The sequence below is a fragment of the Arachis hypogaea genome, chromosome 13, assembly GCF_003086295.3.
Source record: "Arachis hypogaea cultivar Tifrunner chromosome 13, arahy.Tifrunner.gnm2.J5K5, whole genome shotgun sequence".
NCBI classification, from domain to species: domain Eukaryota; kingdom Viridiplantae; phylum Streptophyta; class Magnoliopsida; order Fabales; family Fabaceae; genus Arachis; species Arachis hypogaea.
The window spans coordinates 121,691,998-121,764,086 of NC_092048.1; the positions used below are offsets into that span (position 1 = coordinate 121,691,998).

The 72,089-nt window shown below is 33.1% G+C and overlaps 3 protein-coding genes and 2 non-coding genes across 8 annotated transcripts in view; 2 read left to right on the top strand and 3 right to left on the bottom strand.

Moving 5' to 3' along the window:
* Positions 1-1,838, top strand: part of LOC112733030 (filament-like plant protein 3) — a 3,953-nt gene extending 2,115 nt beyond the window's left edge. For both annotated transcript variants that reach the window (XM_025781876.2, XM_072212414.1), the window contains exons 4-5: positions 1-1,299; positions 1,415-1,838. The exon at positions 1-1,299 is cut by the window's left edge and continues 41 nt beyond it. In XM_025781876.2, coding sequence (XP_025637661.1) covers positions 1-1,299; positions 1,415-1,753 — 1,638 coding nt within the window. In that variant the 3' untranslated portion in view covers positions 1,754-1,838. The remainder of the gene's footprint in view (positions 1,300-1,414) is intronic.
* A 91-nt stretch (positions 1,839-1,929) lies between these two features.
* On the bottom strand, positions 1,930-2,013 carry TRNAM-CAU (transfer RNA methionine (anticodon CAU)). The gene is given in 2 exon segments: positions 1,930-1,965; positions 1,976-2,013. It is a non-coding gene; the product is annotated as a tRNA-Met (tRNA).
* Positions 2,014-30,385: 28,372 nt separating this feature from the next.
* On the bottom strand, positions 30,386-34,855 carry LOC112733031 (fatty acid amide hydrolase-like). 2 transcript variants are annotated; one of them, XM_072212415.1, is made up of 21 exons: positions 34,672-34,855; positions 34,405-34,514; positions 34,233-34,293; positions 33,855-34,051; positions 33,629-33,758; positions 33,474-33,551; positions 33,240-33,387; positions 33,013-33,125; positions 32,826-32,901; positions 32,668-32,739; positions 32,542-32,593; positions 32,354-32,419; positions 32,177-32,257; positions 31,956-32,056; positions 31,770-31,862; positions 31,358-31,426; positions 31,194-31,258; positions 31,045-31,106; positions 30,851-30,946; positions 30,675-30,756; positions 30,386-30,571 (listed from the first exon to the last, which is right to left on the bottom strand). In XM_072212415.1, exons 1-20 carry the CDS (start codon positions 34,769-34,771, stop codon positions 30,688-30,690), a joined length of 1,839 nt encoding a protein of 612 aa, XP_072068516.1. In that variant the 5' UTR covers positions 34,772-34,855; the 3' UTR covers positions 30,386-30,571; positions 30,675-30,687. The 2 variants fall into 2 exon arrangements, with proteins under 2 accessions (XP_072068516.1, XP_025637667.1); XM_025781882.3 differs by having other exon boundaries at positions 30,386-30,756.
* On the top strand, positions 30,484-30,555 carry TRNAQ-UUG (transfer RNA glutamine (anticodon UUG)). Its single transcript has one exon. It is a non-coding gene; the product is annotated as a tRNA-Gln (tRNA).
* Positions 34,856-41,954: 7,099 nt separating the features above from the next.
* Positions 41,955-45,537, bottom strand: LOC112733033 (alternative NAD(P)H-ubiquinone oxidoreductase C1, chloroplastic/mitochondrial). Of its 2 annotated transcripts, XM_025781884.2 has the most exons (11): positions 45,062-45,537; positions 44,884-44,979; positions 44,710-44,776; positions 44,422-44,605; positions 43,973-44,066; positions 43,640-43,852; positions 42,806-43,207; positions 42,604-42,680; positions 42,405-42,508; positions 42,200-42,321; positions 41,955-42,107 (listed from the first exon to the last, which is right to left on the bottom strand). In XM_025781884.2, exons 1-11 carry the CDS (start codon positions 45,308-45,310, stop codon positions 42,051-42,053), a joined length of 1,665 nt encoding a protein of 554 aa, XP_025637669.1. In that variant the 5' UTR covers positions 45,311-45,537; the 3' UTR covers positions 41,955-42,050. The 2 variants fall into 2 exon arrangements, with proteins under 2 accessions (XP_025637669.1, XP_025637670.1); XM_025781885.2 differs by having other exon boundaries at positions 41,955-42,321.
* Positions 45,538-72,089: the final 26,552 nt, after the last annotated feature.

The following is a 72,089-nucleotide window of genomic DNA, read 5'->3' on the forward strand; positions in this document are numbered from 1 at the left end:
CAACTTGACACTGCAAAGCAAAAGAACTCAATTCTTGAAGACCGAGTTGGTCATCTTGATGGGGCACTCAAAGAGTGTATGCGGCAGCTTCGACAAGCTAGAGAGGAGCAAGAGCAAAAGATTGTTGAAGCTATGGCAATTAAATGTCATGACTGGGAGCGGAAAAGAGCTGAGCTTGAGGGAAAGGTTGTGGAACTCGAAGCTTCACTTCAAACAGCTAAAGCAGATGCTACTGCATCAATTCGTTCTGACCTTCATCAGAGACTTGAGGCTATGGAGAAAGAGAATTCAAGTCTTAAACTTGAGCTTGAATCTCGGCTTGAAGAATTAGAATACAGGATTGCTGAAAGGGACTTAAGTGCCGAGGCTGCTGAAATTGCAAGCAAGCAACATTTGGAGAGTGTCAAGAAGGTTGCTAAGCTTGAAGCTGAGTGCCGTAGACTGAAAGCAATTTCTCGAAAAGCAATTCCCATTAACGATCACAGGTCTTTGGCTGCATCTTCAGTTTATGTTGAGTCATTCACAGATAGTATGTCAGATAGTGGAGAGAGGCTACTTGCAGTTGAAAATGACATGCGTAAATTAGGGGGCTGGGAGATCAATGAACACGGGCCAAGCCGTAGCGAATCATGGTCATCAAATTTAGTAACGGAACTTGATCAATTAAAGAACCAAAAGGCTAATGGGAAAAGCCATATGGCCCCTTCAACTGAGATCAACCTCATGGATGATTTCCTTGAGATGGAAAAGCTTGCTGCATTGCCGGATGCAGAAAGTGGAAGCAATTCTGTTAAAGCAATCAGTGTTTGCCAGGGTACGATGAAAGCTCAAGTTGAAGCCACCATTCAAAAGAACAGTGAGTTGGAAAAGATGCTACAGAAAATGGAGGCTGATAAACTTGAAGTACAGACTAGCTTAACCAAGTGCCAAATGCAGCTTGAGGCATCACATAGTCGGATTAGAGAAGCAGAGTTGAAGGTAACAGAGCTTCGAACTCAGTTAGCTCTTGCCAACAAATCAAATCAAGAAACATATGAAGAACTAAAAGCAACCAAAACTAAGAAGGAAGTAGCCGAGTCAAAACTTGGAATTGCTCAAAGTGATATAGAAGAGTTGGCTGCAAAAATCTGTTCCTTGGAGGAAAAGATTCAGAAGGAGCAAGCTTTGTCTATGGAGAACTCGATCAAGTTCCGGAGACTGGAGGATGAGCTTTCAAAAACAAAGCAGGAAGTTCAACTTCAGCAAGACACCGCAGCTTTGCAAAGGGAAAATGTTAATCGCAAGTCGAAGTTAAAGCAGGTCAGTTTGTTAATCCTTCTTGCCATATACTTATTGAAACTTAAAAAATAGATACTAATTGAATAATATCTAGCATGTGAAAATGAAGTAGAGAATTTGGCATCTTGTAATGCAGGAGAAGGAACTTGCATTGGCTGCTAGTAGATATGCTGATTGCAAGAAAACCATTGCATCTCTTGGACAGCAGTTGAAGTCCCTTGCAACCTTGGAAGACTTCCTACTTGATTCAGGCAACATTAATGAGTTGACTAATGAAGTTACACAAGCTCAACAAAATGGTGTTGAACAATTGAAATTGCACCACACTGATATGTGTCTGTCCAAAAGAGGTTCCGAGTCGCCAATTTCGCTTAATCCAACATCCATCGCCAACGAGAAGAGCCGCCATAATAGTAACCTTGGTAAGTTGGTTCCCCCTAGAAGCAAGAGTGTAAGCAGGCGAGGAAGAATCTGAAAGGCTGAGTTGTAAATTTGGTTCATTCATTCTTGTCTCCAAATAGCAGTGCTTGAAGAAGCAAATAAAAGTTGGAATTTTGATATATGGTTTATGATTTTTGAGCCTGCTTCAATTACTCAATTCCATGTACCGTCCTTAACTAAGTTATGAAAAGAAAAAAAAAAAAAAAAGCTTGGGGTGAGAGAGGCTCGAACTCTCGACCTCAGGATCACTCTAAGCTATGAGACCTACGCGCTAGCCAACTGCGCCACCACCCCAATGTGTCAGTCTTTGATGTTGACTAAAATGAAAGCCAGAAGCGGAAATAAGTTATAAAGGCATGGAAACGATGATAGGAGTGTCTCCTAGCCTAACCCCGCTGGCGTGATTGATGACTAATAATGAGCTGCTTCTATGACTTAATATAATATTATTATCACCAATTCACCAAACAGTTGCATGTTACTCATCAGACACAAAATACCCTAGAGCCACAACGGCCCTTTATTTTAATATGATCATCTGCTATTAGATATTTCACGGCAATCATTGAAGGTTGAATTTATGCATTTTGTAGATATAGCACAATTCTTTGATCACATGTGTTGCACATTTTAGTTTAGAGATATGATTGAATATACATTGCATTTCAAACGAAATGTGATGCTATAATTAATAATTCATGATCATACTAATCAAAGTAGCTCTGATTTCTGAACCAAGAATATTCAAAATTTCGATTTAAAAAGTGTTTAACTGCTAAATAATAAATATCATATTTTAAGTGTAGGGAGACATTAACATATAATTATTTTATTATATAATAATAATTTTTATTTAACATAATGCCTCCAAATTTCTCGTTTAAAAATATACCATGATTAAAAGTGAAAACATTTTGTTATCTTATAGTAACAGAGACAATAGATATATATTATTACTACTTTTTTTATTGTTATTATTTTTTCTACTTAATAGATAGAAACCAAATATTGAACCGTATAATATAAATTATTTTGGAATAAGGATGACTTTTTTTTCTAATTAATGTTTTGTTTATTGACTAAACAAAGAGAATTAGGAGTGCAACATGAGTTACAACATAAAGGGTATATTGAACAAAGTTATAAACAAAAAAACCTGTAAGAAAAAGAAAATGACATTTTAGTAATGAAAAGAAGCAACACTACAAAATTTCTTCTTTTTTAACCTAGAATACTTTACTTCCAACACCTATTTATTTCGTTTCTTCAGTTAAGCTTCAATTGTTAGATCCATCTTCCTTTTTTTTTTTTTTCATTCTAGAAGAACACTGTCCATACCAAAATAATACGAAAACCGTCTCTTTTTGAGTCATCTGAGTACTAAAATATTATTTTACAACTTACAAGATATTTCAGGAGACTAATGATTTCAATTTCTACGTTCAAACCAGAATTTGATATCTGAACTACTATTCATGTTGTTTTCGAAAATTTCTTCAACTTGGTTTGAGCTTAATCAATTTATTAATCATCTCAAAGTTTGTTTAAAATCCTTGATTAAGATATTATTCTCTTTATTTATTATTAATTTTGAGGAGTTGTGACCAATTAAAATTTAACATGATTTTTTTATTTTTTTTATCATGAACCCAATTTATTATTCTCATAATATCACAACATCTGGATATTTTTTTTTTCTTTTTCATTAGTACTATTCACGTAGATTTATTAATAAGAATATTTGGCATCATATTTTAATAATTGCAAATGAAGGTATTGATACTAAATTTTTACATTGGATCTTGTTTCTCTCATTGAATACTTATTCAAATTTTTGTATCCATACCTTTTTAAATTTGAGCTATTGAAACAGCATATTAATTGGTTGGAGATAAGATGATGAGAATCTTTATATATATAATACTCATAAATTATGCCCCCTAGTAAACAAAATATATACCTATTTGTATTGGTCAAAATTATTAAAGTTTTATTTGCACATTCATACTTATTATTATGTACCCTCATAAGGTTTTTTTCGTAAGTATTGACAAGTAATATTAAATCTTGTTCCATATTGTATTCTTGTTTTATTGCTTTAAGTCAAATAATTAAATTCACATAAACCTAATTTTTATTTATTTTTTATGCACTATCTTCTGTCTTTGTAGCTTATTCGATCATTGTTGATAATTCTAAGATCTAATATTAAAATTTTTTAATATGTACCCTCATGACAACCTTGAACAACATCAATGAATCTTCCTTCTTCACCCAAAGTGACCATTTGTGATAAAACTTGTTGTCAAAAATGGCCAAATATTTGTTGCTGAACCAAAGTTGTCAAAGTAAAAAATATGAAAATTCATGTACTACTTTCTTTTATCATTAGTGGTGTAGACCTAGCTTTTATCAGTTCTATTATCTTTTCTAATGACACAAATAAGATCAAAAATTTCTTTTCTAGTCACCCTCAAAGAAATTGGAATATATGATCTAATCAAACTCAGTAAAAACTCCTACACCATTAATTTAGGACTAATAGGAGGTGCGTTATACTTTTGGGACAAGACTTCTCATACTTTTCACATCCCATACGACATGATTATTCTTACTCTTCTGGATATAGCTGCTATAACTGGCATACCTCTTTTGGGAGAGAAAATTTTAACTACTACCAGGTCAACCACAAGAATTGAGTATTCCATAGCATAGACCTCTCTTCCACTACCTACCAGAGTTTCATTTGCAACAACAAAGGTCAATATGAAGATCCTGTTTCTGATAATTAGCACATAGCCTTCCTTCTCTGTTGGTTGAGCGGCGTGATTTTCTATACCCGGAGCATTCAAGTTGAAGCCACTTATCTTTCATTTGCCACTCTGTTAGCTGAAGATAGAAACTTGTGTTTATCCAAACTATTTTTGGCTCTACTATATCTCACTTTAAACTAGATCACAGATTTTATGAGGGAGAAGAAGAAAATCACTAATATTAATGGTCCCGTTTGATTTTTTCAATTATGGCTTTCTGTCAACCACGTTCGAACAAAAAAAAATCCTATAAATTTTGTAGTTGCAGGGCACCGTCTGCTTAATTTTTTCTGACAAGTCAAAGGCTCCACATGAGAAAATAAAACACTTCTTCTAAGTTTCATGTTACTTGCCAGAGAAAGGCAACATTGTCAACCTGACTTCTTTTGCCAAATGTCAAGTTGGTCCAAAATGGTTAACACAATCTCATGCCACAACTAAGACCATACAAGAGGAAAGCATTTACCATTTGGTCATAATTCTTAACTTTTCAACTACTTTTTGCTGAATTTTCAGGTGAAATGACCTAAGAATAGCAGTCTATACTGTATCTAAACAATTTGGACTAGCTCAAGCCATTCCATCTTCAAGAAATTCAATTTTTGCTTACCAAAACTGCTTCACTAGAAGAGTTTTTGAACCTTTAGAAGGACAATGTTTTTCAGAGAAGTAAATTCCACCTATTCTGATTTAAGACTTATCTGTTGACCACATATTCATTTTTTTTCTTAGTGAAAAGCCTATTACTCTTTCATTAAAGTCACTTTTAGTAATTATTGTTGAAGGATGACTAATGCTTTTATGATGTAGCAAGTGAGGAGAGTGTCAACTATTAGAAAAGAAAATTACAACTAAATCATTTATCCAATTGAATTAAACAAATGATGCTTTTCTCTGTGCTATTATTATTATTATTATTATTATTATTATTATTATTATTATTATTATTATTATTATTTTCATGTATGATGCTTTTTTTCAGAGGAAAAATCTACATCACTTACTGCCAATCCTCCTCTAAGAAAAACTTCTGCTAGGCTTGTAGAAAAAAGGAAGCTCAATCCTAATTGCCTAAGCCGTCGGGTCAAAAACAAATTTTAAACCAATTACGGTGTCATCATCTTCAAATGATGATAACGAAGACACGTCAAGTACATCCAATAACAACAATGAGGGACCAGAAATCTCTCAGAACAATGATGAAGAAGATGAGAGCACCTCGTCTAGTAATAAAGCAGTAAGTGACTCATCTTCTAAAGATAATGATGTCGATGCCTTCCGTCTTAGTGGTCAATTTGTTCCTCAAGTATATTCATCTATTCTCACATCTTTCAGGTTAAAAATAACATTGTCTTGAAGAACTTGATTACTAATGATGTTTCTCATGCTAATTTTTTTTATCATCATCATGTTTCTTTCTATATTGATCTCATTAATTATCTTTGCCCTTATTTTATTTTTCGTTTCAGATCACTACATCTCCTCCCATTTTCACGATTTGTGCCTAACACCGAAAATTCTACAGCTACCACATCAGATCAACTCACACCCAGCATCAAATCTGATAAGGTATAATATGTTATTTAGACTAATTAATACCTTTTTTTCACAAATTTTGTTGACACTTTCTTTTGCATATTTGTTTTAGATTCAAAATTTTGAAATTTTTCTGAGTGAGCTGTTGGAAAAATAAATGCCAGTCATTTCAATCCATGCTTATACCTCCAATATTATGCTGAATGACTTGTTGTTTGACTTAGAAGATTTGAATGAAATATATGGATGCAGATAAGAAAGTCATAGTTGAATCTGGCTCTACCATCCAAAGTTATCTTTCAACAGAATAACTCCATGTCACACCTCCCACAACAAAGATTGTTGACAAATCCATTCTACCTCCTTTGAGAAAATAACTTGGTACCATCCTATCTAAACCTCTCTTGACGCTTGCCATTGATCCAAACCTTAAGGTTCAGCTTTCTAACATTTTTATACATTTTCAATTACTTCACATACTGAGTTTATCGACCCTTTGTTGACCCGCTTGCGAAAGATTTATGAAGACCTTTATGTCAAATTTTCAGCAGAAGCTCAAGCAGCTATCTTATTATACCAGCAATCAACTTAAGTTTTTTCCAAGTAGAAACAAGACACCTCGTCTTTTGAAATCGCTAAAACTATCCTGTCTACCCATATTGCAAAAGCTAAAAGCCAGGCTCATGAATTATCTGATGAGATTTAAGACTTGAAACAATAGCTGATTATCAAGAAAGAGATAAAAAAAAAACAAGTTAAACGCTGCTTTGATGAAGAATGAAAGTCAACTTGTTAAAGCAAGCAGCATACTTGACAGTAGCAATGCATCATTGCAATCCCTTGAAAAGAAAATGCTTTGCTCGCATCAAGTTACAAAAGAAGCCATGAATTTTCAAATTGCTCTCCATACTGAAGTTACCATTTGAAAGAGATCTTCGAGGCTTAATCTTACATTTTGTATATGAACTATTTCTTTTAATATGTCTCTGCAATCCTCATTTTTTATTAGGTTTTACATATTAAGCAAATTAAAAAAAAATTTACTTTTTTATTTGCTCTTATATGCACCCTATCTTTATGTTGTAAACTGGTTGACACTTGCTACATTTGAAAAGTTATTACATTACTTCATGTTAAGCCAATTATTAATATTTCAATGACCTCTTTTATATTTCATTTGAGATGACCTCCATATTTGCCTATATTATCAGGTTGCAATGGTGTATGCTACCTCATATGTATTTGTCTCAAGTACTGTCAAAATAAATAAAGTGTGACTTTGTTGACATGCTTCTAACTTTACACAAATTTATCCACTAACCCTTTCATTTTTTTTATATGTTAGCATGTGCTAGATTGTACTTAGAAAGTGATAAGTTATTTTCCTGCATTGACTCTTATTTTAAATTAATACTTTGAATACATATTTGTTTTATAGACTTAATGCTTTACATTGTCAATAAAACTTGTAGTTTATAGCTAGAAAGCACATGAAAGTGTCAGTTTGTACTTATCTTAAATTTGACAAACTAAATTGAAAATGCTAGTTAGCCTTTCATTTTAGGATTTGACACTTCAATTGAATATTTTCTTATCCTAAATATGTGGGATTTTTTTTCTCATGTATGCCTGACCTATACACTTTTAAACACTTGTCATTTATCAAAAGAATTCTTTTTCCTGATCCAACTTCAATAATCTTATAGGCATTTCTAGAATAAACTTTGTCAACTATATAAGGTCCTTTTCAAGTTGGAGACCACTTACCAAAAGTTTTTGACTTTTTTTCATAGACAAAATTGTCTTTCATACTCAATATCCAACTACAAATGTCTTTACTTTAACTCGGCGGTTGTACGATTTTGACATAACCTGCTTTTATTGAATCACCCACTCTAAAGCTCTCAACCTTTCATCATCTAGTTTATTGAGCTCGTCATATAAAGAATTTCAATAATCTACTACTGGTATCTCATCTAATCTAGCACCCTTATACCTTGCAAATTGATATCAATCGGCAACACTGTATCATAACTGTAGACTAGTTTATATGGAGTAGTTCCAGTAGAACCTCTTGGAGAATTTCTGTAAGCCCAAAGAACTTGACTGAGAGTTTGGTGCCAATTTTTTGGTTGCCTTTTAATATGTTTTTAATTAATGCAATCAAAATTTTATTCACTACCTCTACTTGTCCATTAGCTTAGGCATAATAAGGTGTAGAAGAAAGCATTTATATCTCTAGACTTGGCATATTTCATGACCTTTTTTAATGGTTCCTTGATCAGTGGTAATAGATTGAGAAATCCCAAATCTATGCACAATATGCTCCTCAATGAAATTACTTATTTCATTGTGAGTCACCTCCCTCAAAGGGATAGCCTTTACCCATTTAGAAAAATAATCAATACCAACTAAAATAAACTTATGACCTTTAGAAGAAGGTGGATGGATCTGCCCAATCAAATCTAAAGCCCAACCTCTAAACGGCCATAGTTTAATTATAATATACAATTCTGACGCTAGAATATGTTGACGATTCTCATGTTTTTGACACTCCTCACAAGATCTAGCATAATTCACACAATCTTTCTGAATAGTTGGCCAATACAATCTTCTCCTGTTTATAACACATTTCATTTTTTTCCTGACTGATGGGCACCACAAATTCCTTCATGCACTTCGGCAAGAGCTAAATACGCCTCTTTTTCTTCCAAACATGTCAAAATTTTCGTCGATAGATTTCTTAAACAACACATTATTCATTAGAACATAACTTTGAGATTTGTATTTAAGTTTTTTATCGATGGTGCTGTTTGAATTTTCTAAATATTCCACAATTGGAACTCTCCAATCTTTCGAATCTAATTTTTCTAACAAAAACACTTCTCTTTCACTCAAAGAAATATATATTCCCTTTATCTTTATCAATTTTTCTAGTGTTGTAGACTTGATCTTATATCTTGAAGTAATTTAGGCCAATTCATTTGCTTCTTGATTTAATTCTCGTAGAACATGCCACACAGTGATATTGCCAAACTCACTCAATAACTATGTACATTGTTGAGTTTGAAAAACTTATATTTAATTCAAATGATGATCAAATATTCTTAATTAAAAAATTATTAAAATATTTATTAGGAAATTATTAAATTGTTATATGCTGCCAATGGTTTGTTTGATATGTTTATTAGTGTGCAGGAGGAAGAAATTAATTTCCTATTGGGCCAAAAAGATAGAGCAGCCCACTTTGGTCAAAAAATTATTTTAGCTTTGTGCAAAATTAATTCAAACATAAAGCGGCTGAAATTTGAAATGAAGATAAGCCCAAATCACAAGCCCGTATTGATAAAACAAAAGAATGAAGGAAATGGGCCAAGGGTTTCTAGCATGCTTCGGTCATCTTGGTAACTTGAAGTTGAAAATTCAAATTGCTTTAATCACATTAAAAGATCCATACGTTACTTTATGCATTGGTTACTGGAACTCAAATTCCAATTTGGTTAAATACATGCATAGGTAACCGAAACTCAAAATTAAATTGAGTTTAATTTTGCATTGAAAGCTTTGTCTCTTCTCTCTCCTATCTCTCTCTCTCTCTCTCTCTCTCTCTCTCTCCCTCTCTCTCTCTCTCTCTCTCTCTCTTTTCATTTGGTCACTTCAATCAGAAGAAGAAAAGAGAAACAAGTTATCAAAGAAAGTAACAGTGAAGCTATGGAAGAAGAAAATACTAGGATGAAGAAAGCCTATGAAGAAGGAAGATCCGAAGCAAGGCATGGCTAGAGCTTTGCCATTGGAGGCAAGATTTTGAAGAAGAGCCTCAAGATCTTCCATACAAGAAAAGAAAGGATCCGCCTCTGTCAGAGAGGAAGATCTCGGTTGTAAGAGTTCACGTCCATTTTTGTTCATCAGAGAAGGAAGCTAGCCTCTGAAGCTATGGATAGGAAAAAGCAAAAATAGAAGGAAAAAAGCACTCCTAGGTCAGAGATTCATCAAGGGTTAGAATTCATTCTTGGGGCCAAAGTCAAGATGAAAGGCTCAGATTGAAGAAGCTTGATGAAAAGGGTTGAGAGAGGTACATGCATGTTGATTTTCGGTTTTCCCTTTTTCTTCTCTCTGTCCGAACCGAAGCTATTTTTGGGTTGGAGAAGTTGCTTGGTTGAACCGATTTTAACCTTGGAAGCTTCCCCTTCTATAATAAGGGTGAACGGCCAAAGGTTGAGATCAAGGAGAGAAAGTGAAAGCACAGAGTTCTCATAGCTACCCAAGCTTCCTGAGTTCTTCTCCTTCAAAGATGTTCATTTTGTTTTCTTTTTCTTAGTATTGTCTGTCTAAGTCTTATGATAAAAGACAAACATGGTGAGGTTTGTAAGAAAAAGCTAGTGAGAGGAAAAAGATAGTGAGCAATATTAGAGAAAAAGCCATAGATGTCTCAGAGTTTCTTTATACATCTGTATGTTGTGTTTCATGATTCTGTGGAGATTCCCTTGCAAGTTGGGTTAACACTTTGCGGTTGAAAACTTGGTAGGAGTCCAAGACAAGTTTAGATTTGGGGATAGAATCTGGATTTTTCCCAGATAGGATTGGGTAGATCCTAGGGAAGAATTGGTGTTTGTAATCTGATGATTATAGTGAAATTCTGTCACTGTTGTGATGGAGACTGGATGTAGGTTGCATTGTACTCAGCAGCTGAACCAGGATACATCTGGGTGTGATTCTCTCTTTCTCTTTTACTCCTATTCTGTTTCTGTTGCATTGGAGACAAAAATGAAAACTATCTCCTAACCCGTTATGAGACAAAAGCAGAAATATCTCCTGAAGTCTTTTTGAAAAAACAAAAATTAATATTCAGCAAAAAGGGGCTAAGATCTAATCCCCTTCTCTTAGCCATTGATTACCATCAATTGGTATCAGAGCTTGGTCTCAAAGAGATCAAGCTTTGCAACTTGGAAAAAAGATCCTGATGGCAGTTAACAGTGGCTCAAATCTGGTGGTCTATACTCTGACGGAAGGGCAGTTAAGCAACAGACCTCCATTTTTTAATGGAAAGAACTACAGCAACTGGAATGAAAGAATGAAGATCTTTGTTCAATCTGTAGATTACAGGCTTTGGAAAATAATCCTGGAAGGTCCACAATTTCCAACCACCACTAGAGCTGATGGATTGATTGTTCCCAAGGCTGAGGCCGATTGGAATGAAGATGATAGAAAGAAAATAGAGCTTAATGCTAAAGCTGTCAACTTGCTCAACTGTGCTGTTAGCTTCAAGAAATACTGACAGGTATCAAGATGCACAACAGCAAAGGAAATCTGGGACAAGCTTCAAGTTACTCATGAAGGCACAATCCAAGTCAAAAGATCCAGAATAGACATGCTAAATAGAGACTACGAAATATTCTCAATGAAGGAAGGAGAAACAATTGATGAAATGTTTGAAAGATTCAACATTATCATCACTGGCTTGGATGCTATGGGAATCAGACATCCTAAATCTGTGCTTGTGAGGAGAATATTGAGATGTCTCACTAAAGGGTGGAAAACCAACGCTATAATAATAGCTGAGAGTAGTGGTATTGATGAAATGACATATGATGATCTGAGAGGAAACTTACTTGCTTTTGAAAATACTTATTTAAAGAGAGATGCAAAAAAGAAAGGAATTGCTCTCAAATCAGTAACTGAATCTCTGGATGATGAATCTAGTGATAATTTATCTGACGATGATTTTGTTTTATTTGCTAAGAAATTCAAAAAAAATGATAAAGCTGAAGGAACGGAACAAAGGAGGCAGTTCAAGGAAACCAAAGAGGGACCTAGGCAAGGTGATCTGCTACAACTATAAGGAAACTGGACACTTCAAGTCTGATTGTCCAAAACTGAAGAAGGAGGACAAACCGAAAAGAGAAAAGAGGAAAGGACTCATGGATTCATAGGAAGACTTAGAAAATGACACTGATGAAGATGAAGAATCAGAAACCAAATCTCAAACTTGTCTCATAGCCGATCACATAGAGCAGGTAGTATTTCTTGATCCCTCCACTGAAGACCTTCATCTTATGATTGATCATCTTTGAAAAGATTAAATGTTTCTTAAATGAAAACCAAGATCTTGAGTCTCAAATAGAAATACTAAAAGCTGAAAATGATTTTCTTAAAGATAAATTAAGGGAAGCCGAAACTGCTAATGATCTTGTTGAAGAAAACAAGCAGTTAAAAGCTGAACTTAAGAGTTGTGAATATCATCATTCTGTGACTGAAAATCTAAACTATTTTGAGGAAAATGAGTGGTTGTATAAAGAGGTAAAAAGACTTAAAGAGGACTTAGCTAGTTTTGCTCAAAATTCTGAAAATTTAAATCAACTCTTGGCTAGCCAAAAACCTCTTTATGATAAAGCTGGTTTGAGGTTTCACAAATCTGAAAAATTTATTGAAAAATCTTCTTTTACCAATATGGCATCCTCTTCAGATGACATAAGGTTTCAAAACCCAACAAGCCTTAGAAAAATAGCAACTCAAAAATTTTGTAGATTATGCAATTGGAATGGACATTTTCCTATTCAGTGCTTCATAAGTGAAAGGATGATTGGAGATAAAGTTTACAAGATTGTTTGTGATTATAATGGCTTGGAAAAAAGGAGATTGTTTGACATTAAAAGATCCAAAAAAATTTGGATACCTAATCTCACTTAAGTATTTTTGTAGGTTTGCCTAGCATCCAAAAGAAAGGACAACTTGTGGTATATGGATAGTGGGTGCTCTAGGCATATGACCAGAAAGTCAACATTCTTCATCAAGCTTGATGAGTATGATGGAGGTTTTGTTACTTTCGGTGACAATGGAAAGGGAAAGATAGTGGTCATAGGTAAATTGGGCAAGAACTTCTCTTCTTTCATTAATGATGTTTTGCTTGTTGACAGATTAAAGCACAACCTACTAAGCATTAGCCAATTGTGTGATCTTGGATATTTGGATATTTTTAGAAAATTGGATTGCTTGATTATTTGTGAAAAATCCGGTGATATTTTGTTTGAAGCAAAAAGATGCAATAATGTGTATGGATTAACTCTAGAGGATTTAAAGGATCAAAAAGTAACTTGTTTTACCTCTCTTGAATCTGAAAAATGGCTTTGGCATAAGAAATTAGGACATGCAAGCATGTACCAAATTTCTAAGCTTGTTAAAAAGAATTTAGTTAGAGGAATTCCAAATATTAAATTTGATAAAGATATTACTTGTAATACTTGTCAACTAGGCAAATAAGTAAGATCATCTTTTAAACCCAAAGATGGAATTTCCACTAAAAGGCCATTGGAAATGTTACATATTGATCTTTTTTGTCCTACTAGAACACAAGTTTGGGAAGAAAATATTATGGTTTGGTAGTGGTGGATGATTACTCTAGATTTGGTTGAGTTCTTTTCTTAGCTCACAAAAATGATGCGTTCTATGCTTTTTCTTCTCTTTGCAAAAAGATCCAAAATAAAAAATATTTAAAAATTGCCCACCTGAGAAGTGATCATGGAAAGGAGTTTGAAAATCAAGATTTTGAACATTTTTGTGATGAATTTAGAATAGCACATAACTTTTCATACCCAAGAACACCTCAACAAAATGGGGTTGTTGAAGGAAGGAATAGAAGCCTTCAAGAAATGACTAGGGCAATGCTTTGTGAAAATGATGTTCCAAAATTTTTGTGGGATGAAGCTGTAAACACAACTTGTTATATTTTAAATAGAACCATCATTCGAAAAGGTTTAAAGAAAACTCCATATGAGCTTTGGAAAGGAACCCCACTTAATCTTATTTCCATATTTTTGGATGCAAATATTTTGTACTTAACAATAAAGAAAATCTTGGAAAATTTGATCCAAAATCTTATGAAGGAATGTTTGTTGGATACTCCACCACTAGCAAAGCGTTTAAGGTTTACCTCAAAGAACATAGAACAATTGAGGAATCCATACATGTGTCTTTTTGTGATTCTAATTCTATTCCAAGTGCTGTATTAGATGATGATGCAGGTAGTGAAACTGATGTGAACCATCAAGTCAGTCAAGAAAATTCCAAGTCTGTCCCAGCTGTTGAATTTGTCTGTCCAGAAGCGTCTCTTCAGAATGAAGGAGACATTTCTATTTTGTCTCCTGAACTAGCCAGAGAATCCAGAACAGAGTTTCCTACTGAAACTCGTCAAGGTAGAACCTTTCCTCAAAGGCCACGTGAATGGAAATTTTTGAAGGGTTACCCTCATAAATTCATCATTGGTGATCATTCACAAGGCATAACCACTAGATCCTCAAGTAAGAAGCAAATGGAACCAAGCAATGTTGCCTTCTTGTCCCAATTGGAACCTCTTAATGTGAAGCAAGCTCTTGAAAACCCCTCATGGGTTAAAGTCATGGAGGAAGAGCTAGCACAATTTGAAAAGAATGAGGTTTGGACTCTTGTACCAAATCCAAATGGTAAAAAGGTAACCGGTACAAAATGGATTTTCAAAAATAAATTGGGTGAGGATGGTAGTGTTGTTCGTAACAAGGCTAGACTAGTGGCCCAAGGTTACGATCAAGAGGAAGGTATAGATTTTGATGAGTTATTTGCCCCGGTAGCAAGAATGGAAGCAATTAGGTTGCTTCTTGCGTATACTGCCCACAAGGGTTTTAAAATGTTTCAAACAGATGTCAAATGTGCTTTTCTTAATGGTTTTATAGATAGAGAAGTATTTGTGACACAACCCTCCGGTTTTGAAAACAAAAATTTTTCAAATCATGTTTTTAAACTTTCAAAGGCAGTTTATGGTCTTAGGCAAGCTCCTAGAGCTTGGTATGAAAGGCTTAGTGCCTTCTTATTGGAAAATAATTTTCAAAGGGGTACCACCAATACTATTTTGTTTATAAAAGAATCTAATGATGATATTTTACTTGTTCAAGTTTATGTGGATGACATTGTTTTTGGATCAGCTAATGAATCCTTGTGTGAAGTGTTTGAAAAACTAATGACTAGTAAGTTTGAAATGAGTTTGATGGGAGAATTAACTTTTTTTCTTGGTCTTCAAATTAAACAAACTCCTAGTGGTATCTTTATTCACCAAGAAAAATATGCCAAAGAGTTAATCAATGGGAACTTCTATGCATCCAAACACTAAACTGGACAAAGATGAAAGTGGCAAAGATGTGGATGAAACACGGTATAGAGGAATAATAGGTTCACTTATGTATCTTACATCCTCTAGGCCGGATATTGTTCAAAGTGTGGGTATATGCTCTAGATTTTAATATCACCCAAAAGAATCCCATCTTTCAGCCGTCAAAAGAATCATTAGATACATTAAGGGCACATGTGATCTTGGCTTATGGTATCCTAAATCTAATGAGTTCTGTGCAGTAGGGTTTTGTGATGCAGATTACGTGGGAGACCGTGTGGATAGAAGAAGCACGTCTGGAATGTGTTACTTCCTTGGAAGCTCACCTAACGTGTGGTCAAGCAAGAAGCAAGCCACTGTTACTTTATCCACCGCTAAAGCCGAATTCATATTCACGGCTGCTTGTTGCTCTCAACTTTTATGGCTTAAAACTCAATTGAAAGATTACAAATTAAAAATCAATAGTATACCTTTGTTTTGTGATAATATGAGTGCAATAAATATTTCAAAAAATCCTGTACTGCACTCTAGAACCAAGCACATTGAGGTTCGATATCACTTTATCAGGGAACATGTGCAAAAGGGTACTATTGATATCCAATTTGTAAAATCTGAAGAGCAACTTGCTGACTTTTTCACTAAACCTCTGTGTGAAAACAGATTTTGTTCATTAAGAAACAGTTTAGGATGATGGATTTAAGTTCTGTTGAAAAACTGTGAATTTCATGCCTCTGTGTGTTTTTGTCTCGTAGACAGCAGGGAGACAAATCTGGACAAGTGATGAAATCTTCAAAGGAAGACTTGTATAAAGCCCAAAAAATTTGTGGATTAAAAATGAAGAACTGTGCCCTATTGCCCAGCATGTTGTAACCACCTTTTGGGCCAATGTAAGACAAACTTTGTTCACATGATATGGGCTCATTATCTTTAAATCATAATACTCTTTTAATTTTTGAAATTAATTTTTCAACATGACATCACTTTACTCCATTTCAAGTCATGTCAGTTTTAATCTTTTGTCATTCCTCATGACTTGTATTTTCAATTTTCATGTTTTTAAAAATTCAAATTAATTTTTGAAAACTATTTTCATTAATGATTTTGCTTTACAAGAGAAGGTTTGTTCCTAGCATTAATGACAGTTCTTTTACTCCTAAAAAGTGGATCATATCAGAGGGTAGGTGTTTGTGACACCGTTGTTCTTTATGCTATTTTGAACTCCATTCCCATATCTTTAGCTTACTGTATGATTCGTCATATGTGAAACTGTATGAAAAGTGATAAAAAGAGTAACTTGCCATATGGTATATTTTTGACTTGCTTGATTGAGCATTTTAATGTTAATTTGAGTAGTGAGCCTGTTGAGAATAAAGTGTCCACAATCAAAGGTGGTGGTGTACCGCAGCATGCTAAAGGTAAAGATGTTCTCTTGGAGTTTGCTATCATGTCCAAGCAAATGGTAAAATTCAGCAAAGAAGCTAGAAAGCTTGCATTGCAAAATGAAAGGCTTGGCTTAAGTCTCATGAAAGGGTAAACTTGCTCTTAAAGCATTTGGATTCCATTGACGAGGACATGGCTCATTCCGAGAAAGAAGACGATGTTCTAGAATCTGATGCTGAGTCTTCTGATACCTAAGATTTGCTCTCTGATGTGTTTGCTGCTGAACACTTTTATTTTGTTATCTTTGAACTTATTTTCAGTTGAACTGTTGACTGTAATTAATTACTTTGATACTGTTTATGTTTTAAATATTATGGACTGCATTGCTTTTCTATATTTTATTTTGCAGGGTCCTCCTTAATGACAAAAGGGGAAGAAAAAGATTGAAAATATGGCTAAATTGAAACTGAAATTAGGGCTGCCGGTTGCTCCGTTTTATTATTTTTGTATACTCTATTTTATTATTTTGATCTGTTTATGCTCTGTTTTGAATCTTTATTTTTTAGCACTCTGTGTTAGTGGATTAATATCAACTTGAGCTTTGATTATTTTGATAAATGTGTTTGCTCAAGTATAAACATTTTTCTTGATAAAATATGGCTCTGTTATTAAAGGTTCCATGTTTTGAAAATTGGTATCTTGTTTGGAACTTTTAGAACATGCACACAGGTGCAGCTTCCGTAAAAACTAATGGATAATTTGGCACACATTAAGGGGGAGCAGTTTGAACAATTTAAAGGGGGAGGAATCGGCCAAATCATCAAAGGGAGTTTTCTAATCCTAATCCTTTCAATTCAGTTTTAATAATGTTTGTCATCAAAGAGGAGATTGTTGAGTTTGGAAAACTTATATTAAATTCAAATGATGATCAAACATTATTAATTAGAAAATTATTAAAATATTGATTAGGAAATTATTAAATTATTATATGCTTCCAATAATTTGTTTGATATGTTTATTAGTGTGCAGGAGGAAGAAATTAATTTCCTATTAGGTCAAAAAGATAGAGCAGCCCACTTTGGTCAAAGAATTATTTTAGTTTTGTGCAAAATTAATTCAAACATAAAGTGGCTGAAATTTGAAATGAAGATAAGCCCAAATCACAAGCCCATGTTGATAAAACAAAAGAATGAAAGAAATGGGCCAAGGATTTCTAGCATGCTTCGGTCACCTTGGTAACTTGAAGTTGAAAATTCAAATTGGTTTAATCACATTAAAAGATCCATATGTTACTCTATGCATTGGTTACTGGAACTCAAATTCCAATTTGGTTAAATGCATGCATAGGTAACCGAAACTCAAAATTAAATTGAGTTTAATTTTGCATTGAAAGCTTTGTCTCTTCTCTCTCCTCTCTCTCTCTCTCTCTCTCTCTTTTCATTCGGTCACTTCAATCAGAAGAAGAAAAGAGAAGTAAGTTATCAGAGAAAGTAACAGTGAAGCTATGGAAGAAGAAAAGGCTAGGATGAAGAAAGCCTATGAAGAAGGAAGATCCGAAGTAAGGCATGGCTAGAGCTTTGCCATTAAAGGCAAGATTTGGAAGAAGAGCCTCAAGATCTTCCATACCAAGAAAAGAAAAGATCCGCCTCTGTAGAGAGGAAGATCTCAGATATAAGAATTCACTTCCATTGTTGTTCATCAGAGAAGGAAGCTAGCCTCTGAAGCTATGGATAGAAAGAAGCAAATATGGAAGGAAAGAAGCACTCCTGGGTCAGAGATTCATCAAGGGTTAGAATTAATTCTTGGAGCCAAAGTCAAGATGAAAGGCTCATATTGAAGAAACTTGATGAAAAAGGTTGAGAGAGGTACATCCATGTTGATTTTTGGTTTTTCCTCTCTCTTCTCTCTATCCGAACCGAAGCTGCTTTTAGGTTGGAGAAAAAGTTGCTTGGTTGAACCGGTTTCAACCTTGGAAGCTTCTCCTTCTATAATAAGGGTGAACAGCCAAGGGTTGAGATCAAAGAGAGAAAGTGAAAGTACAGAGTTCTCATAGCTACCCAAGCCTCTTGAGTTCTTCTCCTTCAAAGATGTTCATTTTGTTTTCTTTTTCTTAGTATTGTCTGTCTGAGTCTCATGGTAAAAGACAAACATGGTGAGGTTTGTAAGAAAAAGCCAGTGAGAGGAAAAAGGCAGTGAGCAATATTAGAGAAAAAATCATAAATGTCTCAGAGTTTCTTTGTACATCTATATGTTATGTTTTATGATCCTGTGGGGATTCCCTTGCAAGTTGGGTTAGCACTTTGCGGTTGAAAGCTTGGTAGGAGTCCAAGTCAAGTTCAGATTTGGGAATAGAATCTGGATTTGTCCCAGATGTGATTAGGTAGATCCTAAGGAAGAATTGGTGTTTGTAATCTAATGATTATAGTGAAATTCCGTCACTGTTGTGATGGAGACTGGATGTAGGCTGCATTGCACTCAGCAGCTAAACCAGGATACATCTAGGTGTGATTCTCTCTTTCTCTTCTACTCCTATTCTGTTTCTGTTGCGTTGGAGACAAAATGAAAATATCTCCTAACCCGTTATGAGACAAAAAGAAAATGTCTCTTGACTTGTTATGAGACAAAAGCAGAAATATCTCCTGAAGTTTCTTTGAAAAAACAGAAATTAATATTCAGCAAAAAAGGGGCTAAGATTCAACCCCCCTCTCCCCCTTCTCTTAGTCACTGATTACCATCATATGTAGCTACATTGAAATACTTTATTAAATTTTCACTAACACACCTATACTCAAGAGATACTTGACAGACTACAAGCTGTGAATCCCCAACAATTTTTATATTTTTTACTCCTCTTTCTAATAATATTTTCAATACCATTATTAACGCCTCATACTCTACTTCATTGTTGGAACATGAATAATTCAATTTAAAGAGAAATTTACTTGACTCACTATTTGAAAAAATAATTAAAATTCATATACCGACACCACCCTTGTGGCATAAACTGTGAAATATAACTTCCAAAGTACCAAACTAATAAAATCCAGTAAATTTTTATCAATGTCAATATAGGGATGGTCAACTAGAAAATTAGCTAGAACCTCTCTCTTAACGGCTCTTACAAGAACAAAATATAAAGAAAATTCTGTCAAAACTAACATCTATTTTCCTAGTCTACCATACAAAATTGGAGAAGAGAACATATATTTGAGAACATCAAACTTAGAAATTACATAAACATTCTTAAGAATCAAATAGTACTTAAGTTTAAGACAAGAAAAATATAAAGCTAAACAAAGTTTCTCAATTGGAGAATAACAGCCCTCGACATTATTTAACACACACGGCTTAGATAATAAATCACTCTTTTGTTGCCATCCTCATCTTCTTGAGCTAGCATTCCACCAATTGTTACTTCTGAAGCTGACACATAAAGTTTTAGAGGTGCTCAGTGCCTTGAAAGTGTTATAACAGGAGGATTAGTCAAATACTTCTTGATGTTGTCAAAAAATTTTTGATGCTCTGATTTTCACTGGAACTCTTCTTCTTTTTTCAATTTGATCAAAGGTGCAAAGAGCTTAGTTTTTCCTGACAGATTGGAAAAACCTTCTAAGGTAATTGACTTTTCCTAAAAATGCTTGCAGCTGTTTTTAGTTAGCTAGAGGAGGAGCCTCTAAGATAGTTTTTGTCTTGTTATTGTCAATTTTTATCCCTTTTTTCTGCACCAAGAAATCAAGAAAATTTTCTACACTCACACCAAAAGCACATTTTAAGGGATTCATTTTTAATTTATGTTTTTTTTCATTCTTTCAAATGCTGTTTTAAATTTTTTAGATGCCCTTTTCTAGCATTTGACTTTACAACCACATCATCAATATAGATTTTCATGAAATTTCCAATGAAATCATGAAAAAAAATGTTATTCATATCTCTTTGACAGTTGCACCAGCATTTTTAAACCCAAATATCATCGCAACCCATTCAAAAGCTCCTAAAGCACCTGGACACCTAAATGCAATTTTTGACATATCTTCCTCAGTTATGTATATTTGATTATAGCCTGAATATCCATCCTTAAAACTTAAAATCTCATGACCAGTAGTAGAATCTATCAACAATCAGCTATATGCATTGCATATTCATCTTTTGGTGTTGCAGAATTTAAATCTCTAAAATCAATGCAAACCCTTAATTTTTCATTCTTTTTCATGACAAGAATAATATTAAAAATTTAGTTGACATACCTTATTGTTCTTATAAATTTAGCCTTAAGAAGTCTTTCAATTTCTTCCTTAATCTTCTGCAGGACCTCAGAGGCAAATCTCTTTGGTGGTTGCTTGACAGGTTTGACATTAGTTTTTAGTGGCAATTGATGCTCTACTAGTTCACGATTCAAGCCTAGAATCTCTACATAATTCCCATGCAAAACAGTCACAATATTCCTTCAACATCTATACCACTTCTTTTTTGAAATCATTAGGCAGCATCTTACTCACATATGTTAGTCTGGGATGATCACCGTTACCAATATCTACCTCTTCCAAAGGATCATGCACATCAATCTTTCTCACATTATTAGTATTTTTTTCAAAACCTAAAGGACCATTATCATATATACAATCATAAGATACACTATCAATGCACCCTTCTTTATCATGACATATAAGCTGACAGTCGAGCCAGTTGACTCGTCAAACTCATTATCTAAGTCTCTCCTGAGGCCGCATCCGCCCTCGCCTTAGGGACCAAAATAAAACCATTCATATCTATTTTGCACATCTCAATATTTTCAGGATCAAATACCTGGGTGTCAACAGTCAGCAACTTGACTCCAGGATTATACATCCTGAACTCTACATGCATCTCATCATAATAATAGGTACTGTTGTCAGCAAGAACTTTCACCACTCTCCCATCTTCATTCCAGAAAATCAACTTTTGATGTAGAACAGATAAAATAGCACCCATCCCATGAATCCAGTTACGTCCCAAAAGCAAATTAAAATCAGCCTTAGAAGGAACAACAACAAACAGAGTTAGTCTATTGACAGAACTAAGCTCAATTGATAGCAGAATCACACCTCTAACAAAAGAAGCCCTTCCATTAAAATCTATCACTCCAATGCCACTTTTGATCAAATATTTTTTATCTTCCCAAGCTTTTTCATCATTCTCTCAAGCATGAGATTGACAATAACTTTTCCGTGAACCAAAATCTAATTGACTATCCTTCCATCAACATGAGCCTTGATATGTAGTGGACGTAAATGCTCCTTGTCATTTTCAATAGGCTTCTCAAACAATCTCCCACAACACATATTATCATCTAACAATAAGCATTCATTTCGAGAAAAGACATCATAACAATCATCTTCTAATGATTCTACTTTCTGAACTTGACTATACTCTTTAGGCAGCAGTGACACTACAACTATAAATTGGTTGACTCCAAATATCGCATCCAAGCTATCATCAAAATCAGTGTCAAAATTGTCAGAAATTAAACCTTCATCTTTTTTTCCTTGTGCTCAACTGCTCTTTTTTTTTCATCCAAACCTTTTTTTACATTTTTATTTCCTTTAGGATGAGTAGAAAAATTACCTGTTTCTGTAGATTTGGCCATAGTTAACAAAGAAAGAAAATCTTCACCATACTCCTTGTATGGCTCTAAGAGAACATACTCAGGTATGTTTTCTTTTTACTTCAAAGTCATAGAATACTTTGGAATATCCTGACAATTCTTCCAATGAGAATAACTGAGAACCTTCTTCATGTTAGGATTATAATAAGAAAAAATTGGCTTTGAAAAAACAGGTATATTTTTTAGAACATATACACTACCTCCATCTTGTGCATGATTCAATTCCATAATTGAAACTCTTAATATCTAGACTTAAAAGGTCTAGGCCTCGCCCATTTATTTTTTTTCTCTTGAAAAAATAGTAGGTTGATTCTGCATATTGAGATAATAGTATGCCCAAGATCCAATCATGATAGATTGGATTTTGGGCATACTATTATCTCAATAATCTCCCACTTGCACTAGAGCCAATCAATCATGTGTATACTTTTCAATGCACATTTGTGTTTATCAAAACTCTTTTGACCTTAAACACCTTAACTCTTGAGCATATGTGCTTAACCTTTTGCAAAATACGCCCAGTGCACAATAAATATCACGTTTTCTCAAAACATAAAATCTTCCACTATAATAGTGTATAATTTTATTTTAAGGATAATCCTTATTGAATATGATTAAAAATCTAAGTAACCATTAGATCTATCTTTATCAAATTGTATCATTATACAAATAGGTTACTTTTCAAAAATTAGTTTGACGATCAAACATTTTATACTTTTAGGAGGAAGTATATCCTCTATTGAGTGGTATACAATTCTAATAAAAGTAATTGTACTCCCACTCTTTCTTTAAGATTGAATCCCTTTTCTAAAAAGAAGTTTAACCTTTTATCACAGACACTTTGTCATAAGAAGAGTGATAAAAATAATCTTATTATTTCTTTAGGGTAATCAATAAATCTCATTTATTGGACCTAATATCAATTTTATTGTTGTACAATCTCTTAACACATATAAGACATCTCCAAACTCCAATATTCTTGAGTTTCATCTTATGCCTTTTCCATATCTCATATAGGTAAAAAATTGATTTAGTGAGAAATTTGTTAATTTAGCCACATTTCTAAAATGTAGTCTAAATATTTAACAAATAGTGATATTCAACTAAATCAAATTTCATATTTCTTAAACATGATGGAGTACATAGAGTACTAGTATTTATGCACGGAGAGAATCTCATTCTCTATTTAATAGAATATCAATTAGATATTAGAGATTTTACTTTACAACTCTTATAATAAAAATACTCAATATTTTTATTATTGGTCAAACCAACCCTTAAGAGCAATTTTGATTCGCATCCTCAATACTCATGTTGAATTTTTCTAAAAAGATCACAAACCTTAATCATATTAAGGAAAATTTTGTTTGTAACAAAATAAATCTCCAAAAATGCTTGTAAGAACAATTCTCGCTAAAACCATTTGCCTAATGGCATTCCAACTTCTAAAGTTGTTTAATTCAAAATATATCGCCCAATACTCCCACTAGTTTAAATAAAATCTTTGATAGTCATACTATCTTACTTTGGGCACCATACATCTTCTCAAGATGTTTAGTAATAGATAGTGGGGAGATGTCTTTGAAATTAGAACTTATGGTTGTCAAAACAACCAGGTAAAAATAATATTACAAATACTTCAAAAGTTCTGACCATTCCAAAACCAATTTTATTGGAGGATATTATTTTAATAGAATTATCATCTCCATGATAACCCTTTCATATATGAGAACAATTCTTAGATGTTAGCCATTATATTACTTTCAAGTATGCCACACAAAAGGTAGACATATTTAAAAATTTAAAATATGAAAGTAAATTAAGAAATCTATATTTCTATTAAAATTATTTAGAATCATGAATGAGTACCTTGGTTGTCAAGTTGTTACTCATACCTATTCTAAATAAACATGATTAAATTATATCACATATAATTATAATCCCAAATAATTATCTGGTTGTTAGACAATTATTTAACTGAATTATATTTTATACCCCCTAGGTTGTCTAGGTTCAAGTATAAAATTAATTCTCCTTATGCATCATCATATACATCAATAAATTATATCCGTGATTACAAGTCTCCTGGTTATCAGGTCGTTCCTTGTAAACAAGAGATAAATTTATTTTTGACAATATCCTAACTTTTAGGACTTATCTCTATTGTTAGAGAATTTCTACCAGTATTCTTGGATTAAATTTTTATACTCCCAAGTTATCTAGAAAAAATATAAAATTTAATCATTAATACATTAAATGTATACACTGATTATTATCTTGAAATAAAACTCCTGGTTGTCAGGCCGCTCTTTATAATCAAGAACATTAGAAAACTAATTTCTAAAATTATAGTGTTCAAAACACATCAATCAAATCAAAATTTGATTTTTCATGTACTAACATTTAGCTTTAAAAAAATTATCAAATCAAATTTGACCTTTATATATATACTTATATATATAAGAAACAAACAAAAGATATTTTGCATCTTATTCCTTTTATTGTGATCAAAATCACAATAAAATTTAATAAATAAATTGAACCAAATAAAATATTTGATTATAAATATAACTATTATATTTAAAGAATGATAAATTAATCACAATTAAATAATTAAAATAAATTAACTATTAATTTATTAGAAAACCATCTCAATGGAAATAAATACATCACATGCTTAAAAATAATTTGAATTAATCCTATTAAGGAGTATGACCACAATCCAATCAATCATGTATCAAATAATTTGTTATTGGTATTATATTAAAATGTTAATATAATAAGGTCCTTGATTAAATTTAGAGATTTATCATTGTGATAGTGATCATAATATTGAGAGATAAATCTTTTATAATTTAATCTAAATTGTTCTTGGTCATAGGATTATTAAAAAAAAGGACATTAATAATCCGGAAAGATCAATATATATATAATGGTCTTCATTGGATGAATATTAATAGTTCTCATTTATTAAATTATATATATAGATGGTGCATATAGAGATATGACCATTGAACTGACTCATTCTGAAAATTCCTAATGGTTATAATTACCATATATTTGTCAATAGGATATTCTCAAGATGAACATAGTAATAGAGTTTCCTTTGACCTGCGACTGTCATAGTAATTAACAATGTATTTATTATACTTTGATTCCGGACACCTAATACCCTAGGGTGCTAGTTGAATGGATATTGGGTATAATTTAAATACTTGTAGAATTAATGATTAGTCAATAAGGAATCCGTCAACTCTCGGTAAAGAGTTTGAGCTCTATGATTATAATGACTGAGATGAATAAAACCTTGGCCAAGGAGATTGAATGAATGAAGAAATGAGTTTCTTAGGTCATTCACAGTTCATTATAATAATGGTAACAAGTTAGAGTTTGACAATTAAACCATACTCTAAGGGTTAACCAAGAGCTGGAAAGATGGAAGGAATTATACTTTGTTCTTCTGAGGTTCTTAGTAAAAATATATTACTTCATACTATCGGGTCGTTGAGGAGTGTTGTTAGACGCCAATCTTGATTAGTAAATTTAGTATGACTAATTTACTACCCGCTTAGTATTGAACCTATGGGGTCACACACTAACGAGTGTTCTAACCTTTGCTGTAGAATTATTTAATTATTATTTTGATTTGATCAAATAAATAATTATATTAATTCAAATGAAATATTATTATATTCTTTGCTAACACCAAGAATATAATAATAGTATGATAATTGAGAATATTATATGAGATTTGAGAATAATTAGTTATTCTATTTCTAAACTTGAATTCTAAATTTGGATGAGATCCTAACTGATTTTGTTTCAAATTGAGTTATGATATGATTCATAAATTTAAAAGATTCAAGTTTAAAATAACAAGATATGATTTAAATTTGAATTGAGAATCAAATTTAAAATCAGTAACAAATCTCATACTATATATATGTATGCCAAGAGTAGAGAAATGATGAGAAACAGAAGAGAATAACAAGAGTTTTATTCCTTTGCCTCTACACACATAAATGTATGTGAGCGTAATTCTTGGAGAAGAATTTTATGGCGTGCAAAGAGTTGCAAGAGGTTTCTCAATTTAGATCAGATGTCCATTGGTCAAGGAGCTGACAGCAAATGTTAGTCTCGGTGTGGATACGCATAGTGCCTTCGTACCATCGAAGGAGAAAGTGATTTTTTACTAGCGTACATAGGTATGTAGATCTGATCTATATATTATTATTGGAATAAAGTTTAAGCACAAAATAGGTCTTTAGGATTACTTTCTTGTCTTCCGCTGCGTGTTATGAACACATAGTAATCCTTCACTGCACATTCTTAAGATTCTAGACCCATTTGTTATTTGAAATTTTGGCGATAGAAACTCTTGTCTTTTGAGAAAAGCCATTAAATTTTCTGTCAATCATTACCACAGTCTTCATCTTCTGGTTGACAGGTCGTATCACAGCATTGTTGACATACTTATTCAAAGAACCCTGATGGTCTAACTTTTGTTTCCCTTTAGCAATTTTTCACTTCAGTTAATTAGTTTTATTCTCCTTTTCAGCAATTTTCTTTTTTAAATCGGCATTTTCCTTTTCTTTAACTTTGTATTTTTTAAACTCTTTTGTAGCTTCCTTATCAAAAACAGAATTGTACTTTGTGTAATAGTGATGGTGCTATCAGATTCTTTAATTCTCGGCGAAAATTCTAACAGATCTTCACCAGGACAAGGATAAACCGGCTTCTTGTCTCACTCAAAAGCCCTCAAGTCTTTATTTTCACCTTGAACACTAGCCATTGTGGTGTCAATTTCTACCATGTTGACCGACAAGTTAAATGACAAAACATAATTTGAATCAATAGCAAATAGTTTAGTGTCCACCTTCATAGTAGTTTTATCTTCAAACTTCAATCTTCCCTTCTCAATTGGTTTTTGTATCAAATCCCTGAAAAGGACGCAATTATTAATGGTGTGCGAAAATACTTTATGAAACTTATAAAAGTTCTTATTTTTTATTTTTTTAGCCGAAGGCATCTTTTTTCCTTCTGGTAAAATAAACTGCTTATCCTTTAATAAAATCTTAAATATTTGGTCTACCTTGGAAATATCAAAAGATAAGTCTTATTTTCAGTTTTGGAATAAGAAATTTTTTTTTCTTTTCTTTTAACAGACTTCAAAGATTTAAAGACATAATGAGGACTCTCACGTAATTCAGCAATATAAATCTCTTTTTCATCTGAATCACTACTATCGGAAAAATAATCAACATATGCAATCCTTTTAGAATATTTTTTGAAATTCTCTTTTTCTTTTTTAATTTGTTGTGTTACCTCTCAGCCAGTTAAGAAAGATCTAAAGTATGTTGATTAACAAATTTTTTTTCTAACTCCAAATTCTAGCCTATTAGCAGCTATTTTGACAACATCGGTTTCTGAAATCAGAGTAAAACACTTATTTTTTATGTTTTTAAACTGTGCCAAATAAGTGTCCATGGATTCTCCCTCTGCACGTTTGATAGAGAATAAATCCGTAAGACTAACTTTCAATTCACTTCAAAAAAATTGATCACAAAAATCTTCTTCGAACTGCGCCCAAGAATGAATAGAATTTGGTCTCAAGTTGGAGAACCAGTTGAATGCATTTTTGTTAAAAAAGAAGAAAAATATCTCATATTGAGATATTCATTAGAAGTTGCTTCCCCAAGTTCAATAGTATATTGAGCAATATGCTCTATTGTAGACCTATTTTCTTCTCTAGAAACTTAGGATTTTGGAATTTTTCAACCTCTTGGAAGCTCTGTATGTTGGACACATTTAAGAAAAGCTAACACGAAATATAACATATTTAAACAGCTAACATTAAATTCTAAACGTTTTAAAATTTGTTCGACGTTCTTAGTTAGATTATAATGCCCCCTAAGTTGTTTTGCTTAAGTCTTTCCAATATATCATCAACATTTTGACCATGTCTAGACATATAAACATCATAATTAGGAATTATTCCACCATTTTAGTTGACATTATCAAATCTTAAACCATGGTTGTCATTTTCTTCTAAATTTACCACAGTAGCAGTCCTATTAACTTGCATATTTAATTGTTTAGTATTTGTGTTTTCCAAAAAAGGATTTAAAACTGTCACCGTTTGATGAGTTAACATGTTTACTAAATCATGGTGGTTTTCATCCATCTATTGCCTAATGTTTGCTAAAGATCCAATAGTTTGACCAGGTTGATTAACAGACAATGCTCTTGATATGTAAGGAAACACAGGTCTGAAATTTTCTATCCTAGTGGTAGTAGGTGTAGCAGAATTAGATGCATTTTTATTTTCTACATTAGCAGCATGTGGCAAGTTTTGTTGTAATATATGCGAATCTGACACTCCAGAAATAGGTACATTTGACATGACATACGAATTTTGGTAAAGATGATTTTAAAATGTTGAGTAGAGAGGCACATGCAATTCTTGTGTCACCATGGGGGACATACCCAGATGACAAGCCATAAGGCAGCCACCCCACAGTATTTATGTGAGTTGCACTTAACCCTGGATGGACATGGCCAACGCTATCATGCCTCATTAACGAAAAGGTAGGCTCTGTATTTGAAATCACAGAAATATTTTCAAACTTATTTTCTCTAGTCTCATCACTGAAAGTAAAAGAAGAAGCTGTAGATGTATTTGTCATGTCAACTAACGCTGATTTTTTAGTATCTGAAAATACGATTTTACCACTATGTAACCACATGCAAGTTCGAGAACTCCTGATTTTTTCTTTTTGACAAACTACAATCTATTGACAATGTCCCACTGGGCATACCAATTTGTTTAATTCGAATTTGTTATATGTTTAAAGAAAATATGGGTATCTCAATGTTGCAATTGTAACGTTAATAGAAATTAAAAGGAATGAAATAAGTAAATAAACAAAAAAAATATAAGGTGTCAGAGGCAAAATAAATTGCAACAATTAAAACATACAGGAAACTAAAAAAAAGATAAACTTAAAAGAGAAGAACACGTAAAAATAGAGATATTTTTTAATAAAAAATAGAAAAAATAAATTACAGGTGTTTAAATTTAGAGAAATTACTTAAAATTCTAAGTGTTTGGTGATGTCAAGGGTTGAGAACGTTTTGAATTTCTAAATATTTTTCAAACAAGAACTGAACTTCTTTATAATGTTAGCCTAATACTTATTTATAAATTTTCTATGTCAACTGACAATTACACTTTATATACCATTTTCAACCAATTAAATCGTCTATGTAACTATTCTCGCATTCTTTGTCTAGTGTTAATTAAAAACCTTAAAAGTAACTAAAAATAACTAAACTGTCAAATAATAAATATCGTATTATAAATATACGGAGATATCAATATATAATTATTTTTTTATATAATAATATTTTTATCTAACAAAAGAAAATTAATTAATAAATAAATAAATAGTAAAGTTGAATATCATTATAACAACTATTCTCTTATAATAATATCTTGAAAACATAAGAGATATTAGTAAATGACACGTAATAATACGAAAGAATGATGTTATTTGAAAATCAAAATATCTTGTGTTCTTTATTATTACAGGACGAATTTTATGATGCTTATGAATTATTGTTTAAATATTGTCTAATTTATTTTTATAATAAATTTTGATTTTTAAAAATAATTTATTTTTATATTTTTTAAATTAAATATTAATTTTTAATTTTTTTTTTAATAAATAGACATTATATTTTAGACACTATAGCATTTACCTTTTTACAAAATACTAGTTGTAGCAGGGTTAGCCGATTAGGCAAACGCCTATCATTTGATCTATACACGCTGGAATAAGATAGAAACTATAATCGCAATCAAATTAATCATTATTGTTACTCTCTTGCCAAGCATTTTACAGTATATTTGTAACGTAAACAGTTGTAGGAAGTTACTCTAGCGGACGAAAATCGCTCACCATAGTATCTAATAATTTTTCTGAAATATTCGTTCATACCTTTTGGCTTTTGATGTTTAATTATTGAGATTCCATTGAGGATGTAGACAAATTATACGTTTGGTTACTATTTTAAGTTTCGTGTACATCTCACCTTTCAAATCCCAATATACATTTTGAATGGCTACAGCAGGTAAAACGAAACAGTTCAAACTTCCAAATGTAGTAAGCAAATCGAGTTTGATTGAGAAGTGTATGCTATTTATAGTAAGAATGGAACACAACTTATTAAAGTACAATTACGTGATAAACAACAACAAAGGTTCTATGGTGTAGTGGTTAGCACTCTGGACTTTGAATCCAGCGACCTGGGTTCAACTCCCGGTAGGACCTGTTTTAACTTTTCCCCCTTTTTCAAGAATAGAAATAAAATTTAAGATTAAAAAAGGATCACCATAGAGCAGACAGGACAACTAATCAAGTTTTGATTTTGTTAATAAATCATAGAAAACCTCTGGTCTGGATTTAACTTTCATTTTCTCTTAGCAAGTCATAGAAAACTGCTGGCTTTCTGTATTCCGGCATGCAGATGGCCTAGGATCACAACATGCATACAGCACCATATATATATGTATGTTAGTTCTTGATCTCAGAAAATAATGATTAGAAAGCAAGGAACTAACTTTACCTGCATTGCAAATGCCAAGTGAATGAGTGTTGCTTCAGCCCAAGGCTTTCCTATAAATTGAAGACCAATAGGCAAACCCAATTCACTGTATCCAACCTGTGAAATGAAGTTTTTTCTATTACATATAATGATATAAAATGATTTGGACTTGGAGTAGCACTATGTAAAAGGAGAAAGTAATCAATCATTCATACTGGAATAGTCACCGCAGGAAGTCCCAAAAAGTTTCCTGATATGGAATACCGAACAAGTGCAGCTGAAACAAACGGAGCAAATTAATAATATTTACAAATTATATAGTAGTTATTAGCAAATTAAAGCTTAATGTCACGTGTTAATGTACCTGCATTTGGGTAGTCAAAGTCACCAGTCTTTATAGCATCCTCTTGAATTGGGTTTGCAGTGACACTGTATGCATAATAATGCATGCATATCGTTTTAGTTATTGAAAGAAAGCGATTGTGTTTCAATTTTGAAGAAATTAAAGTGCGTGGTTGAGTAACTAACCCTGTTGTTGGTGACACAATGACATCTGCCTCGGCCAATATTTTCTTGTGAAACTGTAACTGCCGATTCCTGTCCATGATTTAGAAATTGTGTGTTTGGTTTTAGTTTGTAATAACCACTTAGTATTACGGGATGATTTAAATTTATTGTTCTTATATATATGACTTATTTATTGTGTTTTTTATTTTTAAAATATATGTCAAATATGTAATGTTGTTGTTATTATTATTATTTTGGTGTTACAACTTATTACATCTTAATAGAAAGTTCATAATTGAATGAACAATTAAATAATTTATTACAGTAGAGATATTACTCATAGAATAAAAAAAAAATATTGACACAAGAAAATAGTACTAATTGTTGAAGCTTGACCAATCTAAAATAGTAGAAAGCACAGACCAAGACTCACCTAATTTTTTGAGCTTTGATATACTCCATGCTGCTGAAAGCACTATAGAAATTAAGTGCTACCCTTGTATCCCATCCTAATTCTGCAAAATTCCTTTAGTAATAATTTTGTGATATCAATAAATTTTCTCTCTGAATCTAGAGGGGACAACAAGGAGAATTCAGGGGATTAAGATTTCATACATACTTTTCTCGAAAGGAATCAAGCGAAGTGGAGCACTCTGATCCGATTGTTAGATAATGTGCTCGGAACATTACTTCTATGTCTGGTATAGTAACATCTACAGTCTAGTATGTTTAAGATAAATATCACTTTGTTTTGTTGTTTCTCATTGAAGGGCTCAGTAATTTTAAAAAAAAAGGGGGTTAAAAGCTATTTTTTCAAAACAAAAAATTTGCATGCAGCACCTCCCAACCATAAAGATCCTGAAGTTTGTTCAAAGCATGAGAGCAGCATCTTCTGATATCATCACTGCAATCATTGAACCACTAATTGAAGGAATTAGTGGTTAAAAAACCAAGCTGATGTTAGAGGAATCCATAGTTTCATTTGTCTAGTTGAATAATCAATCAATATATGCTTACCGTTCCATATTTTGCCAACTTGATGTCAGATATAGACTTTGTCATTGGCAGCAGTGGGAGATTGATCTTGGTGAAAGGTTTGCACAGTAATGTTATATTCATAAAGTTAAAAGAGATTAGGAAGAGGCTAAATTAAATATATACCACATAATCAAACTAAGATGTAAGTTTAAGAAAATAGTTGTTACAGGTATTTTGGATGGCTGATTGGAGGGAATTTCACCAGAGATAGCTGCATAACTGTAAAAGTGAAGCATTAGAAACTGCAAAAGTGATCTTAAAACTTGTTTAAGAAAGAATAACAAACTACTAACGTGATCAATGCATCCTCAACTGTGCCTGCTAGTATTCCCACCATCCCAACTGTCCAGTTTAGAGGAAGAACTCTGAATGCAGTATATCATCATTCTACTAATTCTTTACAATTCTTGCACTATTGCTTAGACATAATCAAACAAAAAACAATACCCACCCGGAATGAGGTACACGACCAAAAGTTGGTTTCAGACCAACAACACCACAAAGAGCTGCAGGAATTCTCACAGATCCTGAAAACAAATGCAAACAATATGGACAGACTTTCTATTTACGGTTATAAGCAATTACCATGCAGAATTTGTTAATCTTTGATGTACAGTCAGTGCAGATATGCAACATACCTGCCCCATCCACACCAAGGGCAACAGGGCATAGCCCTGCAGACACCACAGCAGCAGATCCACTCGAAGAACCTCCAGCGATCTTATTCGAATCGTATGGGTTCCTAGTAGCCCTAATGGAAACAGATAGCATATGCTTTTGTCACCACTCTAATGCAAAGTTCAAAAGACACAAAAGATATGATTATGTAACATAATAATGTTAAAGTAAAACATTGTCCTGTTACCCATAATGCGGATTGATTCCATTAGTTCCAGCCCCTAGTTCTTGCATATTAGTCTTCCCAGAAAGTATGGCGCCACATAACCTTAGCCGCCCGACACAGCAAGCATCATCTGCACAAGGCCTTTCTTTGTGCAACCACTTTGTACCTCCTAAGGAAACCAATTTTCAATGATTCAGGGAATTTCATCCAATATCTATCAGTAGCTAACATTTGTAATGTTGAATACACCATCACCTGTGGTTGGATAGGGCAAGCAATCTATTTCATCCTTGATAGCGACTAGGACTCCATCTAAGACAGAGATAGGTTCCCCTGCAAAAGAAACATACATCTAATGAGTATCAGAGCTCAATTATGCCATTGATCAGATTCTGAATTGTTATAAATACCTCTCTGATATCTAAGAGTTGATTCATCTGCTTGCCTCAGTATATCTTCAGTGTTGTAGTTAATAAAGAATCCCATTTGGAGTTGAGCTTTTGAAGATTCAGCAACAGCAGCTATAAAGCGTTCTGCGACCTTTGCAATGGCAAAGTAAACCATAGATATCTTAAGATCAAAATCAGAAATTTTGAACTTCAGAAAGAATATCTAATATTTCAAATAAAATAATACCATGCGTGGTGTTATATCTCCTGAGCTATAGGCTCTAGAATAATCCATTATTGTCCACCGACAGAATGAAGAATTTTTTCCATTAAGTGCATCATCATCTTCTGATGAAGATGTAGGCAAGCAATCTATTGAAAGCTGAACTTGCTCTTGTGGAGTTAAAGCATGATCTATGCATTTGACTTCTTGTTCTCTGTGGTCTGCAAAAATAAACTGAAATTAACAATATTGTTCTATGGGACTAATTTAATTATGAAAACTTCAACAGAACTCAACAATCCAAATGACATCCATGTCCACCACCACAAAATCGATCATGTAGCAAATCACTTATTATTGTACAAGTGATGGATAGAAAGAAACTTGTGAAAGATATCAAACCTTCAAAGTGATGTAAGGGAACATAGAGGGGTGAATCTTCCAAATCTGCATTTGTAATAAGCTGCAGAAACGGATGATGTTGCTAAGAATTAAATTCATCCTTAATTAATTGGAACAAATTTAAACAAGACGGAACCCAAGCTAATTAAGTGAACGTGGTCTAAACACAAACCTTGTGAAAAAGATTATTCCTCTTGAGTAGATACAATATGGAGGTTCTAAATACTCGAGTTTCCAACAAGAGAGTGAAAATCTTGACTACAATGCCAGTCATGCGTGGTGCTGTAACAGTAATTGAAATTTTGATGATTGTGATTCTGAATTATTAAACGCATTTGCATCACATATTAATTACTGTTAAGAAAGTGAAAAAGGGGTGATGGCACGATAGTAACAAAAAGGAAGAAGAAAGCATAGGAGAAAATGGGCTATGGTGAACCTTTAACATTGTCATGGAAATAGAATTCAGTGCTATGAGGGCCTAAGTTAACATCCTTCACAGGCTTGTAAACCACACGCTTATCTTGGAACAAACCCATATCATCACCTAATTAGTAAAGAAATGGAGATTGTTGGTGTTTGGACACTGGACAGTAACATACAAGAATGGTGACGTGAGAGATGAAAGGAGAGCATCAAGGTGTTATCATATATATATATATATATATATATCAAAAATGATATTAATACACTAAAATTAGTTATCAATATATTTATATATAAATACATGTAGTTTAATTTATTTTTAATATATATTTTATATTAATAACTAATTTTAATATATAAATAATATAATTATTTAAAAAATATTGTTAAAATTAAAATAATATTTTTTGTTGTTAAACAATATTTTTTAAAAACTATTACTTACTCACTTAAAAAAATATTATCAAAATATAAAATAAATATAATTTTAATTTTAAAGAGAGAGAATATTAGAAGTCATTAATTAGGAGCGTCGAACTTGTACGGACGGCCAAAACGGTCAACCTTATAATCCTCGTGCTTTTTTTCCGAAAAGGGGAGAAGTCTCCCGTCTCTCATGAGTCATTACATCCATCTGCATGCTTTATGCTTGCCTGCTTGGCCACTCCATCCGTACGATAGAGATAGATGCAGTTTGAACGTGCGTTCTTCTTTGCCCTTTTCTTTTCTTTTAAAACTATAAATAAATTTAAACAATAAATACTAAACATGTTATTTACATTAAACACACAAAACACAACGAAAATGATAATACTGATTTAATTATCGAAAAACTCTAATGAAATTTAATGAGTTTATATTATACATTTCTTATTATTTTATGCTTCAAGATATTTTATTGTAATTTATTAACTAAATTTTATTCTTTTTTGTTAATTTAGCATAAAATATATAAATTATTTTAGAACGATTATTTTTCTTGTGGTATGACTTGTCTATAGGAATGACAACATGTACTTTATCCGAGGGTACTCAACCTAATCCCACTCGATCGGGTAGGGTTGTCAATCCGATCTGCAATGGGTAGGATAAGGTGCAGTTAGGGTTTTTATGCGGGTTGAATAGGGTGCGGGTTGAATCTCAACCCTACCCGATTAACCTGCACCCTATATATGTATATGTTATATATTTATATAAAGGAGACCACTTTAATAAAGACACTAAAAATGTCTTTTTTTAAAAATGTTTATAAAAGTCAATTCTATTTTAAATTATCATAAAGTTATATAATAATTTTGTATCTCTTTTGTAACGTGCGGGTAAGATTGAATACTTACGGACTAAAAATGAGTAGGATTAGGATTGGGTTATTCTCAACACACGAATAGAGTAGGATTCAATTTATATAAAAATCTCAACTGCCGAATAAAATTAAAGTTGGCTCCAAACTCTACCCAATCTTACCCATTACCACCTCTACTTGTCTAGTCATAATTGAATTTGCTCTCTTTTGCGAGATGAGGTATACGTTGGCGGATAAAAAATATAATGTGTAAATATTTGCAATACACTCAAGTCAATAAAAATAAATATATTAAAATAGTAAAATAATTCAGAACTTAGACTTTGAGATGTAAAAAATATTTATATATAATTTAAGAAGTCTTAAGAATCAACAGTTTTTAATAATTTTGGCCAACAATTAGTTAACATAAATATTAAATTATTTTTAATAAATAAATTTTATTGATTTATATGTATAAATTAATTTATAATAAATATAAGTATAAATGGTATTAATTATGTATGCAAATTTTAGTAAATATATGTACAAATACACAAAATTTTTTAACTTTAATATTAAAATTTTTTAATTTTGACATCGAAATTTTTTAATTTTAGTACCATAAATTTCTTAATTTTAATATTAAAATTTCTTAACTTTGATATCAAAATTTTTTAACTGAAATTTTTCAAAATTCTGGATTTAATATATAGATCGACAATTGATAAAAATATTAACCTTTAATAAAAATATTTATCACAAATCATACAAATTAAATAAGAAGCATCCACCACAAACATCATAGTTATCATAGTAATTTATTCTGGCTTTTTAATCGATCAGGTTTCTAAATTTTATTTACACAAATATTCACATATTATCTAATAATTATACTTACAAGTGTCTACTAAGAAATCAACTTCAAACAGAGTCAAATAATCAAATAAAAATGTGAACCATAAATAATTTTTTCAAACTGCTAACAATTACATGATTTATTAGTTATAACACTGAAAGTTTGTAATAAGATAACCAAGGAATAGAAAAATTTATATACATGAATTATATAAGCTAGTAGCAATAATATTCAAAAGATAAAAAATGCATAAACTATATAATTGTAATAGCTCAATGCAAATCTGTAGACAATAGTAGCATCACGAATCGGCACAAATCAAATGTGCAAAGCAGCAAGGTCAGAAGTGCAAAAGCAACATGGTCTAAAATACACAAGCAGACACAGTCACGACATGAACTAGCAACAACACTGGGACTGGGTCATCATTGGTCAAGATTCACGAGCCCCTGACAAATGCAGAAGCAGAGAACCAGAAGTTCAGAACTACTAAACAGAGAGAAAGAATAACACCAATAACCAGGAAGCACCGGATCACGACGGAAGAGAAGAGGAGAGAGGAGATTGAATTCATATATTTAAGCCCATAAATTATACTATAATTTAAGCCACAACGTACTTAAGTAGTCATGACCTTTGTAGAATCAAGTCTTTGAGCCAACTAATTGAGTAATTTGAAAGCTATTTTAGAGACTAATATAGTCATTTAACAACTCACTATAAGACAAAAGTAAAACTTGAAATCTATTCGTATATAGAATTTAGAAACTCCAATTAAGGACAAATGCATACCTGAAACGTTTTCATTATTATGATTCCGATATCATAAAACTCTCCTTGTCACCTCCAATATACCAAGTCACTTCTTCCTTACAAAATGTTGAAACAGGGACCGAACTTTGTTGCCAGTTGTAGGGTGGTAAGCGAGAAAGTTTGTCCCGTCTCGCCAAAAGTTTGTCTTTTGGCTGTGTTTGTTTACAGAGATAGAACACTGAGACATGGACATTGAGACATAAAATCATGATAGAGAAGACATGGACAGAGACAGTGTGTCCAGAGATACTAAATTAGTGTATTTTATGTCTATCCTGACAGAAAGGACACGGGAACACTAACAAGGACACAATTTATTTTTTATTTTTTTCGTTATTTTTATTAATTTTTTATAATTATATTTTTTTATTATTATATTTTTTATCTCAAATTTTTTTAATAAAAAAATGAGAATAAATTAGATTTTCATAATTTGTTCTAGTTTATCACCAAACAGAATACAAGAATACAAAATTTTGTGACTTTGTTCGTCAGTATCTTGTCATGTCCTGTTCTCAGTGTCTTGTCTTGTCTTAGTGAAGCGGTTCTAAAATTCCACTCTATCGACGAGTTGGCGGGTTAAAATTTTTTTTTACTATTAACTATTAAATAATATATATAATTTCACAACTATTTTAATAAATTTATAATTTCTAAAGGTATAAAAAAATTATAATTTTTACATTCACAACTATTAAAGTTTTTGTAATTATAAATATTGTCTTCAAAGCAAAATAAACATAATCCAAAACACTCAATTCTCATATTCATTCTCTTGTAAATCAATAACATCATTGGAAACAACTCCTAAAGAATAAAGTATTGCAAAAAAAATTGGGGAGAAGTTGGGTTTTGACCAAAAAAATTACAAAAAATACCCCCTAACAAAAAAAATACTAAACCCGCCTGGAAAGCCCGCCATGCCCCGCCAAAATTCGCTAAAGCCCGCGGTTTAAGCGGTGCGGATTATGTGGGTTTTTGCTATGTAGCGATTCCAAATTTTCAACCCGACCCACCTTTTCTAGGAGGTTACGCAGGTCGACCCAACGGGTTTAGGCCTGTTTGCCACTCCTTATAAATGCTCTAACACTAAAAAAAAACAGAAAAAATACTAGAAGATCATTAGAATTTATTATTTTTATTTATCAATTAATTATCAATATTTAAAAATATGAAATAAAGTATATTGTTAGATTATTAAATTTAAAAAATCAGACTAAAAAAATTAAATTAATAATTAAAAATAATAAATTTTGATAATTTTTAATATTTTTTAAAAAAATGAATAAATTATCAACCTTTTTATTAGAATTGATTACGCTGAATTTTTTTTATTTTCAATCTGATAAATTAAAGTTTAATTTATTATAAATTAAAATTTAATTTAAAAGTTTGTTACTGCTAAATTTCTACTTATATAAAATAAAATTTAAATTTTTTAATATTTATTTAAATAAATAAATGAATTAACGGTTAAACCTACCAAGTTAGTTCATTTGTTGGATTCTATTTATACAGGACTGTCGGTATCTCTAAGGTCTACTGCATGAGGCTTCTAATAATCTAGTGGATACGGATAACATATGGACCAGTAACAATAAGTTCTTCAGCCACTTATAATGGCCGCCATAAATAGTGTACAGCCGAGAAGCTTCTAGTTAACTGTATGCTTCGTAGGACCAATCCTAATCGGGCTTTCTAGAAAGAATTAGGAAATATTTGTTGTCAGATATTTATTAGGGTTAACGAAGTAGTTCAATGCTTCTTTCATATTTATTTATTAAATGAATAATAACATATTTATGTCTTTTTATTAATAGATTTAATTAAATTGATATAATATAATAAAAATTAATTATAATTAATATTATTTTAAATTTTATTATTTAATTTAATTAGATTTAGTTTATAAAAAAATTTAGATATATAATATTTATTATTTTTTATTATTTATTATTAATTTTACAACTAAAATATATCATATATCACCTCCTCATTATAATTAAAATCAATTTTTTTTTTAATTTAAAAATTTTCTCCTTTTTTCTTTCTTTTTATTTATCTTATTTCATTCTATTTCTCTTATATATTATTATCAATGACCAATTACAAATTTAACAATTAAAATATACACCATGATATTCTCTAATTACATTTAAATAAAATTAAAATTAAAATATTAAAATTGAAATATAACTATATTATATATTATATATTACTAATTAATTTAATAACCAAAATATCTCACATGCTTTTTTATTAAAATTGAGAAAAAATAATTTTCTTCAAAATTAATAAACTCTCTTCCTACATTCTCTTATCTATTTCTCTTTTTTCTCTACCATTTTCACTCTATATATAATTTATATTTTATATTAATAATTTAATAAATCAAAATATGTCACCAGATATTTTTTCATTACAATTAAAATAAATTTTTTCTTTTAAAATTAACAAACTTCCTCTGTCATTCTTCTTTTTTATCTTTCTCTCTCTTTTCTTTCATTTTCTATTTTTCTCTACCTTTTTATTTTACAAAAAATAAAATTAACAAAATAATATAATTTAAATAAAAAATATTATTATTATATACATATTTTTTAGTTTTTTTATTTAATTTTAAATTTTTACTGCTTGTCTTTTCAATTTATATTTTTACTTTTTTTTTAAATATTTATTATATATAATTTGGAGATAATATTAATGTTGTGATTAAAATTTAGAATCAAGATTAAGTTATTTAAAAAAAAATTGGGTTAATCTTATAACTTTTAATATAAAATTTTGTATACTAATATCTAATTATATTTTTATATACCTAGAGAAAAAAATTATTTTTAAATAACAAGTATAAAAATTAATTATTTTATTTTGTATAACAGACTTAATACCTAATTAAATGTAAAAGTATACACGTTAAATTCTTTTAAATTTTAGATAAAGAATGTTAAAATTAATTATTAGTAAAAAAATTAAACTCTTTCACATGAAAATAATAACTAAAAATCGTATTATTTGACTTTTTTATCTACGGAGATCCAATCTTCTTAATTGATGGGCACTTTTGTTTCCTACTATATTTTTATAAAAATAGTTTAATTCTATAAATATTTGTGCCAAAATCTATAATATCAAAATAAAATAAACTTAATTTTAAAAGATATATATTTTCGTAGTATTATTACAGATAAAAAATACTAATTACTCTTACTAAATTTGAGCGACATGTTGTCATCCAATCATGCTTACAAGGATCGCAATTCGTAAACAAGTTCCTAAACTTGGCTAAAATAATTTATTTTCTAAACACTTTAGGAATTTGTGTAGATTCTTAAAACAAAAAATTAATTAATAGATAAAAGAAGGGGCACTCACCATAAAAGAATTATCTTTCAAATTTTGAAATACTAAAAATATTTATATTTTACTTTATTTAATATTCAAAAAGATATCTGAACATATTTTTATTTTTTAAGATGATATATTGTAATTCATATTTGAATAATAGATATTTTAGAGTAATTTTTTATAGGCTAAACTATTATTTTAGCCCTCAATGTTTAGTCCAAATTTTAATTTGGTCTCTAACACTTTAGACATTTTATTTTAGTCCCAAAAATTTTCAAATATCTTCTTTCAATCTTAAAAAATTTTTAAACGGGTACAATGTTGTTTTACCATTAAATTTGACACAAACAATTCACATATTGAAAAAACTAATAGCATTTGATTTGAGTAAGTAAAATCAATGAACCAATGATTATTAATATAAAAGTTTTTCTTTAATTTTGAATCATTGATGATTGATTGTTAGAATTTAGAGTTTTATACGATAAGAAAATTGAGAAAAAAAATATTACAAGAAAATTTTAATTATATTTTTTTAACACATGAAAAAAGATATGATTTAGTTAATAACATTATTAATGGCCATGTCACTCAACCGTAAGACCATATTAAACTTGTTTAAAACTTTTTGAGACTGAAATAAAACATTTAAAACGTTAAAAGACCAAATTAAAATTCGGTCCAAACGTTGAAAACAAAAATAATACCTTACCCAATTTTTATAAGAGTTTAATAGGATGAGTTTCAATTATTTAAATTGATAAATTTAGAAGAGTTTAATTGTTATAAAAAATAATAATAATGACATCTTATCAGATTAGGGTAGATCAACTTAATTGGATATCAGTATTTTTTTAAAAAAATGTATACTTAATACTTCAAAAATTTAAATCATATAGGAACCCTGTTCCACTTTTTACATAGCAAAACTTGATAACTAGTTAACTACAGATCAGGAATATCATCCAAGGACACAAGTCCTTCCAATTCTTAGTTTCCATAATCGGTGTGGTTTATCTTTGTATTGGTGAATAAAATTAATACCCATCTTACTTACAGACAGAAGTGTAAAGTGTTAAAGTGTTACAATTTAAAGAGGACGACGACAACAACAACAACAAAGACTTATCCCAGTAGGTAGCATCAGCTGTTACAATTTAAAGAAATATACACAAAAGCTCAGTCATGCTATAAAGTATAAACACCAATTGAATGAGTAAGCTACGAGCTCGATAAAACCTTTGTTAAGGTACTTTGTAGCAATGATACTGAATCAATAGCTGATTTTGTAAGCCAGCTTATGCCCACTTTTAGCCTATGTTGATCTGTTGGTAGCCTCATTAAATATGCTATCTTCCTCGCTGCAAAAACATACAAACACTTAATTTTTATATCTCCGCATGGTAATAAGCATAATGAAGAATGGCAGTGGCGTCAAACTTACCAGTATGGCCAACAGGTCCTTCTAAGGTTAGCCCCTCAACAAAACTTGGAGAGATGGCAGCATCATTTCTTCCCAGCGTCATCATCTCACCTAAATTCTGAAACCTAGCCCACCAAATTAGCAAGAAATGGTGTTAGAAATGTGCAAAGTACTTAATACTTTGCAAACATCAGAAGCAAATTTCTGAATGCAATAAAACCTAAATGGCAGAAGCGGGCGGCCGTTGATTGCAGCCCACAGATTCCAACCAGTAAAGTCCGCTTGCTGAAATGCAACCTGCAAGGTAGAGGGGGGAAAATAATTAAACACGATGATATATGATATGTCCTCAAAACTTAGATATCTGTCTATTATCATTGTGCTTTACTGCCAATACATAGGATATGCAGCAACCGTAATACCTGTGCAGTGGCTGGAAGGATCCTTCCCTTTGAATCCCTTAATGCAGAAGAGTCCCCAAGAGCAAATATCCGTGGATGACCCTTTACACGAAGAGTTTCATCTGTTTCCGCTTGACCCCGGGCATTAAGTGGAAGTACATATGGTGCATCTGAAGGCTCAAGCTGATCAAGAGGAGGCTTAGATCCAACAGTCCAAAGGACCAGATCGGCTTCAATGATTTTACTTTCCATTCCTCTTTCAGCAGGCTGCAGCTCCAATATATATCTCTCAAAACCATTTGCTGCTTCAATGCTACTTTCATCTAGCCCTGTTGGCGGATCTTTAGACCCCAATTCACTCACCCTCCGAATACAGCGGACAAAATAACCCAACAAAAGTTCAACGCTCCGGGAGGAAAGAACCTAGCATCCATAGCATAAAGCATCATTTCAAAAACTATAAGCAATGCTTGCAATAACATTGGTCATGGAACTAGAAGAGTAAAAGAGAATGGTTGTTAACAGACGTAGCTTCCATAGTTGAAGAAATAGGTTAATTGCATGCTGCAATTAAACTCACTAGACAATTAACATTGTATTTAACTTACAAAGTTATAAATAAGATTATAAATGATTTAATATGACCCATTTAACCCATTCAACCAATAAAAGAACCATTGAAATAGGGCTGTAGATATCATATTCTCACTGCCTAACAACAGAAGGTAATACAACGTCAACATCTTAGTATCTTACTGGACCAGCACCAAATTGCATGGCATTCTGAGTCATAAAAAATAGATATTCATATTCCAACTTCCGATAAAAATGCAAATTTTCAGCTTAACAACTTACTTTCAGTGCAGCTTCCCGATTGCCAGGTGGGGCATTTGGACAGATAATTGTGTCGACATTAATTGCGCTCACAATTCCTTTATTCTGTAACCGTTCTGCTATTGTCGCAGCTAATTCAACTCCAGAATAACCACAACCAACAACAGCCACACTAATTTGAAAGTCCTTACCGAAGGTCTTTCTCTCTAATGTTGTCAATTTATTGTTAACTTTCTGCACAAGAACACCAGCATGTAATAGTAAAATCAATATTGTGAAAAAAAATTGCAACAAATAGATGGAGTCTATTAGTGATGGGATCTTAAATAATTGATCCACCATGTATGTACTCACACGAGCATCCTCCAGTGTTGAGAATGGAAAGGCATATTCTGCTGCTCCTGGTACAACATCCAGTTTAGTTTCAGCTCCCAATGAGAGAACCAGCCTGGCTGTCCAGTGAGAAGAAATGGAAAAGTTCAAATCAACAAAAAGAATTTAGTTCATAGCAAGTGCAAGCAATACCTAAATCGGTGCATTTTCTTTTTACGGATGATATAGATACACAAGAAAACATTTCAGGACCTTGATTATGAAACCTACTCAGCAAAGGGGCAACAAAAGCATGTCCGCTTGGAGAGAATGGATGAAATATAAAAATAGAAGGCTGCCAATAATTTACTCATTGAGGAAACTAGGATATTGCGCATAACAAAGAGCCAGGAATACATATCAGCATAAGCATTGACCATACAGAATAGTTGCCAGGATGTATTGAAGTTCTTAAACAGTTTAGATCGTACCAATCATACTCAATAAGAAGCCCACTTTCAAGATGAACAGTTCCTCCACAACTAGATGCTTTGGATTCATTCGTTCTCCAATTGTCGGAGGGATGCAAACATTTCACTCTGTCTTTTAAGAACACTACACTGGTGTTTACCAGCAAATCTGTGAAGCGAGGAGCTATTTCCCATTCGTCCACTTCTGTATTTCATAATGCAATAATGTAATTCTGCCAAATCATCTTAGAAATAATAAAAGAAAAAGAAAAAAGGAGTACAATTTGGCTCAGACAGAATACAGCATACCTCCGGATAGAAGCTCATACAACAATGGTTTAAAAACAAAACGTTCAGACTGGTCGACAAGAACTATCTGTTTCACATCCAATAAAGACAACGTTTGAATCAAAACTTGTACAAGCAAACAATATGTAGGGTGGAATCAGTGTACAGTTGCGTAAGAATTTGTTAGTTGTTAACCTGAGGTGTTTTATCGTCAGGCCATTCAAGCGATTCAAGCCTGAGAGCAGTATACAAACCACCAAATCCACCGCCTAATATGCAAACCCTAGGTCTCTGCATGCAAGCAAGCAATTTGAACATGTAATAGTAATGATGATAGCTGCATGTATATCAGAATGAAAGGAGGAAAACTGACCTTGGAATCGGACCACACGAAATTGGCGGGGGATTGTTCGGATTCGGAAACGGTGTCGGCAACGCCACCAGCGTTGGCAGCAGAAGAGGAGCATCGTAAGCGGAAAGGGTTGGGGGGAGAATTGGCGAATATCTTGGAAGTGGTTGTTGCCCTGAATCTTGGGAATCGATTGGTCCATTGGCGTGTGGCAGCGCGGTTAAGAGCGACGAGTGTGGAGGTAGCAGATGCAGTTAAAGCAATGCGTGACATTATCTCTTGTTTTCTCAAGTTAGTAGCAAGCGATTATGATTTTGGAGAAGAAGAGCGAAGCTTATGCGTAATGCGTATATGGTTGTTCTGCTTCCACGCTCGTTAGCTGTTACTACTTACTATAGCCTCTGATAGTACCACCAACCACTACTCCCCACTTCCCCCTACTTCTTCCTAATCTGTTTTTGGTCTATTTTGGTGGTCGTCGTAAAAATGGGCTAAAGCCCAAAAGTAAAGCCAATGCCCTTATTAAGTGTCCCTTTTAATGGGCTCCTGCCCCGTTAGTATACCAAAAACAAATATCCTTTTTAATTCATCTTTTTATAAATTTAAAATAAATAATAATAAATTTGAGATTAATAAATATATTAAGGATTGAGATTCAGTTATTTTTATGTGAAGTTAATAGTTGAAAACTATTATATAATTTGATAAATTTAACAAAATTATAATTTAACTATTCTCGATTATCAATTTCACAAGACAATTGTACATAAAATTTCACCATATATTATACTAAAATTAAGGATTCAACTCTTATAGTTAATAAAATAAATTTTTATAGATTATATATGATAAAGAACATTTAAAAAAATTATAATCAACTCTCTCTTCTCTCTTGTATATATATATTATATATAGTATAATTAAAAAAATCATAAAAAACATAAATACACGAAAATAAACGATCTTTCTATTATTTTTGTATATTTTTGATAAAAAAATTTTTTATATTTTTTTATTTTTAAATTAATTTCTTTTATTATTAAAAGTAAAAAAATATACAACAACGATACGATATTTTTTAAAATAAATAAAATAAAGGATAATTTATATAAATAAAATAAATAAGGCTCAAAATTACACAGGTATCTTAAATATAATTTGAATATATACTTTATTTTAAACATATTTATATAAATCGAATAAAATTAAATTAATTTACATTAAATACATATAAATCGAATCAAACAGCAACAACAAAACCTTGTCCCATTAAGTGGGGTCGGCTACATGAATCAAACGATGTCATTGTGCTCTGTCATGTATCATGTCTACAGAGAGACCATTTACATGTAGATCTCATTTGACCACCTCATGGATGGTCTTCTTAAGTCTTTATCTACCTTTCACCCTTTGTCCATCTTCCATCTCATCCACCCTCCTGACTGAATGTTCTATCGGTTTTCTTCTCACATGTCCAAACCACCTGAGACACGATTCAACCATCTTTTTCACAATGGGTGCTACTCCAACTCTCTCCCTTATTTATTCATTCCTTATTTTATCCACTCATCCATCTCAACATCTTCATATATAAATCAAATCAACTTAATTTAATTTATTACTGATAACATATATATAAATTAAATTAATCTAATTCGATTTACTAAGAAAATATAAAATGGTACATGGAATGAACTGATTTCCTATTCAATTTGGAACTTTAAGGACGACCTATTCTAAGTCAGCTGGCATCTATTTTTAAACCTGGTTCATCCTAAAAAGACCAAAATGACATTGACCAAGAAGCAGCTATCTATGTTAGTATACCAATATGATAAAAATAGTTTGAAGTCACAGAAAAAAATAAAAAATAAAAGATTTAATTACTTTATTAGTTTTTATAATTTTATGAAATTTTTAATTAGGTTCTTATACTTTTTTTTTAATTGAGTTTTTGTATCGATTTTTTTTAATTGAGTCCTACACTTTTTTTTTTCTTTTATTTGGATTTCTGCACCAATTTTTTTTTAGTTAAGTCCTTATAAAATTAAGCCAATTACTACTAAGAGGGACCTAATTAAAAAAAATTTAGTGCAGAGACCTAATGATACGAATTTGTATCAAGCACTAGAGAGAATTAGAGATAATCAGAGAGAATAGAAGAGAAATCCCTAGAATTAGGGCCAAAGAGAGAAAGTAGAGTTTCCAATTACACCATGTCTCCCTCCATTATTACATCATATTCCTATTTATAGTATAATTCTCTAATTGGACTAGCCCAATACTAATTGTATCATTACCCTACCCTTCAAAATAACCTTGTCCTCAAGGTTGCGGAAAAAAAATTATAAATCCTAGTAAAAATTATAAAAACTAATTACAAGTAATACAAAAATATTTCTAATCCTGAAATAAAATTGTCTATGCTACTGCTAACAAAAAAAAAAAAAATTTAACCACCAGGATCCCATTGAAAAAAATTTTGTTCAGTCCACAACCAACAAAATAGAACTGCTGTAGAAATCTGAAAATAGACCAAAAAAATTGAAATCCTTAGAATTGGGCTTGAAGTCATTATACCATCCATCACATGCTGATTTTGGGCTTCAGAAATTAAAATTTGGCCTGGCCCACAATAGAAGCCCAACTCATTGATAGGCTTCAGCATCTCTTCCTCATTCTCATGGAAGAAGAGAAGCGCGTTGTTGTTTCTTTGTCTCGGAGGTGCACCCGCCGCCGCCCCCGCGTCCCACCCGCCGCCACCGACCGTCGCGAGCTCGCGTGGAGAAGCCGGCACTGCCTTCCAGCTCCCGTTTCTTTGCTGTCCGCTGTTCTCTGTTTGCATGGAGGAACCGGCACTGCCTTCCATGTCCCTTCGCCACTGCCCGCCATCGCAATTGCTTCCTCCCCCGCGATCCCAAGGGAAGACAGCCACCAGGAGTGTTGGTGGATTAGCCCCGATTGGAGAGACTCGACGGAACCCCGGAACTTTGCGATCTCTGCCACTCCGTCCCGACTCTCTGGAACCAGTCGCCGACGCCGCGTCGTGAGAGACCGTCGACAAATTCGGCGCAGCCTGCGCTCCTCGCGTCTCCGTTGTAGAGGTGCCGCAACGGTTGTTCAGATTGGTAACGTCATCGTCATCCATCGTCGCTGCTCCGTCAATCCCTGCTTTCGCGAGTGTCCGCTCTCCTTTTGCGATGGCACCGTCCTCGGCGCCGCTGCCTCGGAGTAGAACTGCAGCCTCGCCGGTGCTGGTGGTTGGTGCCAGGCCAACCGCTGCATCTGGAAATGCGTAAAGTGGCTTTGGCTGTGGTCGATTCACCCCCTCTGCCTCTGTGTGCTCTAGAATTAGAGGTATTGGAATTGAATTTGGAAATCTTGCTTGATCTGAAATTGCTGTTGATTCCTGTTGTTGTTCTGGTTGGAAATCAAATTTGAAATCTGATTGTTCTTCATTGGCCAAATCGCTTGCTTCTGCTTCCTTTTCTGCATCGATGATATTTGAATTTAGGAAAGAATTTCGCTGCTGTTGCTGAAATTGTGTTATTGCTTTGTAATTACAAATTGACAATGAGGACTGCTGAATTATTGCTTGATCTGGATTTTCTGTTGATTTTGCTTGTTGTTGCTGTGGTTGGACTAGGAAACAGAAATCTGATTCTTCTGCTTCTTCTTCCACTTTTGTGTGAACTGGAGTCATGGTGAATTCTGGAAAATTGGTTGCTGCATTCTCCAATGCTGCCTTCTCATAATCTGATGCTAAATTCTGAAATTGCAGAGCCGTAAGTGTAGAATTGTTTGCTTCTAGAGCTGTTGAATCATTGTTGAGTGGTGGAAAAGCTGAGGTTGATTTGGCTTGAATCTGGCATATTGGAGACTGTTGGAATCGTTGATGATTTCGCAAGGTTGCACAAATTTTGGTGCAAGTTGCCTGAATATGTGCAAGTATCTTGGATCCATTTTCATAATTTGAATTCAAGCGATCTAAGTTAGTTTGAATCTGCTCCCAAATTGCATCCTCCGAGGAATTTGGCATGGTGTTCAATGAAAGCACCATTTGATACGAATTTGTATCAAGCACTAGAGAGAATTAGAGATAATCAGAGAGAATAGAAGAGAAATCCCTAGAATTAGGGCCAAAGAGAGAAAGTAGAGTTTCCAATTACACCATGCCTCCCTCCATTATTACATCATATTCCTATTTATAGTATAATTCTCTAATTGGGCTAGCCCAATACTAATTGTATCACCTAATTAAAAGAAAAAAAATATAGGGATCTAATTGAAAATTTCGCGAAACTATAGGGACTAACAGAATAATTAAACCAAAATAAAATAAAATAATTTTTTTTATACATAAAAAAATTGAATTAAATAAAAAATTCTTAATAATCATTTTAAAACTTTTTTGTGTAAGAAAAAAATTTAATTTTTCAACACCAAAAAATTTAAAAGTTATTATTAAGAATTTTTTTGGCATATAATTATCAAGTAAAATAACTAAATTTGCATAAAATTTATGAAATTGGCATAAAAATATCTAATAATTTTATTTTATTTGCTAACTTTTTTGTGTGCATATTATATTATTGAGCCCACTTATTTGAAAACCGATGAAAAATAATAAATAATAAAAAATAAATCAACCTCAATTTGTTGATTATGGGTGCTTATGTACATGATAATAAAAAGAACCATTAACAAACAAACTATAAGGTGTATATATATATATAAATAAATCAACCTCAATTTGTTGATTATGGGTGCTTATGTACATGATAATAAAAAGAACCATTAACAAACAAACTATAAGGTATATATATATATATATATGGTGAATTATATCTATTTTTTTTAAATTAATATGTAATTTATTTTTTTATAATGTGTTATTTTTTAATTGAATGATATTTTAATTTAATTATTAATTATAATAGTAATTTAGGTTACTTTAATTTAATTAAAATTAATATTTTAACTATAATAAAATTATTTTGTAATTGAATTGTTATTTAAAATAGGTGATTGTATAATTTTAAAAATACTAAAAGAAAATTTCTCTTCCTAATCATTCTTCCCCTAACAAAAAAAAATCTTTTCTCAAATCTTGAAGAATCTCTTGCCAACTCAATTCATTGTGTTGGTCGCAGATGGTACCATTGAGAGAAATATGGCTACTGGCATTGTGATTCAATAATATCAGATTGTTCCATCCAATGTTTGACCCTCTCAAGTACCAAATGAAGATTTATTTGGGTCTCTTTTTAACAAAATCTCCTTCTTTTCTTTCAAGAACTTGTTATTATACCAAAATAATCAATCCAATTAACACTACAAGAGAAATGCTGAGTATCGTCGGAAAAAAGAGCAAAATCTGACAGTAATTAAGTTATCGTCAGATTTACTATCGGAATGAATCAGACAGTATAAACCTCACTGGAAATATAATACTGTTGGATTTCTTGTGTCCAACGATAATTTCTATCGAATTTAGTGACAGAATATAGTTAGTACGAAACCGACGAAAAATTTTTCGATGATAACATGACGCCATGTCGTACGTCTCCCAGCCAACTTACCATTGGATTAAACCGAAGGTAATTTTGACAGAAAAGCATTTAACAATTTTTTTAAAAATAAATTGGTTGGCCTGTTACCGTCGGAATATTCCGACAGTAATTCTGACGGTAGTCTTTTTTATTTTTTTAAATAATTTTTTCCTTCCATCAATAATGTACACCTAATAATTAATAATTTAAATAGTGCTTTAAATTTGATGTCAAATATCAAAAATATAAATTAAAAATACATAATGACTTGGAATTGAAATATCTAAAACAATGCTAATTATATTACAGTCTTCACAAATTTTCTTAATGAAATGCATATCACAGAACCATATTTACATTAATTATATTCAGATTCATCATCTTCTTCCTCTAGTTTACTATCCTCCTCTTCTGAAGTAGTTTCATGATTATCATCGAACTCGTCTTCCTATTCTTCGTTGCCATCGACCCTGTCTTCTTCTTGAAGATCGTTGTCCTTTGGTGGAAGTGCGTCTATATCTATACCAAGGCCAATGATGTCATCATCCATAACAGCAGACCTAAAAGTGATTGGCTCATCAGTACCAACCACCATTTTTGAAGGAGTTGGGTCGTCAATCTGGTAAGGTTCCTGACCTTCTATCCTATCATCAAACTCGATGCGGCCTCTTGGCTTAGTCTTAACCACAACCACCCAACTAGACTTGCATGAACCTGGATAAGACAAATAGTATACCTGTTGTGTATTTTTAGATAGAATAAAAGGATCATAGTGCCTATATTTACTAGTTATATTAACTTTAGTGATGTCGTAGTCCTTGTGCTTTCGTGTTCCTTATCGCGAACTTGGATCATCCCATTCACATTTAAACATGCACACCTTGTATGTAGTGTGACAGAAATACTCTAATTCAATTATATTGTGCAACATACCAAACCAATCAGAATGACCCCTGCTTGAATCCCATGAACCTAAACTCCGGTGTTATCTTTTTTTTTCAATCGATCACTGTAAGGTATGGAACCGATATCCATTAACATTGTATATCGAGTATCTAGTGCCCTTATTCATTGGGTCCTAACTAAGTGCAACTAGTTCCGAGTCTGTTGCGTCAGTTAGCTGTACGATGACATATTCTCTGAACCTACATGAAAAATTGTTCAATGAGGTATTAAGATTTGCTTCTTGGAATAACCTATATGATTCATCATAGGATAAAGAAGTTCTCATTAGATTAAGAAGTTAATATCTTACTGATTGCAGTATTTACGAAGACTTAAAAAAACTCTCATGAGGTAAGGTGAAATTTGGTCACAGTTAAGCAATACATACAGATGTGCGGCATCGATTTGCTTCTTCTCTAACTAGTAGTCAGTGCCTGCACTCATTACAGCTTCTTTCGGTAAAAAAATTAGGTATGTTATTCCGCTTGACGAAAATTCTCCCCTCTCATCGTTCCTTGCAACCCTTGTTCTACATGACTCAACATGAGACTGAAAATAGAATGAATAAAATGCGGATGTTTTCTTAGCTAGAAATGCTTTTTAGATGCTGTCATCAATTCGAGCCCTGTTCTTCATGGTGCACTTGAATGAACCAATCATCCTCTCAAATAGGTACATTCACCGAAATTGAACCGGCCCACATAGTATTGCTTTGTATGGTAGATGGACTGTTAAGTGTTCCATAACGGGAAAAAAGGATGGAGGTAATATCCTCTCTAATGTACAAAGTATGATGGGAATGTTCTTTGTCCATGACTGCGAGAGCATGGATGCTAAGTTTCGTAGCATATAACTCCCTTAAAAACTTATTTTTGTGATAGGTTTTCAGATGTTGGTCGGAAATTCTCTGAACAGAACAGGAAGGAAAGACTCCATGAATACGTGGCAATCATGACTCTATAACCCAGCAACCCTACCCTTTGACACGTTTGCACACCTACTCAAGTTAGAGGTGTAATAATCAGAAAACCTTAATCATCTAATCCACTTACAAATATTTTATCTTTACTCCTTCGTTAGAGCAAACACCGCCTTTGGTTTAACCCACTACCCATTATCAACTCTTTTTAAGTTCAGATCGGCTACCTGCAAATGTCCACCAAGTCTAACCTAGCCTTATCGTTTTTCTTTGTTCGCTTATCGTCTATTACTATGTGCATGATATTATCAAACACATTTTTTTCAATGTGCATCACATCAAGACAATGTTGAACCAACTTGTCTTTTCAATAAGACAACTCCCAAAATATATTCTGTTTAGTCCAATTATGCTCCTGCCTCTTAGCCATATCCCGGAGGTCTCAGACCTGCCCCATTGTCGACGATCTCTAGGATTCTATGGACACATTGCCAAGCTTGCCTACAACCCAACCTCGTAGCTACCTCTTCTTGTTCAGTTTTATTATTTTTGAACGAGTTTCTGTTGTACCAAAAATGATGATCAATGTTGAGAAATATTCAATGAGAATTAGACCATGAATTTTTACCACCATTCGGCAACCAAAATGCCTTCGTATCTTCCATACAAATGGGACATGCCATTCTGCCCTAAGTGGACCAATATGGCAACATGCCGTATGCAGAAAAGTCGTTCATGGTCCACATCAATGCATCCCTCAATTGGAAGTTTGTCTTTGTCGAAATATTATACGTTTCTACACCATTAATCCATGGGCTACAAGACGACATCTATTTTGGCCTTCGGATTGTTGGGACCAGGTATGATGCAAGTTAGGAACATGTATGAGTCCTTCATGCACATTTCGGGACTCAAGTTATAAGGTGTCACGAATACAGGCCAACAAGAATATGCGTTACCAAATTGGAGTTCAGTGCGAATCCATCAGAGCATAAAACTAGTCTAATATTTCTGCCCTCATTCGCAAATGTAGAATGGACCCAATCAAAGTACTTCCAAGCTTCTCCGTGTGATGGATGTGTCATGATTCCATAATTTCTCTTGTTGTTATTATGTCAGGTCATGTGAGGGGCTGAACTCATCGATGTATACAATCGTTTTAGCCTAGGGATTAAGAGAAAGTAGTGCATCCGTTTCATTGGGATTCTCTTTAACCGGCATTTACCAATATGTTCTCTCTCGACTTGGAACCTCGATGATCTACAAAATCTGCATTCAATTAGGTCTACATCTGTCTTGTAGTACAGCATACAGTGATTCAAATAACAATCAATTTTCACCGCATTTAGACCCAATTTCGAAACTAGCTTCTTTGCTTCGTAGTGGTTTCAGGGGATGCCAGTGGACCCGACAGGTACCAGTTCGTTAAAAAGAGTGGCCCACTTATCAAAGGACTCTTGTGTATGATTAGACTCCGACTTAATACTCAAAATTCTAACACATGCAGACAAATCAAAATGAACGCACCTCTTGTATAAAGGTTTCGTAGCATATTCTAACAGATGATAAAATGTCTTCGCCTCTAACTTAGGCTCTTTTTCAGCCTCTTCTAATTCTATAACACATATTGTATCACACACCATCTCGTTATATCTATCTTAGTTAGCCTTCAAAGTCATTTCATCCAAGTTTAGGTCACTTACCACCCGAATCCTCGTTGGTTAACAATAGGGCCTATTCAAATTAGAGGCAAACCGGTTAATTCCCTGCTCGTCTACTTCTCCGTGTTCCGTTCAAATTCAATACCCATCCTTGAACCCGTTATGGTAGAGGTGAAGTGTTATGTCTGTAGGTCCTAACCACTTAGTTAGCCAACACTTTAGACACGGATATCTAGATACCCCTTCAGACCCAAATGGTTTCATGCTGAAGACATGCACGACAAACGCGTCAACCCTCTCAAAGAATTTAGGTTTTAAACCCCTCCAGCCACCGTTATCTCTATCATACATCCATAGACGATAACTTGAAATCATATTGAAATACACACCCTAGAATTCAACAAACAACACAAATTATTCATTTTTTTAAAAAATTTGGCAAAGTGTACCCTGTAATTAGAACCTTCCGCCAAATACAATTATCGTTTTCTCACAAATCAAACGTGTTTTAAATAATTTAAACGATATTTTGACAGAACATCTCCATAATTCAGAGACATCTATCAAATAAGTATAACCGTTTTCACAGAGAAAATAGTTGTAGGCATAAATTATGACATACAAGCATTCAATAAAACATCAAATCCTAACAGTTCTAGTGCTCAGCCCCTTATAACTCCACAATTTTCCAACAAACAAGGGGTTTCGAGAAGGCGTCACTACACAACCTTCTCCCACTTCCATCCTAAAACTCTATCTTAAGAAAAATAAGTCCAATATAAAATTTAAACAATTCATTATATTCAGAGAGAGAAAACCAACATGGAATATTACTACGCAGACAACGAAAGAAGAAAACTCTAATTGTGCTCAGAGAAAATAACACTGTCCTAGTAAAAATGATAACTTATTAAATTCACAAGTTGAAACTAATTTGAAAATCCTTTTTGAAAGAATATGTACAACTCATTATTCCAATTAATTAAAACCTAATTCGTTTAATTCAACCAAACTAACAAGAGACATGACAAAAATGTGCGATATAAGTTCAATGCAATTGAATGAATCTCATTCACTAAACTCAACTAAAATCTTCTGATAGCTCAAGCACTCTTAATCTCACCTTACTTAATATATCCTAACATTTTAATTTTTGCTTACATTAAATTAATACAACTCCTAATAACAAACTTCATTAAACAAATTCAATCACTACTTTAACAAAAACCATAACAAAATGTTAAACTCACAAAATAATTTGAAAAATATAATAACCATACCAACAAATCAATCTGATGATAGTGGCTACAGTCTCTCTTTAATGTAGTGGTGACAGAAGCGGCAACGACAGCGATGTAAACATCAACTGTGGCAGAGGATACGATGGGGACAGCAGCAGCAACAGAATCAACAACCACGTGCAGCTGCAATGACATTGGGTACTCCAGGCGCGATGGTGATGACAACGGCTTGTTCGGGCAGTAGCGACGGTGAGAGTTGTACGGCGAGGGAGAGAGTGGACGAGAAGAGAGAGAGAGAGAGACAATAGAGAGACAAAGACTTCACACAAGTGAAGAGAAAGAGATTCGCGTTTGAATTTAGCCCCAATTTTACCGTGAGATTAATTCGACGGTAAATCACCAAAACAAGGTGTTTCATTAAATCGTGATACTGTCAGAATTTTCCGTCATTAAATCTGACGGTAATGTTGGCATGCATGACTTCTGCTTTTGCGCTAATAATTACCATTGGATTTAGCAATGAAAAATTTATTCCGATGGTAACCTTTTACGGCGACAAAATTCTTCTCATTTCCATAAAAAAATCTTATGCTAAATCCGTCGGTACAAGTCGACGCTAATTCTGATGGTAAAATCGATGACACTCAGCGTTTTTTTTGTAGTGCAATACTAAAACTCTCCAACAAAAATCTTTTTTCGCCATTCTCTGTAAACCCTTTCGCTACCTTATCATCTTTTACAGAAGACAAAGAAAAATAACAACTAAATGGCCATTAGAGAGACAGAATCAGAGTCAGTGTACCTAATTTAGAGAAAGAAAAATTTTCTCTCTATGTTAGAGAAAGAATGATTTGGAGAAAGAATTTTTTTTTATTATTTTTAAAAATTATACCATCACCTATTTTAAATAACAACTCAATTATAAAATGATTCTATTATGATTAAAATATTAATTTTAATTAAATTTAAGTAACCTAAATTAGTAAATTACTATTATAGTTAATAATTAGATTAAAATATTATTCAATTAGAAGATGATACATTATAGATGATAAATTACATGTTAATTTAGAGAAGATTTGATAAAATTTACCTATATATATATTTATCAAATATCTTTTCATTATGCTATGCAATTTAAACAAGTAGTGAATAAACTAAAATTATTAGAATTTTTCATGCCAATTTCATAAATTTTATGCAAATTTAGTTATTTTAATAGATAATTATATGCCAAAAAAATTAAAATTATTATTAAAAATTTTCTATTTAATTCAAATTTTTTATGTATAAAAAAAGTTTTTATTTTTTTATTTTTTCCTAACTAATGTGACTTCAAACTGTTTTCATTATATTTTTATATTAACAGAAATAATTTCTTTTTAGTCACTATCCTTTGATCTTTTTAGCCATCATTTCAAAGATGAATCACGTGCTAGCTGACAAAAATTTAAGGGTTAAATACGATTTTGGTCTCTAACATAGAGGTCAAAATTTTTTTTCATCCTTTGCCTTTTTTTGCCTACAAAATGGTCCCGAAGGTTTAACTTAGTTTTAAAATCGTCCTTTTTTTCCAAATTTTTTATTTTTATTACCAAATTATCCCTAATTAAAAAATATAAAATAAAAAAAAAAGAAAAAAAACGGAGAAAGGGGGAAAGGAAGGTCACGCTTTGGGGGGTGTTTCCAGCGAAGAAGAGGGGGAAGGGGGAAGGGAAGGTGGGGAATCTTCTCGCCACCGCCGCTGCTACTCACCGCCACCACTGCTCCTTGCCGCTACCGCTGCTTCCTCGCCGCTGCTCTTCACTGCCAGATCTCGTCATTTCCTTTCTTCCTCATCACGCACTCCCACTAACGGCAAGAGAGGAGAGAGCAAAGGGAGAGAGTAAGAGAAGAGAGGAATAGAGGCGCTGAGGGAGATCGCGTCCAGATCGCCACACCCTTGCTCTCGCCACGATTCGCAACGCTGCCAACCACCACAGTGCACTCCTCGTCACGATTTGCATCCTGCCACCGCCGCATCGCCGTTCTCGTTGCAATTCGCTTCGTCGCCACCACTGCCGCAGCCCTTTCCACACGATCCGCCACCACCATCGCAACCCCTTTCAATTTTTTATTCCTTTTTTCTTTATTTTTCAGATTTAAAGGAAGGTGTTTTGCTTCTGTTTTTTCTATTGTTGTTGTTGTTGTTGTTGATGCTTCTGCCTGCTTCTGTTTTTGCTTCTACTTCTGGTTCTGAAGTTGTTGTTACTTTGATTCCATTATCTATTGTTATTGTTGTTGTTGTTTGATTGTTGTTGATTTTGCTTCTGCTTTCTGCTTCTGTTTCTGCTTTTGCTTGTGCATCTGCGCCCCTGCTTCTGGTTGATTTTGGAGAAGAAGGGAGAAGGGTATTTTCATCCGAAGGACGATTTTAAAACTAAGTTAAACCTTCGGGACCATTTTGTAGGCAAAAAAGGCCAGGGACAAAAAAAATTTTTGACCTTTACGTTAAGGACCAAAATCATACTTAACCCTAATTAACTTGCAATAGGTTCGTACTTAAAGTTCCAAATTAAATAGTAAATCAAAACATATTCCTTCGATTTACCACTTTGTATCTTTCAGTAAATCGAATCATATTACTTCGATTCACATGTATATATTGTACTAATAATAAATCGAATCAGGTTGATTCGATTTACATGTATTTAGTATAAATGACTTAATTTGATTCGATTTATATAGATATGTTCAGGACAGAGCGTGTAATCGAATTGTATTTAGGACATCTATGTAATTTTAAGCTTCATTTATTTTATAGGGTAATTTACACTAATAAACTAAATGGGGTTTAAAATTACGCATATGTCCTAAATTAATTTTCGTTACACGTTTGTCCTAGAATATCTCTATGTAAATCGAATCAATTTTAGCTATAATTGTAGTAAATCAAATAAACTAGATTTGATTTACTATATATATGCTGCAGAAGTAATAAATCGAATTAACCAGATTTGATTTACCTAGTTAATTGATTTACTACTTCTGCAGAATATATATAGTAAATTGAAGGGTTAAATATGATTTTGGTCCTTAAGGTATAGGTCAAAATTTTTTTTATCCCCAACCTTTTTTGCATACAAAATCGTCTCTAAGGTTTAACTTGATTTTAAAATCATCCTTCGGAGCAAAATACCATCGTCTGTACCTCTTCCTCTTCATCACTCATCAGTACGTTCTTTTCCATTCATCTCATTTCTCCCTTTTCTCTCATAACCCACCTCCTCCACCAGACCGTCGTCGTCCTCGGTCTCCTTGTCGCCTTCTTCATTGTCACCACTCTCGCCCACTCGTCGTCTCTTTCGACTTTTCCTCTACCTCACTTTCACTCTCACCCTCACTCTCAATCCGCTGCTGCTGCCATCCTGCTTCCGGCCTCGAGCCCTCGTACCTCTTTCAGGCTGACACTCTCGCTGCTCGTTACTCTCGCTCCCTCGCAGCCCTGTCGTATCGCGTCCAGCCACTCACCGAGTCGCTCTCTCTCTCTCTCTCTCTCTCTCTCTCTCTCTCTCTCTCTCTCTCTCTCTCCACACCCCGTCAGTCTGTCAATGAGCCTTTACATCACCTCACCTCTCCTTCGTTTGTCTTACTGTCCATCTTCCCTCTCATCATCTGCATTGTCGACAGCCTTCTCAAATCTTTTCTGAGTGGTGGTAGCGGCAATTTTGGATTCTCCTTGTCTTCTTAGATCTCTTTCCGCATGGTGTGTTGTTATTTTTGTTAAAGTTGAAAGATTTTTTTTCTTTCTTTGTTTTAAAAAAGAAAATATGAATGTTGTGTTGTTGTTATTGAATTTGAAAGATCAGAGGAAGATGTTGTTGTTATTCTTGAATTTGAATGCTGTGTTGTTGTTGGTAATGGATGTAATGGATATTTCTACAATTTGGACGACAAGACGTAAGTGGCGGCAGAAGAGGAAGCAGAGGTGAATTGTGGATAGTTTCTTCTTCTTCTTTCCTTCCCCCTTCACAGGAGTAGAAATACTTTTTTCTCTTATTTTTCCTTTTTTTAATTTTATAATTTTTTTGTTAGGAGTAATTTGGTCCAAAATTTTAATATTTAAGTAAATAAGACGATTTTAAAACCAAGTTAAACTTTTGGGACAATTTTGTATGCAAAAAAAGGTTGGAAATGAAGAAATTTTTCGGCCTATACCTAAGGGGCCAAAATTGTACTTAATCCTAAATCGAATTTAGTTTATTCGATTTACTACTATTATAACTAAATTGAATCCAATTGATTCGATTTATTTAGGACATGCGTGTAAGATAAGACATGTGTGTAACGAAATTTATTTAGAATATCTGTGTAATTTATTAGTGTAAATTATCCTATTTTATTCATGTAAATTACCCTACAATAAATATAAAAAATACATATAGGATGATTTGATTATAAATGTATCTCGTCTTTGGGGAAGACAAGATAAGTAAGTAACAATAAAAACATATTTAATTTACAAATAAGATAAGACATTACGATCATTTTAAACATATCTCGTCTATAGTGAAGACGATATACATGTATAACTATCTCGTCTAAGTGAAGATGAAATACTTGTTTAAAAGAATTTTTATATCTGCAATCATTATACATATACACAGGATAAGAATTTTCAGCTATATATGAAGTTCATTCATGTCATTGTAATATCAATTTCATTTCTTCAATTCTCTTCACATGTTCTCTGAAAATACCTAGTAGTGAGTATGTTGTTGTGAGTGCTTATGTAAATGGTTGTTTTAGAGACAACGATGAAGGCATTGTGTTTGATTGTTCAGACCCGGTGTTGTTTCAAACTCTTCGGCTCGACACTCTATAAAATTTGAAGAATCTGATATTGATAAAGATGGGGGGGTTCAAGGTTGGAGCGATGTTACCAAAATTGAGTACAAGTTCCTCACTACTTTGATATACCATGACTTCAAGTTCAAGATTTTTCGAGTTGTAAGTGATAAACATGTGTATGTGATGTTTAAGACTCAAGATGAAATATCCTCAACTGTAAATATATGATTGAACTTTATTTTTATAACAAAAAATTGATATTAAGAAAAAACCAAGACTAACGAAACTAATGAACTAATTAGGATTTTTTAGAATAAATAAAATAAGTATGAAATTAAATATTATAAAAATATCCTAATTAACTATTTTAATTTCTTTAAAAACATAAAATAAATATAAAAAATATTAAAAAATCTTGACTAATGATTCTGATTTTTTTAAATAAATAAAATAAGTTAAATATTTATTTTCTAATGTTATTCTATCATGCCACAAAAAAACCTAACTAATTCAAACCAATTACAATAAAATTATTTAGTAAGATATAACTAACTACGTAACAAATAATCCAAACAAAGTACTTATAACGATTTGTATTTCATAAAATATTCGTATCTAACTTGATCTAACAAAATCAGTCTAATTACAAACAAAAATATCTAACTTAAACTATAATTATTATTATCTAATTAAAACTAACAAAATCAATTTAATAATAATAATATTAAAATTTTTAACGAATTCGGTTACCAACACGGTCAAACACTCTAACAATGTGTGTAGTCGTATTTAATTGATTGATGTCAACGAGACGTTCTTGCATCTTCGTGAATGATTCGAAACCTAACTAGAAGAGTAGAAGAAAGAGAATTTCTTTAGAAAATTGAAAACAATGAGATTTTTGAAAATGTAACAAATGAACACATCGATATATATGTGCTCATGTTTAAACGTATTTTGTCCTCACTATAAATGAGATAGTTATGAATGTATCTCATTCTCACTAGTGATGAGATACGTTTAAAATGACCGCAATGTCTTACACTACAAGAAAAACGTAGATTGATAAACGTCGGTTGTTAAAGAAAATTATACTTAAATGGATGCATTACTTGCCCTTAATCCCTAGGATGAAACCATTATATGCATTGATGAGTTCATCCCCTCACATGACCTAGCATAGTAGCAACAAGGGAGACTATGGAATCATGACACATCCGTCACACGGAAAAGTTTGGAAGCATTTTGATCGGGTATATTCTACATTTGCGAGCAAGCTCAGGAACGTTAGACTAGCTTTGTGCTCTAATGGGTTCGTATCGAATTTTAATTTCGGTAACGCATACTCTTGTTGGTCCGTAATCATGACTCCTTAAAACCTGAGTCCCAAATATGCATGAAGGACCCTTACATGTTCCTAACTTTCATCATACTTGATCCTAGCAATCCAAAGGCCAAAATAAATGTCTTCTTGCAGCCCTTGGTGGGCGAGTTATAAGAGTTGTGGATACATGGTGTACAAACATATGATATTTCGACGAAGACAAACTTCTAACTGCGGGCTATGTTAATGTAGACCATTAATGACTTTTTTGCATACGGCATGTTGTCAAGTCAGTACACTTAGGGTAGAATGGAATGTCCCATTCGTATGGAGGATATGAAGACATTTTGGTTGACAAATGGTGGTAAAAATTCATGGCCTGATTGCCGTCGAAGATTCCTCGACATGGATCATCCATTTCGGCACAATAAGGACTCGTTCAAAAAAACTAAAACTTAACAAGAAGAGGCACCTGTGAAGTTGTATTGCTGGCAAGTTTGGTAGTGTGTCAGAAGAATCCCACAGATCGTCGATAACGGAGCAGGTCTGAGACCTTTGGAATATGGTAGGGAGCATAACTGGACTAAACAGAGCATATTTTGAGAGTTTTTCCATTGGAAAGACAACTTGGTTCGACATTGTCTTGATGTGATACACATTGAAAAAAATGTGTTTGATAACATCATGTACACAGTAATGGACGATGGACGAACAATGGACAACGATTAAGCTAGGTTAGACTTTATAGACATTTGCAGGCAGTCATATTTGAACTTAAAAGGACTTGATAATGGACAGTGGGCTAAATTAAACCAAAAATAGTGTTCTCTTTAACGAAGGAGCAGAAGCAAAATATTTGTAGGTGAATTAGAGGATTAAGATTTTCTGATGGTTACTCCTCTAACTTGGACAGCTGTGCAATCGTGTCATAGGGTAGGCTTGCTAGGTTGAAAAGTCATAATTGTCATGTATTCTTGGAGTTTTTGCTTCCGATCTCATTCAGAGATCTTTCAATCAATATTTAAAAACCCTTCACAAAAATAAGTGAGTTCTTTAGGGAGTTATGTGTTACAAAACTTAGCATTAATGGCCTCACAGTCATGGATAAGATCATTCTCATCATACTTTATAAGTTAGAGAGGATATTCCCTCTATCCTTTTTTGACGTTATAGAATCTTTAGCAGTCCACCTACTATACGAAGCAATACTCTGTAGGCCGATCTAATTTCGATGGATGTTCCCATTTGAGAGTATGATTGGTTTATTCAAGCGCACCGTGAAGAACAAAGCTCGGATTGAGGGCAGCATTTGTAAAGCATTCTTGGCTAAGGAAACTTCTGCATTTTGCTCCTGCTATTTTTAGTCTCATGTTGAGTCACGTAGAACAAGGATTGCAAGGAACGATTAGAGGGGGAGAATCCTCATCAAGTGGAACAATATACCCAATCTTTTTGTCGGAAGGATTTGCAATGGGTGCAAGTAGTGATTAGTAGTTAGAGCAGAAGGATATCGACGCTGCACATCTGCATGTGTTGCTTAACTATGACCAAATTTTACCTTATCTCAGGTGAGTTTTATAGGTCTTCGTAAATATTGCAATCAGTGATATACTAGCTTCTTAATCTAAATAAAACTTCGTTATCCTATTCTATCATATAGGTTATTCCAAGAGGCAAATCCGGATACCTCATTGAACAATTTTTTACGTTGGTTTTGAGAATACATCAGCATGTAGCTAATTGACACAACAGATTCAAACCTAGTTACACTTAGTTGAGGCCCAATGAATAAAACACTAGCTACCCGATTTACAATGTTAACGGATATTGGTTTCATACCTTACAATAATTGATTGGAAAGAAAATAGATAACACCGGAGTTTAGATTCATGGGGATTCAGGCGGGGTCCATTCTGATTGGTTTGTTGTGTTGTACAATATAATTGAATTACAGTATTTCTATCGCACTACGCACAAGGTGTGTGTGTTTAAATGTGAATGGTATGATCCAAGTTTGCGACAAGGAATACAAAAGCACAAGGACTACGATATTACTGAAGTTAATGTAACCAAGAAATATAGGCGCTACGATCCTTTTATACTACCTCAAAATACACGACAGGTATACTATTTGCCTTATTCGGGTTCATGTAAGTCTAGTTGGGTGGTTATGGTTAAGTCTAAGCTAAGAAACTGCATCGAGTCTGATGATACGATAGAGGATCAAGAACCTTACGAGATTGACGACCCAACTCCTTTGAAGATGGTGCTTGTGAACCAGTCTTCCTTAGGTCTGTTGTTATAGATGATGACATTATTGACCTTGGATTAGATGCCGAAGTAGTTCCACCAGAGAACGAAGATCTTCAAGAAGAAGACGGGGTCAATGGTGACGAAGAAGAGGAAGATGAGTTCGATGATAATTATAAAACTACATTAGAATAGGAGGATGATAAATCAGAGGAAGAAGATGATGAATTTGATTAGGGTTAATGTAAACATAGTTCTGTGAATATAAAATAGTTAGCATTGTTTCAGATATTTCAGTTAATATCATTCGGTATTTGTAATTTATATTTTTGGTACTTCACATCAGGTTTGAAGCACTATTTCAATTGTTAATTATCAGGGTACACTAGAGATGGATGAGAAAAGATAATTTAAAAAAAAAAGGTGAAAACGCTACCATCAGAATTATCGTCGAAAATTTTTTACGGTAACATTATTTTTAAAAAAGTTAAAAAAATATTTTCATCAGCATTACCGTCGGATGAATCCGTTGGTAATATAGCGGAAAAACGAACGATGTGACGGCAATGTTACTGTCAGAAATTTCCGACGGTAATGTCCAACACAATGCATTTTCATACTAACTATATTCCATTGCAGAATCTGATGGTAATTACCGTTGGACGAAGAAAATCCAATGGTAAATATTTACCGGTGGGGTTTATACCATCCGATTGTTTTTTATGGTAAATCTAACGGTAATTAATTTACCGTCGGATTTTTTCTATTTTTTGACGATAAATTCGATGGTACTCAACATTTTTCTTGTAGTGTTATTTCGTCTAAATGTATTCTTATTGTTCCTTACTTATCTCTTCTTCTCTAAAGACGATATATGTTTATAAAAAATTCGTCTTATATGACGGTAAGATAAGTAGTAAAGTGTAAAAAGTAAGGTAGTCAAAATCGCGTTTCAACTCGTAGAAACGCACGATTTCACGTTTCAACATCCTCCCTCATTCTCGGCTTTGCTTCTCGTCCAGGACCAAGCTTCTTTGTGTGGAATCGCCGTGCAAAAATGCAGAGCCGCTGGAATCGTGTTTCTGTCCCGATGTTGCGTTCAAGATTGAAAAGGCTCTTTTCTTGATCCTGATTGCAGCCCAGTCCAACCCAATGGCCCAATCTGAATAGAAGACCATAGAAGATGGAGGAGCCCTAGCAGACTAGCAGTAAATTCCCTAATCTCTTTACCTTCCTCACTTTACAGTTTATCACCATGGCCAAAATTTCAAAATTTCACCTTTCTCAAGCCTTTCAATCTCTGACTCTCTCTGACTCTATCTCTCTATCCCTCTGAAGTTTGAATTTCGCGCGACCAAAATCCTCAATTTGGTGTGTCACAGCCTCGCCGTAAGGTTTGCTGCCGTTGTTGTGGAATTAGACTGGTGGTGGCTGGACTGTGTGAGCGTCAATTTGCGATTGTCATTTGCGAGACTCTCTGGCTCTGCCTCTTTGTCTCTGGTTCTCTGGCTCTCCCTCTCTATTTCAGGAATCTGGATTGCTGCTGCTCTTCTCCTCCCCTTCACTGGTAGTTCAGGTATGTTAAAACTTTTTTAATTTTTATCCTCTTCAATGTCAGTTCAATCTGTTGTTGTACTTGTTTATTATGGATTATATTGCAAGTTGAATTGCTATTGTCTATCTTTACTGGTTTACTGATTATATTGCAGATTAAATATATTGTTCAATTTAGATTATAATTTTATACGAATTATAGTAGGTTTTCAAATTGAGGTTAACTTATCTGTTCATGTTTATTACAAACATGTATTTCATATCACCATACAAAAGACCTTTCATTCTTTACTTGAATTTTTTGTAAAGCATTACAGATGTGAATTACGAATTGGTTAATTTTATGTCACCGTATTGATGAAGTGTTGTTCTGGACCAAATTGGTGATGGCGAAATTTTTAAAGATAAACTTTTTTCAGTTTCTATGAAAACAATTTAGTTAACAAGGGAATCATATTATTCTTCACAGCCTCTTATATATATGTTAGTAACTATCCGATTCTGAATTAAAGTATCCTAATCTTAATAGTGCCATATATGAAAGATTCAACTAAAATCTATGAGATCAGAATTTTTTAGATCCACTAAATACAGTGTCCTTTACTTCCAATTCAATAACCTAGATGCTATATATGTTGAAGTTGCACTGTTGAACAATTCAAATTACTTGACAAGAAGCTTTTGACTTTAACTTTGATTTTGATCAACGAAAACAGGACTAATAATAAGATATCATGTTAATTCAAAGCCAGGTTCTTCGAGAAAACTAGACAATAATTTCTAGAAACCATTAATCTTCTTTAGCAAACCTTATAAGCTGCAATTGGCTAGTACAACATGGACTTCTCTGTTCATAGAAAAAGAAGCTGCAATTGGCAGCGTGTACACTAATATATTATCCCTTTATCTGAAACCATTAATTTTCTTTAGCAAACTTTATAAGCTTTTCTAAAAGGTAGATATAACAAATATGATATATAAAAGAAGCAAACCTTATAAGTTATAACCGTTAATTAATCTTGTTTATTGTCCTGTACTTTTGAATTTCTTATCTCTCTTATAAGGGACATTAGATTATATGTGTCTTGGAACATGTGCATGTTGTAATGTAATGTCACTAATGTGTTCGATCTTTAATTCTTCAGCATAAGCAACTATGACGGTACTAATAGTTGTGCAGTAATAAGCACTACTACACTAATGTCTTCATTATTTGTCACCTATATCCCAATAATTTTATAAATATCTATATCTCTGAATTGTTGTTGTGGCATTGAATATAATTCTTGAATTTTGTTATGCTGGTATTTTTTGTTCAAATTGGATTGTTAAATTTTTGTTGTTGAACTTGGATGGTTGTACTTGAAATTGAACACAATTCTGTAATTTTTGTTAAATTGTTGAATTTTTTCTATGATATTGAATTTACTGTTTTCATTTTTTTCTGAACAGGAATGGCATCGACTCAAGCTAATGCAAGTGAAAATCCGACTAACATTCCAGCTTCTCAGTTAGGAAGTGCAACTGGAATCGCTTGTAAAAGGAAAGTTGCTAAGAATGCTCTTGGAAGTAGAACTAATGTAGGATGGGAGCACAGAATATCTGTTGGAGAAGATGAAAAGAAGATACAATGTAAATAGTGTCATAAGACTTTTTTAGGAGGAGTTTATAGATTGAAACACCACCTAGCAGGAACTCAAAAAGATGTTGGGGCTTGTACAACTGTTAGTGATGAAGTTAAGAAGCTAATGTGGGATGTTGTGAGTGGGTTGCAAGTGAATTTGATGAAGAAAACAAACATGGGTGGGGCAAGCCCAGGAGAAGCTACTAAAGAAGTTGACACTACCGGTGAAAAAAGAAAGGGAAAAGAACTAAATGGCAACATATTTAAGAAAACATGCATTAGTACTCAAACAACAATCAACAATATATTTAAGAAGAATTTGAGAGAGGAAGTATGTTTAGAGATTAGTACTCTTTTCCACAATAATGGCATCCCCTTTAATGTTTCAAGGAGCAAGGAATACAGTAGAATATTTGAGAAAGCTATAAGATACGGACAAGAATTCAAGCCACCATCCTACCATGAATTAAGGGTGCCTCTTTTGAAGAAACACGTGGAGCTTGTTCAACAATCACTAGAGGAACATAGAGAATATTGGAAGCAGGTTGGTTGCACAATAATGATTGATGGTTGGACAGATAAGAGAAGATGAACCATCCTAAATTTTTTTGTTAATAGTCCTAAATGGACTATTTTTTTGAAATCCATTGATGCCTCTCACATTACTAAGACAGATGATAAAATCTTTAAAATGATAGATGATGTGGTTGAAGAGGTTGGTGAAGAAAATGTCATCCAAGTTGTCACCGACAATGCGGCTAACTACAAAGCTGCAGGAGAAATGCTAATGAAAAAGAGGAAAAAGTTGTTTTGGACGCCTTGTGCAGCACATTGCATTGATTTAATGTTAGAAGACTTGGAAAAAAAAGTAACACTTCACAAGGACACAATTTATAAAGGTAGAAAGATTACTACTTACATATATCCTAGAACTGCTCTTATTGCACTACTACACATCCACACTAAGGGAAAAGATTTGGTGAGGCCGGGTATGACCCATTTTGTAACTTCTTACCTTACTTTGGGATGTCTCAATGACAACAAAGGTTCCTTAATAAGAATGTTTCTTTCTGATCAATGGACTTCTAGTAAATTTGCAAAGACAAAAGATGGAAATATAATTGCAAGTGTGGTGTTAGATAAGGTATTTTGGAAGGAAGTCGTAATTTGCTTGAGGGCTGCCTACCCTCTTCTTCATGTGCTTCGTATGGTGGATTCAGAAGAAAAGCCGGCAATGGAATTTATTTATGATGAGTTTGGAAAACTCCAATTTAATTTTGATGATGAACAAATGTTATTGAAATATTTAATTACAAAATTATTAATTTGATTTTCATTAAACATGTGTTAATTAATAATTTTGTGATGCAGTTTTTGATTGGGCCGAAAATGAGATTCTGGTGCAAGCCCAATTCAGCCTTGGTATTAAATTATTGTGATCATAGTAGCTGAAACCATTGGGCCGAAAATAAAAAATTCTGGTGCAAGCCCAAATCAAAATTGCATTCAGCCTTGATTAATGTTTCTTTAGTTATGAGGCAGAAATGATTGTTATGTGGGCCAGAATAAGTTTCAATGCTCCAAGCCCAAAATTGTTTCTCATGCTTGATCCGAAAACAATTCATCAGGAAAGCAAATGTTATCATTTGCCATATGTCTTCTAACGGATCTCAAAGCTTGCCACATGATGGATTTCAAATTCACTCAATTATCATTAATAGCATGGGAACTATGAGAGAGATTATGAGTGACATGATTGATTTACTTTGTGCAGCACGCCACTCAAGCTAGGGAAGTAAAAGTTACTTTTTCTACCTAATGGTTTAACTTCATTTAATTACTTCTCTCTCATTTGTTTCTTCTCTCTCATTCATTCTTTCTTCTCTTTTCGGACAATACCTAGCAAACCATGAAAGCAAAAATGAGCTACCGAAATGAAAGAAGAACACTCTACAAGACCATCACAATGATGGCAAGAAAACATAACAAAATAAAAGTATGCTGTGGCTAAGATTTTCACCAAAAATGGTAAGATTTGGTGAGGTAATCTCGAGTTCTTCATACTCAAAAAGAAAGAAGAAGATTCGGCCAGCAAGGTAGAGATTCTTGGAGGCATGGCTTGTCTTTGATTCTGCTCAACCACCACAGGAAGTAGCTAGAGTGGCAAAGTGATGGAAGAGGCAGAGATTGGAGCAGAAGAAGCCATCATCATCATGAAGCATCAAGGGCCAGAAATCCATCTTGGAGAGCAAGCCAAGGATGGAGCACTCAGATTGATGAAGGGTGCTGACCAAGGAAGGACTAGAGGTAATTACATGTTGGGTTTTGCATGGTTATCTCTTCTCTCTCTGTGTGGCCGAACCGAATATGTTTCTTGGAGAAGAAGAAGTTGGCTTGGTTTTTTTTTTTTTGGCTTCAAAAGAGGAGGCTTCCCTCTTCTATAAAAAGAGAGAACAGCCATTGTTTGGAGCAAGGAGAAAGTTTGAGAGTGCAAGACACAGAATTCTCAGAGCTACCTAAGCTAACATTTTTCTCTTCTCCTTCAATGTATTATGTTTTGTAATTTTTCTGTTTAATTTTGTCATGTCTTGAGTCTCATGGAAAAAGGCAAACAGTGAGGTTTGTATGAAAAAGTCATAGAGCGGAAAAAGGCAGAGAGTGCAAAATTAAAAGAAAAAGCCATAGATGTCTGATGAGCGGATAATTTATACGCGTTTTGGCATTATTTTTAGTATGTTTTAGTATATTTTAATTAGTTTTTATTATATTTTTATTAGTTTTTAAATAAAAATCATATTTCTGGACTTTACTATGAGTTTGTGTGTTTTTCTGTGATTTCAGGTATTTTCTGGCTGAAATTGAGGGACCTGAGCAAAAATCTGATTAAGAGGCAGAAAAAGGACTGCAGATGCTATTGGATTCTGACCTCCTTGCACTCAAAGTGGATTTTCTGGAGCTACAGAAGCCCAATTGGTGCGCTCTCAATTGCGTTGGAAAGTAGACATCCTGGGCTTTCCAGTAATATATAATAGTCTATACTTTGCCCGAGATTTGATGGCCCAAATAGGTGTTCTAAGTCAGCTCAAGAATTCTGGCGTTTAACTCCAGAACTGGCACAAAAGCTGGAGTTAAACGCCCAAACTGGCACAAAAGCTGGCGTTTAACTCCAAGAAAAGTCTCTACACATGGAAGCTTCATTGCTCAGCCCAAGCACACACCAAGTGGGCCCGGAAGAAGATTTCTGCATTAATTACTGATTTCTGTAAACCCTAGGCTACTAGTTCTCTATAAATAGGACCTTATACTATTGTATTTTCATCTTTGATAAGTCTTATGCTATCTTAGACACGTTTAGAGGCTGGCCATTCGGCCATGTCTAGACCTTGTTCTTATGTATTTTCAACGGTGGAGTTTCTACACACCATAGATTAAGGTGTGGAGCTCTGCTGTTCTTCATGAATTAATACAAAGTACTATTATTTTTCTATTCAACTCAAGTCTGTTTCTTCTCCAAGATATTCATTCGTTCTTCAACTTGATGAATGTGATGATCCGTGACACTTATCATCATTCTCACCTATGAACATGTGCCTGACAACCACCTCTGTTCTACTAGCAATGGCTTGAATGCGTATCTCTTGGGTTTCTAATCTAAGATTGGAACCTTCGTGGTATAGGCTAGAATTATGGCGGCCATTCCTGAGATCCGGAACGTCTAAACCTTGTCTGTGGTATTCTGAGTAGGATCTGGGAAGGGATGACTGTGACGAGCTTCAAACTCGCGATTGTGGGGCGTGTGACAGACCCAAAAGGATCAATGGATCCTATTCCGACATGATCGAGAATCGATAGATGATTAGCCGTGTGGTGACAGCGCATTTGGAACGTTTTCACTGAGAGGACGGGAAGTAGCCATTGACAACGGTGATGCCCAACATAAAGCTTGCCATGGAAAGGAGTATGAATGATTGGAAGAAGGCAATAGGAAAGCAGAGGTTCAGGAGGAACAAAGCATCTTCATACGCTTATCTGAAATTCCAACCAAAGAATTACATAAGTATCTCTATCTTTATTTTATGTTTTATTTATCTTTTAATTACCAATTCTCCATCACCATCTGAATTCACCTGACTGAGATTTACAAGGTGACCATAGCTTGCTTCAAGCCGACAGTCTCCGTGGGATCGACCCTTACTCACGTAAGGTATTACTTGGATGACCCAGTGCACTTGCTGGTTAGTTGTGTGGAATTGTGACAAAGTGTGATTCATGTTTAAGAGCTTCAAGTCCTTTGGTGCCATTGTTGATGATCACAATTTCGCATACCAAGTTTTTGGCGCCGTTGCCGGGGATTGTTCGAGTTTGGACAACTGACGGTTCATCTTGTTGCTTAGATTAGGTACTTTTCAGAATTTTTAGGAATGAATTCTAGAGTTTCAAGATGATGTTCTTATCATCACAAAAGCTGATTGATTCTCATCAATTTAGCTGTTGAATGTAATGTCCTGCTGAAGCTTGGCCAAACATGTCTAATCTTTTTAGACTGAAGCTTTAGACTAACATTGCATGATTCCTGGAATTCTTATTAAAAGTTTTGATTCTCTTTATTTTCTTTTCCATATAAGTTTCGAAAATCACAAAAAAATTTATAAAATCATAAAAAAAATTTATGTTTCTTGTTTGAGTCTAGTATCAATTTTTAAGTTTGGTGTCAATTGCATTCTTCTTGCATTTTTCGAAAACATGCAATATGTTCTTCATTAATCTTCAAGTTGTTCTTGATGATTTCATTGCTCTGATCTTTAAATTCGCTTGTTTTGTGTGTTTTGTTATTTCTCATGTGCATTCTCAATTTGTTAGTGTCTCCTATATGAAAATTTTTAAGTTTGGTGTCCTGCATGCATTGTTCATTTGATCTTAGTTGCATTTTTTGTTATTTCTCATCATTAAAAATTCAAAAATATTTTCAAAACTATGTATTTTCAAGTCAATAATACAGAGAATTGAAGATTCAGAATATTCAGCAGAGGAATCAAATAGAAAAAGCTGGGCATTCAAAACGCCCAGTGAAGAAGGAAAACTGGCGTTTAAACGCCAGCCAGGGTACCTGATTGGGCGTTTAACGCCCAAAAAGGTAGCATTCTGGGCGTTA

Bases quoted from the DNA above. Each gene is read 5' to 3' on its own strand.
- LOC112733031 (XM_072212415.1), bottom strand. From the start codon at position 34,771: ATGGGTTTGTTCCAAGATAAGCGTGTGGTTTACAAGCCTGTGAAGGAT. The intron at 34,294-34,404 runs GTTTGTGTTTAG...CCGTTTCTGCAG, and splicing joins GGAATAATCTTTTTCACAAG to CTTATTACAAATGCAGATTT. The intron at 32,902-33,012 runs GTATGTTGCATA...ATTTGTTTTCAG, and splicing joins CCTTGGTGTGGATGGGGCAG to GATCTGTGAGAATTCCTGCA.
- LOC112733033 (XM_025781884.2), bottom strand. From the start codon at position 45,310: ATGTCACGCATTGCTTTAACTGCATCTGCTACCTCCACACTCGTCGCT. The intron at 44,980-45,061 runs GTCAGTTTTCCT...GCTTGCATGCAG, and splicing joins TCGTGTGGTCCGATTCCAAG to AGACCTAGGGTTTGCATATT. The intron at 44,777-44,883 runs GTTAACAACTAA...GATGTGAAACAG, and splicing joins CTGACGATAAAACACCTCAG to ATAGTTCTTGTCGACCAGTC.